The sequence below is a fragment of the Spinacia oleracea genome, chromosome 1, assembly GCF_020520425.1.
Source record: "Spinacia oleracea cultivar Varoflay chromosome 1, BTI_SOV_V1, whole genome shotgun sequence".
In the NCBI taxonomy this organism is placed as follows: domain Eukaryota; kingdom Viridiplantae; phylum Streptophyta; class Magnoliopsida; order Caryophyllales; family Amaranthaceae; genus Spinacia; species Spinacia oleracea.
In genome coordinates this window covers 30,289,235-30,361,323 of record NC_079487.1, presented here as the reverse complement: position 1 = coordinate 30,361,323, position 72,089 = coordinate 30,289,235, and the positions used below count along the sequence as shown (strand labels likewise).

Below are 72,089 nucleotides of genomic sequence, written 5' to 3'. Positions count from 1 at the left end.
GATTCGTTTTCCGATTCCGGAATTCATTTCCGATTCGAACAATATTTAATATTTCCGATTCCGAAATTTATTTCTTTTTCGAACAAATACTTAATATTTTCGATTCCGGAATTTATTTCCGATTCCGGCAATATTTCCGTTTCCGGCAATATTTCCGATTCCGGCAATATTTCCATTTCCAATAATATTTTCCGATCCGTACCATGTTTCCGTTTCCGGCAACATCTACGACTTGGATAATATTTATATTTCTGATAAGATCCATATTTCCGTTTCCGGCAATATCATCGTTTCCGGAGTATTCATAATTTGCCCTTTCACGATTTCAGCTCCCACTAGAACCGAGATCCGTCGATTCCGAATATCCATAAATGGATTATTTAATTCACTTATTACTTGATCCGTTCACGTACTATTTGTGTGACCCTACGGGTTCAGTCAAGAGTAAGCTGTGCATTAATATTATTAATTCCACTTGAACTGAAGCGGCCTCTAGTTAGGCATACAGTTCACTTGATCTCACTGAATTATTAACTTGCATAATTAATTAATACTGAACCGCATTTATTAGACTTAGCTTTTAATGCATACTTGGACCAAGGGCATTAGTTCCTTCACCTACAACTAATGTAGCATTGTCATGCTTTATTTCCCACTTGTAGGTCATTGGTGTAGCCTATCTTCCATCGTTTGAGTTATTACTGAAGTAAGAACCTCAAGCGGTATATGATACCAAGGAAGTTTGATTGCTAGGTTACTTTTCTTTAAACATAAAATTATAGGTAGAAACGGAATCGTAAATTCCTTTCATTTGTTCCTTGTTTTCCTATTTCTTGTACCCTTTCTTATAGTCTTAAGAATTGACTTCTCTAGTGTTGACTTTTATACTTTGTTAGACATGTCCAATATCACTCCAACAAAGTTCTTACCATTTAATTTATGTTGAATATTCTGTTTCAACTAGATGATCTTACCAGAAGCTTCTAAAGTTCTCTAAACATCGATCTATTCGAATGTTTAGGGACTAGACTCATTCGAGAATTAAATGGATAAAGATATTAAGTTGTTAACCATTGGTAAAGCTGAGTGTTAAACTCAATGCTTCATGATCTCAAAACTACATTGTATTTTGAATTCACAAGCACCAATCAATTTGCCACCCGATTTTCATACTCGAAAATAACTATAAAAGTCGCTAAAAGAAACGTACATTTTAAATTGCTCACTTTCTCTCATTTCCGTGAATCATTCTTGGATTCACTACCAATCGAGGAAATTTACTGTTACCTTTCTAAAAGGATTTACTGCAGTGTAAGATATTTAATTATAAACAATAATTAAAATATACATTGAAGCATGCAAAGTCTAAACATTTATCATGAGCAATAACTTGAAAATTAAAGCAGTCATGCAATTTAAACAAGTCATTGACATTTTATTCGAATTTATTGTTCCGGCAGGTGTGAATATAATGAATCCAAGATCCTTAAATCAATGAAGAATTAAGCACATTATGTATTTAGACTCACTTCTAAAATATTTTAGGTAAGAAAATCCTTTGCTAATAGTCTAGAAACTACTCTTGGTTGATAGGTACATCTAAGAACTTATTAGGTAAACCTATCCCGTTTGCCACGACATAAAAGGACTCCTTACTTATATCGTTGAGTTTCACCAAAACTAACATGTACTCACAATTATTTGTGTACCTTACCCCTTTAGGATCAACAAGTAACACCTCGCTATGGCGGAAAACTATTACTTAGATTGATGTAAAGGTTATCCAAGTAAGTGTTATTTTGGGATGGCACCTTTTAACTGAATTTTTAAAGTTTGGAACTTAAGGCTCTTACTTTGTTGGTTAGATTTTAAGTGAACTAAAATCCTTAATCATGCAACATAATCAAGCCATAATCTCATACATAATTAAGACATATTTAAAGCAATAAATAACTTAAAGCATGCATAAGATATAAATATGATCTAGTATGGCCCGACTTCATCTTGAAGCTTCAACTTCAAACTCTGTCTTTGATAATGGATTGGAAACTCCGTATTGAATTTAACCATGGGAGGCGCCATTTTCTTCAAATAGGATATGCTATTACTGAAACTAATTACAACTATTTGATGGTACGCATACCATATTTAAAATAAAAACTTTGGTGCATTAGACCAATTTTACATTCAAATTAATGGTACGCAGACCATATTTTCTATCCTATTTGGGTCATACTAGTCACTTTCCATAACCTGCAAAACAGTACATTTACAATATACCATTCACCCATTCATTTATCAATGAATGACCCACATAACAAGTTAGTAGAAAAAATCATGCATCACATAAACATTTGCATCAACTAATCAAAGGGTTCCAATAATCTACAAATTATTCAACCTTATTAGTTCTAATCGAGTTGTTTTAACCTTAAAGGAATGTAGACCTAATCAAGATTTTAATGACTAAAAGCTCCCACTAAAACCAAGAATGCTTTACAAATTTTTAAACATAAAATTGTATTTCCTAGTCCAACCGGAAACTTACAAATTTAATTAAAATTTAAAGCTCATATAAAATAATAATTAAATCCCTTTATTTTATTTTCAGTTGATTAAAATTAATTAATTTAAATTTTATCAAGGTTTTAATTTTAGTAAAATAATTAGTATAAAATTAATTAATTTAAATTTTATCAAGGTAATAATTAAATTAATCAAAATTAAATTCCGAGAAAAATTAAATTACGAAATTAAATTTAATTAAAATCGTTTTCAACCGAAACATAAACAAAACGGCCCAAACGTACCAAGGCAAGGCCATAGGCCGAAGCCCATGCCTCGACCAAGCACCAACTTTGCAGCGCACATGGGTCGCGTGCATGAAGCAGTGCCCAAGGCCCGCGTTGTTGTGGCCGTGTGATGCACCATTGCAGCGCAACAACCCTTGTTGTGCCTGTTGCCTACTCGTCGCTGGCTGCGCGCTGGGCCGTGGCATGTGCAGCGGCACTCGAGCTCCCTTGCTCGTTTGCTGCTGCATTGCCTCGTGCCTTGCGCTACAATGCATCGTCGCCCAATTTACTCGACCACCCGCACAGGACACACGGCACAGGGCCTAGCCTGCCGCGAATGCCTTGCTTGCTCATTGCCTCGTACCGCATGGGCGACGAACTCCCTTTCTCGTCATCGCATGCTCGCACTATGCAACACCCCTTAAGGGTAACACTTAGCTTCCATTGCTTCGTGCGTGCAATATTGGTGATCGGTTTTATAGAAATTAATAATTTTTGTACTTTTAATTTAATCGACAAATTAATAAATCATAATAATTTCATTAAATTTGGGCGATAAATCAAAAATTTATTATTCAAATTAATTTCCGATTACATTTATTTTTAGGGAGTCAAATCTAGGTCATAAAATTTAAAAACTTTTCAATTTTAACAAATTTTATGGTGGTTTTTAATCATAGGAATATAGGATCCTAATTAAATTGCCAATTAATTAATTATGAAAATCAAAACAAATTTTAAATTATTCGAAATTCAACAAATTAATTACAATTACAAATTAGGTTGTATAATATAAATTAACAAGATTATGTTATGATAATAGGGAGAGATGGAGAGAGAAAACTGCCGGTTATCTTATTCAATAGGTAATGTAATGTGTATATACACATACATCATAAACGTTAATGATGACAAGGGTATAATGGGCATCCACAATACAATATATTTATAACACTCCCCCTTGGATGTCCGTTATCTAAAATAATACAATGACTCTGTAATGTACATGAGATGATGCCTCATTAAAAACCTTTCTAGGAAAACCCTATGGGATAAAAACCTAGTGAAGGGAAAGAGTACAACACTCATCATAATACGCTTGGGATGTTGCCTCGTTAAAAAAATTACCAGGAAACCCCAATGGGACAAAACCACGGTTAAGGGAAAAAGAGTGCAACGCATATTTTCTCCCCCTGATGAATACATCACTTGAGATCTTCTAGTTCAATGAATCTAATACCGTTGATAACTTTCCAAATGTAGCAACATGAAGCTCCTTGGAAATTGATTCTCCACAATTTGAGTCGAATTTTCAAATGTTCACTTGTATGCACTAGGTGAGTATTTATATCACCAGACTTTTGACAATAATACCTGAAATAAATATATTTTCTTGTACATAATATTACAAAATGTATCCTTAAATATTGGACATATATAAACCTTCTTCTGGAGGTCATAAGTAGTAGTAATCATCAATGTTGATCAAAATTTCTCTAGTCATACTTTCATGACCATACATGATAAATAATAATATCACTATCCAACTTAGGGTATAATGTAACTTATGGTTTTTCTGGACCATAAAATAAAGGAAATTTTGTGAAACACTACCTTTAAGTTTGGTGGTTTTGTGAATTGCTACCTTTTAAAAAGAAAATTATATTTTATTACCTTATAAGTTTGGTTTGTTTGACTAACACTACCATTTGACGTTTTTCGTCAATGTTTTCCATCATTGAACCCCACGACAACAGTTATTTAATATGGCAAATGAACAAAACGGCAAATAAATATAGCTATATAAAAGAATAGAAGAAATACATGATGGAAAACATTAATGGAAAACGTCAAATGGTAGAGTTAGTCAAACAAACCAAACTTATAAGGTAGTTAAATTTAAAAAAGTTTTTAAAAGGTAGCAATTCACAAAACCACCAAACTTAAAGGTAGTGTTTCACAAAATATCCTAAAATAAAACTCAATATAAGGACATTACATACTCTTATCTTATAATTTTGAATCAACTCATATTTGTACAAGAATTCTTCCGTGAATAAACTAATATGTATATTTCATAATTCTCAAGTACTCAAACTACTGGTTGAGACGATAGTTCAAAAACACTCTTCAAGAGTTTAGATAATAATATTTGATCAATGTTATGACATTCATATGTAAAACTTAAAAGGCTAGATGATTAAGAACATCATGTATAAGTTCTTCAGGAACTTTTCTTCTTTGCATGATTCATAACATGTTATTAAATCAACATTATATATATACTTCTTTCGCAACTATTCGCCCATTGGAGTAAGAAACTCCTCTTATAATATTCATAAAGCTGCAAATCCGTCTTACCATTCTTTGGATGCATATTCATATACGACATCATAATAGTTTTGAAACATGAATTAATATGAAATTATAACTGGATAAATCAAAATCATACCATGATAAAACATAAACAAACTAAATGTATGATGAATGATGCATTTACCTATTAACTACACATGTATTGATGTATATGAATGTAAGACTCAAAATGCAAAACACTGTACAGCGTGGATATTTTAAATCCATAACTTGTTGGACTTCAGGTCCATGAGCTCATTTGATCATTATAGTTATGTTTATAACGAAATAGACATAAATTTACGATCCCCAATTCAAAGTCCATTATTTCTCGCATATGCATTATATTTCGATTTCATTGTCTACCGGTATCATCAAAATTCTTCAACATTGCATGCTGTTCATCAATGATATCTGAATACTTATTCAATAGGTAACATTCATCTTTTCTCACAGGCCATCTATTATAGTTCAAATATCTATATAATATACACTATATATTAGTGTTTTCTTTATTTTCAATAATATCATCAACTGCATTATCTTGCCCTTTTCATATAAATAAATCTATATCTCATCACTATGTTGGAACCTTATATGTAATCTACACTTCAGGTGCAGAGATTTAAATAAATATTGGCAAGATCATTATAGTAACATCGAGCACTATGACCATTATACACATTTATGCATGTGAACATGTAACAATTTAACATAATTAAGTCATATATATTTATGTCCAAACATACTCCGAGGACATACAATTGGCATTTACACTTACTCATATGGGGATCAATATATTATCTTTCAATTTTGCCAACTTATTCTAGCTCGTCTCCCCCTAAGTTGGGAAAATATTTTCAATATATTATGGGGCGTAAAATCTTTCACCGACTAATAATACACTTTTCAACGTGTATTTTAATAAATATTTCATACTTTTGTTCTCTTTTGGAGATCAACATTGATTATGGGGAGTAGATGCAATATGCAGTTGTTTTCCTTCATGTTTTCTCTTCTTCGTGCTGACGTATGATTGCCCCAAGCAAGATTTTTACGGTATTTAGTTTAAATCAATCACCAAGCACTTGTAAACTTTATGGTGATCTTCAAGTCACCTACTATCATTATGGTGAACTTCAGGTCATTTACTATATCATGGTGAACTTCAAATCACCTACCAAAGTCTTTAATATCTCTTGTATTTATTTTCTCAATCGATTCACTATAACTATTTGATTGAAATTCAACTCAGCCTCATCATTATGTCTTGCCTTTGAATATACAACATATGAGGGAGTGTCAGCACATAAACTTTTATTTGACAAGAATTTTCAAATTCTCATGACGGGTGTTTTTAATCCCGGATGGCTTGAATTATCACATCATACGTATGTAATATTGTATAAAATATTTCATTCGATAACTGATGGTTATCTTCCCAAAGTGATCACTGTAATTATAAAATAATATAATTTGAACATATTGTGATGTGATATAACTACACAAACTGGTGTCTCATTTGTAATGGCAAGACAATCTAACAAAACTTATGAAAAGATAGCTTATAATTGTGAATACTTCCGGAGTATTCATTGTAATTGTGGTACATATCAATTTCAATAAACATATTTATCTTTCTTCATCTTCAGGATGATATCAAGATCATAAATTCATACTCGTGTTCATAAAAAGAGTCAATGATTTATGAACAAAAACCTGTACCACATTTAACATCCATGTATCATTTTAATCCATATACCACTATTTTGTAAACTTAAAAGCTATCTTCCCTGATCCTTGCATATATTGTATTCTTAACTATTGTGTGAGCAGTTGTACCTACCCACTAAACATATCTCTTCATGATATATTCTCAAATTTAGTTCCCATAGGCAACAATATATTTTCTCTTCTGGAGCCTTCTATAATATTTGTACTACCCGATATAGTACTCACACTAGTCTTTCTCATCATCAATTGAGAAAATTATTTCTTATTATTAAGTATAGTATGAGAAGTTGCACTGTCAGCAAGATATAATTCTTCATTATTTATTATTACGTACCTGGATTAATAAAAGCGCCCAAAATAATACAATATCTATAAAGCATAGCGATTTCCTTCAATATTGCATAAAGATCCAATAATTCCCTAAATACGTTACTTTTTAAGTTATTTCCCACCATACCGTCCACGTAAGCAAGGGAGAAAGAGAAGTAATTTTTTTTTCCGGTTCAGCATTGAACCGCCATATGAGATAGCGGTTTCGTTTTAAAGCAAACCGCCATCTCAGATGGCGGTTCAATGTTATAAACCGCTATCCCAGATAGCGGTTTGCATTAAAACAAAACCGCTATCTCAGATGGCGGTTTACTTAATTGTAAATTATTTTTAATATGAATTACAGTTTAAATAGAAATATAATTTAGAAGTAACCTCTTGTGACATCAATTGTGTCTGTAGCTCAGTGGATAGAGTGGGTTGTTTCTACGTAGGAGGTCATGGGTTCGAATCGTACCTAATGTGTTTATTTCTTTTTAACCATTTATTAATATTAATTATAAACATTTCCAAATTTAACTTATCAACATTAGTGTTTGTAGCTCAGTGGATAGAGCGTTTGATTCCTAAACAGAAGGTCATGGGTTCGACCCCTAGCTGATGCGGTTTTTTTTTTTTTTACCATTTATAAATAGTACGTGATTATAAACCGCTATCTCAGATAGCGGTTTACTTAAGTCAACCGCTACCTGAGATAGCGGTTTAGTGTCGCTTGGTTGAAAAAAAAAGACCGGTTTTAATGCTGACGTGGACGGTATGGTGGGAATTAAGTTAAAAAGTGGCGCATTTTGGGAATTTGACGTTCTTTACACAATATTGAAGGAAATCGCTCTATAAAGCATACACAACACAATGTCATAGTACGATCACAAAGTTCACAATATTAACACATAATGTCATAGTTAGACTACTACAATATTATATCAAATACAACACATTTTATTAAAGCTTAATTATTCCCTTCAGGGGAAGTAAAGAAATCTGCAACTTCTAAGTGAGTTGCATTACTAGAATTAAAATCACCTTCGCCATCTTCGAATACAGGATTGGTTTCAACATTCTTTCATTTCTTCTTCAATGATTGTTGATAAAGGTCAACAAGATGTTTTGGTGTACGACATACACGTGACCAATGAACTTTTCCTCTATTATAGCATACACTAGTCATAGTGTCACTTTTATCTTTCTCACTTTTACCATCTTTGCGATCCCACTTCTGGTGGGAATGTGAGTTCACGAAATAATATCAACGATCTCTACCATGTCCACCAAATATTTTCCACGTCAATAATCACGCAATTGGCCACAACCGGTACTTTCGATCATTCAATTTTTTTTCAATATGGGATGTCACATTCGCTTCAGGGAATGAAGTTAAGCCAGTAGAACACGATTCATGATTTTCATTAATAACTCATTAATTTTTCTCACCCACAAGAAAACAATATAGCAGTTTAAAATATCTCTTAATACCTTTTTTTTTCCCAATCTTGTGTCTGCAGGACAACTTTGTTTGCATGAGAAATGCAATACGTTATTTCTTACATAGTTGCATTAGTAATTTCCTCTCCACATAATTTCAATTGAGAAATAATTCTGAACATAGCTGAGTTATATTCACTTATAAACTAAAATCATGTAATCTTAATGCAATTAATCACAACGAGCTTTTGGTAATACTTTCTATCACAATGTTCTGATGGTCATACGTACCTTTTCTCCAGATTACTCCAAAGAATTTGTGAATCTTTAATAGACAAATTCACTCAAAATAATCAAAACTAAATATTCCTTATATATCATACGAGTAATGCGGCATAATAAGAATAACTTAATCAAAAGTATACTCTCCAAACTCAAGTATCAAATTCAATCGTTACGAAGTATACAAATACCAGTTAATTAACCTAAATGGAATATAAAGAAGTTATCATGATGCATAAACTTGATGTCAAACATAGGGATGAAAATAAATGAGTATCAAAATTTAAATACTCAAACAATTAAATTAATAAAAGAAAGTTTGAGTGGAAACCACTGAGAAGTCCTTTTCTTTCCTATATCATATGCGCATATCTGTATTATTTAGCATCATTGTTACGTAATATGGTTAATAATGCACAACCAGGAAAACGAAAAACGAAGGCATTTAAGACTATACTTTGGTAAACCATCAACGTAAAACAAGTTGGATCAAACATTAAAAAAAATGACTAGAAATCCATGTAATACTTTATGATATAATAATGAAATAATTGTAAATCGTGAATCTATCAAAAATATAAAGGAATCAATAGCTAATAGTGTGGGCAAATAATTACTCAAAAGTAACTACTAAACATGTCACGCATGCGGAAAAAACTTGAAGTTTATCGAACAATAACATCCCACAACAAAGACAAAATTAAAATTTATCAAACAAGGGAAATATCGCCGCACCCACAAGAAAAACTGCAGTCAATTAAAAATTGATATAGAATAGAGGTACTAGTTGTCAAGATCTAATCGTAATTATCTCAAATAAGAAAAATCAAATAAATTGCGGAGTAGAAAACTTGCCTTCATAGTAGAGGCCTGAATAGCCCAAAACCAACATGATCGGTGTTGGCCTCTAGGTAAAATTTGCAACCTCGGTGCATCGATTTCATTGATCCCCATATGGCTTTGTTGTATTTCCCATGTAATTGTCAGAAGTATTATCCAACATTACAAGGCATAACTGCCCCTCTTTTCTTTGTTTTCCTAATTAGAATACTTTATTTCTTTGCAAAACTGTAGATTTTTTTCATGGTGGACAATTTAATTTCGTCAAGGAGATGCCCTTTCTGTCCAACGAAACGCGCCGCAAATATGCTCAATTGGTTAGCGTTGGTGCTGATAACGTATCATGATAATAGGGAGAGATGGAGAGAGAAAACTGTCGGTTATCTTACTCAATAGGTAATGTAATGTATATATACACATACATCATAAACGTTAATGATGACAAGGGTATAATGGGCATCCACAATACAATATATTTATAACAGATTAGGCTTTAAAATTGTCAAACATATACAGTAGGTCAATCATAGATTCAAGATTTACATACAAGATTCGCAAATATTTAATTTAACATCATAAAAATTACAAATTTTGCATTCGAAAAACTAAAACCTCCGAAAAGTCATAGTCAGGCTTCGAATTTGGGAATTCTGGGTTTGGCGTCAAATCTCTGCTTTTTGTCAAAATTTTAAAACGTCGTTTACATGCGAAATTCACTATAAAAACATAAGATTCCGACCATTATTGACAAAACTGCCGAAAAATCCTGCGGACATATAATCAAATAATCGCACGAATTTGCAATTAATTACATACACGAAATTAATCACCCCTTTAATTCATTGCAAATTTATAAAATTTAATCCATGTTAACTATAATTGATTATGGAATTAATTAGAGGCTCTTGATACCACTGTTGGGTTATGAAAAATATAAACAATATAATTCATGCGGAAAAACCATAAAGCCAGGAATTCAAATTCATTGTCACATAGTCAATTAGCATAATTTGTATATATACAATGTGATGCGTGCCTTCCCTAGCTGCTCCCTAACCGAACAAGAACAAGTTGAGGACTCCAAATGTCACTCCTCCGTAGATAGTCCACAACACGTTCGGATCCACCTCAGATTCAATTAACTAGAATATTATCTAAGGTTTTATGTGCACTCGGGAAACTTATAATAATGTTAGGCAAGTATTAAATTCTCTCTTGAATCTAATAAGTTAGAATAGTATATAGAATTGCATTATAAATTGTGATCATGAACCACATATTTATAGGGTGGAAATAACGGAGTTTGAGTTCTACTAGGAATCGAATAACTAAATCCATTAGGATTCTAGTTAAATAATATCATTAGAATTTTAGGTTTAATAAAATGCCTAAGTATTTCAGATTTAACTAAAATATCCAATTTGAGTAGAATTTGAAAAACACGATTACTTGACAACGAAGTAATCCTAACCGGCCAAGGCTTGGTCGTGTAACACGCACAGCCCCGCAGCCCGCAGCTTGCAAACCCACGAGTGGCGCTGCTGCTTGCTCGGCCCATGCACGCTGGGCGCTGGCAGCAAGCACGCGGCCCACTTCGTTTGGGCGCTGCTGCTGCTCGGCCCCTTTGCCTTGCTGCTCCGCGCACGGGCTTGCTAGGCGCTGGGCCTTGCGTCTCGCAAGCTCGTTCGTTTTCACGTCGCGCTTCCGATTTGTTTTCCGATTCCGAAATTCATTTCCGATTCGAACAAATATTTAATATTTCCGATTCCGGAATTTATTTCCGATTCGAACAAATATTTAATATTTCCAATTCCGGAATTTATTTCCGATTCCGACAATATTTTCGATTCCGGTAATATTTCCGTTTCCGGTAATATTTACGATTCCGGCAATATTTCTATTTTCGATAATATTTCTGATACGAACCATGTTTTCGTTTCCGGCAACATCTACGACTTGGATAATATTTATATTTCCGTCATGATCCATATTTCCGTTTCCTGCAATATCATCATTTCCGGGGAATTATATATTTTTCCTTTTGATGATTTTAGCTCCCACTGGAACCGAGATCCGTCGTTTCCGAATGTTCATAAATAGAGTATTTAATGAATAATTTATTCACTTAAATACTTGATCTGCTCACGTACTATTTGTGTGACCCTACACGTTCAGTTAAGAGTAAGTTGTGGATTAATGTTATTAATTCCACTTGAACTGAAGCGGCCTCTAGCTAGGCATTCAGCTCACTTGATCTTACTGAATTATTAACTTGTTTAAATAATACTGAACCGCATTTATTAGACTTAGCATTGAATGCATACTTGGACCAAGGGAATTATTTCCTTCATCGGGCCGCTAATTCTAGGCGGCCCTTGTGTTTAAAAAAAATTGAATTTTTTTCCCTCCAGGTAAATACGAATGTAATAAAAACAAAATTTAGTTTATTATTTTGTTTTTAATTTCGGATATGTAAAAAAGTGTTGCCAAAACAAAATTTGAATAATTATTGAATTTCATAATTAAAATAATTAATATAATTGAAAAAATTAAAATTGTTAGAATTTTTTGTTTTAAATTTTTTTTTTTGTTTATATTAATTTTGATTCAAAAAAAAAAGTTTGAAAAATGTGAAGGGGAAGGGTGAATGGAGTAATTTTCTTTAAAAGGGTAAAATCATCATTTCACCATAAATACACGAGCGTTTTTAGCGATTGAGGACGTCGAATAAAAACCCCCTAAATTTAAATCAAAAGCATGCTCTATGTCAATAAAAATATCAAGTTAGATTTTCCTAGCTCGTGTATCAAGCTTGAATAAAGCTCGTTTAGCTCGAACTTGAGCTTGAGCTAAAGTTCGAGCTAAACGAGCGAGCTCGGGAAAGCCATATGCTTAACGAACAAAGGTCAAACAACAAAGTGCAAAGCTAGGTCAAGTTCGAACAAGGTAAATTTTAGATCGGCTTCAACTCGCTTAATTGCAGCTCAAATGAAATCGTATATTAATGAATTATACTTAAGATAATTAACTAACGTTAATCTGTTTACATAATTAGGTGATCCAGTTATATATAAATAGTGAAGTTATTATTTCCATATATAAGGAAAAACAAACAAAAAACAAACGGGGCTTGATAGATTAGCTTATCCACATAATATTTCAAGCTACTTCCATTTCTAGATAATTTGTACCCAAACTGTTAGTGTTATGATCTTGTATTTAATTATTCTTACTTGTAAATTGGTATTTTAAATTTTATTTTTCTTTTTTTTTGTTGGGATTTATTTTTCAAGTGAATTAGCTATTGGGCAACCAAATTTCTCATTTCAACTCCAATGGTCAAGCAAGTAGTTTTAAATTTCTAAAAGTTGAAAGCTTGACACACATAGAAGGTACAATTAATTAATACTTAATAATTACAAGTAGTGTTAGTAAACATAACATATAAAGTATTTGAAATTGTTCAAAAAATGGAAATTATAAATAAGTTGCTAGACTGGATTGTATATGTCTATGATTGTACTGTAAAATAGATATTATATAAAATCAAATATATTTGTTAGACAAATAGATAATGTTTACGATTATACTATGAAATAGAAAATATATAAAAGTGTTCGTAATCTCCCTTATGCAAAATGTGCAATGAGATGCAACATGCAAGTATACAACCAGTGCGAACAAAATTCTAATTTGATATCTCATAACAAAATCAGAACTAATTGTGAACTTTACAAATAATATGGAGTAATTGTGAAAATGTATGATTTGAACACTTTTAAGAAATCTCATTCACAAGAAGAATCATATTATACATAACTCAAACTCACAATTCAGCTCCTAGTGTGATAGCCTCTGTTGAAGACAAAAGAATTTATGATAGGAAAAATGCTTCTAGCACTTGTAATTAAAGCATACTTAGCATGTAATCTCACTTTAAGAAGTCATAAATAATCTAAAAACTAAAATTAGGCGTAAAAGTCTTTCATGACTCTACTCTCAAGAATGTACTGCGAACATTACTAGCAAGAATATATATCATCCTTTCCACTTAAAAACTGATGCTTCCAATTTTCTAACTTGATGTTGGAGGAGAGTTGTCAGAAATTCCAGGCAAGGATTGTTGTGACAGTGAAGTGTAGAGACAAGTGACTTCACTGCAGATATATGCATAAATGCAGAGCTTTCAAATAACTACAACAACAAAGCGACATAGAATAAGGATATGCCTTGCTACAAGTATATAGATAAGTCTTCACCTGAAAATTTAAAGAAGAGAGGATGTTAAAGTCACTATAATGCGCAGATGACTCCCTGCCGAGCTTAGTAGCAGTTGTGGACACTTCCTGTTTGTTGTTTTTATTAGAAAATAAACATTAGTCTTAGTCAGATAAGAACAAAGAATGTATGTCCCAAAAGGTTACATGCAAACTCCTACAGAATTACAGAGCTGCTACATCCAAATGACTACACATTCAGTATATTATTAGGATAATATCACATCATGCAATAGAATATGCATCCTCCTCTAAACTATGACAACAAAGCACAACTACATACAAATCAAATTTTACAAGTACCTGAGTAGAAGCATGTGGTGAGTGAATTGTTCCGTCCAAAGCTGCTAATGTTTTCAATACCCGCAACAATTTTCACCAGTTGATAGTTAAAAGATAAATCTAGCTAAAAGCTAATTTTCCGAAGATAAATTTGACAGATTTACCAGAACCCAAGAGGGGTATAACACATTATGTAGCCGGTGAGCTATGTTAAAGAGAGTCCTCAATGCCTGATGAAAAAGGATAAGAATAAACCACATAAATGGTCAAAGAACACCTCTTTCAGTAGAATGTTTTTAAAGATGGATGCGAATGATTATAGGTTGAGATTCTACATACATAGAGACATGAAGACTTTTAGCTGAACATTCTTGGGAGTAGAGTCATAAAACTTTTACTAAAATTAGGCGTCTTCCATAAAGTTTCATTTCATTCTTCCATAATCTCACTGTTCATTGTCTTCTTCAATGATTCATTCTTCCTACCATACCCAAAACCACCCAGCAAGCTCACAAATCCCTTCAAATTAAAACTTAAGATTCATCATATGACACCAAATACGATATCCACATTCAACTTTGAAGAAGTTAATGGAGTACGACAATTACTTTACCTCAATCTCCACGAATTTTCACATGTTAAGCATACTCCGCAACTGGTAACTCACAAAGAACTGAAAATTGTAAACTTGAAACAAAGTTGGCTGCAGAATTAAGGTTTCCTCCAAAAATTATGAAAATTGTTTTTTTCGTACAGTGATCTTCCAAAAATTATGGCTGCTGCATAAATTTCCTCTAATTTGGGAATGAATTATTGACCTTCCTTCAAATGGTTTTGAAATAAAAAAAAACGTCTCTTAAACGTCTGTTAAGCCTCCTTTTCCCATTTACTAACCATGGTCACATTACAATTCCATTCTCCTTTTCTTTTCATATTCAAATGTGTTCCTGTAGGGGAATACAGTTAAACATAATAACATGTGCGGAAACAATCCCCAAAGCCAGGAGCATGTATAAAGCACATATTAAGCATGCTTACATTTGAAGCGTGTTTTCCACAATAATCTGTCAATGAACACGAACTTAGAACTCCACTTGTCGTTCCTCTACTTGGTTCACCGACACAATCAGATCCGTCTTGATTATCGTAGCTTAGACAATCGATCAAGATAGTTTGCTTTTGGGAAGAACTCACTTTGGAGGCACAGAGAGAATTAGGGTTCTCTGTGTCTCTAGCGTTTTGAGTATGACTGAATTGTGTTGTTGGAAAAACGGGTTAGAAGGTTATTAACATAACCTTACTAACCGGCCAAGCCACAAGGGCAAGACCGGCCAACAAGCCCGCGCAAACGTACACGAGCACACAGCGTGCTAGGCCGTGGGCCGCGCTGCTGATGCTGTGTCATTGCCTTGGCCCGCGCGCACACACGCGCAGCTCGCTCGGCCATGGGCCAGCGATGCCGTGTTGTGGCCTTGCTTGCGTGCCGAGCGCCCATGGGCCTTGAGTGCTTCGCGCACTCAGCTCGTGGGCTACTCCTCGTAGTCGCGACTTAATATCGTTCCGGATATTATTTATCATTTCGTATACGACGAATCACTGTCGTACGATACGATTTATTCGTTTCGCCTAGCTTACGAATATTCGCGATACGATATACGATTCCGATACAAGGTCGTATCGTATAATACGTTTTCCAACTAATTCCCGAAAAGCCATTAAATGAATTTCCGATTCATTTAATCCGGTGATCTGTTACGTATCATTGGTGTGACCGTGTAGGTTCAGTCAAGAGTAAGTTGTGAGCTTAATATTCATTGGAACTCACTGATCGGAAGCATTGCTCCAGCTAGCTGTTCCGATTACTTGATCTCACTGAATTGTCCGCAATTAATCTGAACCTTGGTATTAGACTTAATGCACCTGGGGTGAAGGACATATTTCCTTAAGTCTCCCACTTGTCATTCAGACAAGTGTGCATTCACATTCCTTTGTCACTTATTGTTACTTACTGAACATAAGGTAAGATCCAAGCCATCCTTATTAGGTCCAGAAGTGTTTCTCGGATTACAAAGCTCAACTGTTAAACTTTTGCAGAAGGTTAAGCCTTAACCATTCTGAGCACAGCCATGCATTTTATAGTGTCTAACTCTCCGAGAGGCCTTGTTACACAACAACACCATATCCTATCAAAGATAGAAGGACAATCCATTCTTGCAATCTATGAACACTCACTTTGATTCATTGTACGCCCAATAACTGCTTTTATAGCCTCCTTTTACGGTGCGACGTTTAGCTAGCATCAAAGCGAACTAATTCTCAAACGAGCAGACATAATCGCTCATGTTCTGAGGAACGGTTTCTAATCACCATTAATGAGAACTACCTATGACATGACTTTAATCTCTTAAAGTGTTCTCATGGTCAATCCGATACAAGATCCAATAAATATCTATGCAAAAGATTCTGACATCCAGTCACTCTAGTTCAAGAAACAGAACTAAGTAATCTACTTGCAATCTAATCTTCATTAGTCATTGGTCGTCCACCTTTCAATGACCTGGATTAGGGATCCTTTGTGACTTCAATATTCAAGTTCACTTATGGGTATTTCTTTGTCGAAGAATCCGTCTTGACATTCCATTTGAATGATTTGAATCACATGGACTTATCATTTAATACTAAACCAAAATTAAATGAATATGAAATAACAAATTTCATAAATATGAAATGGTTAAACCAATTGTTTTAAACATATATCTAACAGATGTTCTAAAACAATACTTAGAAAATCAAAGCCATTCTCCAACATGCTTGATTCCCATGGTTGCTACATGTGCGTTGTGTTTCACTTGTGGCAACAGTTTAGTCAATGGATCCGCGACGTTGTCGTCAGTTCCAACCTTGAAAATCTCGATTTCTTTTCTTTCAACGATCTCTCGAAGTATATGAAATCGCCGCAGTACGTGCTTGGACTTCTGGTGGCTCCTAGGCTCCTTTGCCTGGGCAATGGCTCCGCTATTGTCGCAATACAAAGCCACTGGTCCTTTAATGGAGGGGACAACCCCAAGTTCTTCTATGAACTTCCGAATCCAAACAGCTTCCTTTGCTGCTTCTGAGGCAGCAATGTACTCGACTTCAGTTGTAGAATCCGCAATAGTGCTTTGCTTGGCACTTTTCCAGCTTACTACTCCGCCGTTGAGGCAGAACACAAACCCAGACTGTGATCTGAAATCATCTCTGTCAGTTTGAAAGCTTGCGTCCGTATAGCCCTTAACAATCAACTCATCTGTACCACAATAAACCAGAAACTGATCCTTAGTCCTTTTCAGGTACTTTAGGATGTTCTTGGCAGCAGTCCAATGTGCCTCACCTGGTTCTGACTGGTACCTGCTCGTTGCACTGAGTGCGAACGAAACATCCGGCCTTGTACAAATCATAGCATACATGATGGACCCAATAGCCGAAGCGTATGGAATTCCACTCATCTTTCTACGCTCATCAGATGTTTTGGGACACTGATTCTTGCTTAGATATGTGCCATGTGACATGGGTAGATGGCCTCTCTTGGCTTCCATCATATTGAATCTAGCTAGCACTTTATCAATGTAAGTGCTTTGGCTTAGTCCAATAACTCTCTTAGATCTATCCCTATAGATCTTGATGCCCAATATGTACTGTGCCTCTCCTAAGTCCTTCATTGAGAAACACTTTCCAAGCCAAGTCTTTACATACTCCAGCATAGGAATGTCGTTTCCAATAAGCAGTATGTCATCAACATACAAGACTAGGAATGCAATTTTACTCCCACTGACCTTCTTGTATACACAAGATTTGTCCGATTCTTGATGAAGCCAAACTTATTGACTGCTTCATCAAATCGTTTATTCCAACTCCTTGATGCCTGCTTTAGTCCGTAGATGAACTTCTTAAGCTTGCATACCTTTCCTTGGTTCTTTTGATGGACAAAACCCTCCGGCTGCGTCATAAACACAGTCTCTTCAAGAACACCATTCAAGAAGGCAGTTTTGACATCCATTTGCCATATTTCATAGTCATGAAAAGCGGCAATCGCAAGGATTATCCTAATAGACTTAAGCATCGCGACTGGAGAAAAGGTTTCATCGTAGTCAACGCCGTGAACTTGCCTGTAACCTTTTGCTACAAAACTAGCCTTGTATATATGTACAATTCCATCTTTGTCTTTCTTCAACTTGAAGACCCATTTCCATCCGATAGGTGTAAACCCATCCGGCAAATCAACCAAATCCCAGACTTGATTTTCAGACATGGAGTCTATTTCATATTTCATGGCCTCTAACCATTTAGTGGAGCTTGGGCTCGTCATAGCTTGCTCGTAAGTCATAGGTTCATCACTATCCAATATGAGAACCTCTAAGTTTTCAGTCAAGAGGACGCATGTCCATCTGTCCGGCTGAAAAATAGTTCTACTTGACTTACGAGGGGCAACAACGTTTTGAGGAACTACTCCCGCTGGCTCTTCTGAAGACCTTGGAGGTTCATCAACCTGAACTGCTTCTAAAGAGTTCTGAGTTCGTTGTTCGTCTTGAATCTCTTTGAGGTATATTATTCTCCCACTTGTCAATTTGGAAATATGATTTCTTTCCAAAAAGACACCGTCACGAGCAACGAAAACCTTGTTGTCTGACTTGTTGTAGAAATAATACCCCTTTGTTTCTTTTGGATACCCAACGAAGAAACATTTGTCAGATTGTATGCTTCGCAACCCCAAATCTTCAGAAAAGACAACTTTGGAAGTTTCCCAGTCTATATTTCGTATGAAGTTTCCCAGTTTCCCAGTGTGAGTGCTGCAGTTTGCAACGCATGTCCCCAGAACTGTAAAGGAAGTTCGGCCTGACCCATCATTGACCTGACCATATCGAGTAAGGTCCTGTTTCTCCGTTCCGACACTCCATTCCATTGAGGCGTTCCCGGAGCAGTCAATTTTGAAAGAATACCGCATTCTTTTAGATGGTCATCAAACTCGTGGCTAAGATATTCACCTCCTCGATCCGATCTTAGAGCTTTGATTTTCTTGCCATGTTGATTCTCTACTTCATTTTGAAATTCTCGGAATTTCTCAAACGATTCAGACTTGTGTTTCATTAAGTAAATATAGCCATATCTACTGAAATCGTCCGTAAACGTTATGAAATAGCTGAACTCACCTCTAGCTTTCGTACTCATAGGCCCACATACGTCCGTATCTATTAGCCCTAGTAGTTCGCTTGCTCTTTCTCCCACCTTTGAGAAAGGTTGCTTTGTCATTTTGCCAAGTAAACAAGATTCGCATTGATCAATCTTCTCTAAGTCGAATGATTCTAGAATTCCTTTTCGCTGAAGTAATTTCATGCGCTTTGTGTTTATATGGCCTAATCGACAATGCCACAGAAATGTGAGATTCGAATCACCAGTTTTAGCCTTTTTGGTATTTATGTTATAAATGTGTTTGCTCGTATCTAGCACATATAGACCGTTTTCTTGTTGTGCTGAACCATAAAACATTCCATTCAAAGAAAAAGAACAACTATTGTCTTTAAATTGAAAACTAAAACCTTTAGAATCCAAACTTGAAACGGAAACAATGTTTTTGGTGATACTAGGAACATAGTAACAATTTTCTAGTTCCAGAACAAAACCACTAGGAAAAGAAATAAAATAAGATCCTACGGCTAATGCAGCAATACGTGCTCCATTTCCCACGCGTAGATCCATCTCGCCTTTATCAAGCTTTCTACTTCTCCTTAGTCCCTGCGAATTGGAACATAAGTGTGAGCCACAACCAGTATCTAATACCCAAGAAGTAGAATTAGCAAGATTACAATGTATAACATACATACCTGAAGTAGAAGCAACGTTCCCGTTCTTCTCATCTTCCTTTCTTTTCAAGCAATCCCTCTTCCAATGCCCCTTCTTCTTGCAGTAGAAGCATTCAAAGTCGGCAGGAGAACGAGTCACCCTCTTCTGTTTACCAGAACTGGTGTCGTTGGACTTGGATGAGGGCGTAGCCTTGCCCTTACCCTTCTTGCCCTTATTCTTGCCTGATTTCTTGAAGTTCTTGCCCTTATGCACCATAAGCACATCGTGCTTATTCTCTTGCTTGAGCGTCTTTTCAGCGGTTTTCAGTATACCGTGAAGCTTAGTAAGAGTTTTCTCCATGTTGTTCATGTTGTAATTCAACTTGAACTGATCATATCCACTATGAAGCGAATGGAGAATGATGTCAATAGCCATTTCATTTGAGACGTCAGAATCTAGAGCTCTCATGTTCTCAAAGAGTCCAATCATTTTAAGAACATGTGGGCTTACTGGTTCTCCTTTCTTGAGCTTAGTCTCAAGGATCAACCTCTGAGTCTCGAATCTTTCGATTCTGGCTTGGTCCTGAAACATGTTCTTCAACTCCGAAATGATTTGATAAGCATCCGAGTTAATGAACGTTTTCTGAAGTTCAGGACTCATGGATGCAAGCATCACACATTTGACATCCCTGTTGGCCTGGATCCAACGATTAAGGGAAGCTTGAGTTACCTCCGGCCCAACCTCTTCCGGTAACTCTTCCTCAAGGACATATTCCTTTTCCTCATGCATAAGAACTATTTGCAAGTTCCTTTTGCCAGTCGAGGAAATTGTTGACATTCAACTTCTCTTTGTCGAGAATTGAACGCAGGTTGAAAGTGTTGTTATTGTTTGCGGCCATTTGATTACTACAATCGAAAAGAATTTGCAATAAATAACCATTCATAAACTTTAATAACTTTGAAATAAAAGCTAGCATGCAATCATTAAAGCTATTAAATATTTCATTCATGCAAAAAGCAAAACATGGTCCAAAAAGAATGAAACGATTCCAAGACCCCAAAAGTCCTAAATCCTTAATCAGCTTTGGCATGTCTTAAGTAGTTTAAGATTCTAGGTAAGCAAAACCTATTTCTAGTAATCTCCAAATTACTCTTGGTTAATAAATTAATACCATAATTTATCCCATTGCCACAACATGATGCCATTGTTGTTTGAGTTGAAACCACAATCAACGTGCTCCTTTGGGATGCCTTACTACCTAAGTCAACTAAAATAGCACCTCGCTTTGGCGTAAACCTACTACCTTAGATCCTTAGATTTTTGTAAGTGCTTGATTTGGAAGGCAATTTTCAAACTCAATATTACTTTGGACCTAGTTGTTTCTATTTTGGTTCGATTATTTAGTGAACTTTATCTAATCGAGTCATACGAAACAACCTATTCATGCAATACATACATACATTCAAGCATAATATATATATATATATATATATATATATATATATATATATATATATATATATATATATATATATATATATATATATATATATATATATATGTATATATATATATATATATATCAAAATGCATAAATATTTGGTGAACTAGTATGGCCCGAAACATCTTGTCTTGAAGCAACCAATCTTCATCACCACCTTGTTAGCTTGGCATCGTCTTGAATCTTCGTTCAAATACTAACTTAAAGTTCTAAACTTAGAAATACTTGAAAATAATAAAATTACATCAAAATTTCCATGGTACGCAGACCATATTTAAAACTTTACATTCAAAGATAGAACGGTTCGCAGACCGTATTTAACTATCCTAAATGGCCATACTAGTCACTTGGAGTACCTGCATTACATAAAATATATATTCTATGCATTCACCCATTCGTGTTCTAAAACGAATGGCCCATATAATCATGTAAGTATTTACGTGATTTAATTAAAATTCACGTTCACATAAACGCGTCCTAAAAGATTAATCAATTTCCAAATTATTAATCCTTAGACTTTATTCTAATTAAAATCGAATTTAATTAAAATAATGCGACCTACAAAAATAATTAAAATTAATTATTTCATTTTAATTTCATTTAGCGGCTCCCACTCAAACCAATAATTATTCCGGATAACTAATTATGAAATATTAAATTAAAACTCGCGGCCCGGCCCAAGCAAATAAAATATTAAATTAAATATCCCGTTAGCCCAAATTAATGCAAATATGCGAAGCCCAACGAAATAAACAATTTTCAACGAAAAAGTCCAAGTGCATGGTTGGGCCCATTGCCCCTTGTGTGTGGCCTACGAGGCATATGAGCAATGCTCGCACACCCCGCAGCCGAGCATGCGTGCCCACATCGCTAGTTGCCCCTGCGCGCTCATCGTCGTGCCCATCGCAGCGTTGCACGTCGCAGGCCTTGTGCCTTGCTTCGTCGCAGCACTCGCAAGCCAAGGCACTGCCTTGCTTGCCCTTTCCTCGCCCAACGCGCACGAGGCACGCAGCTCGCTTGCTGCTGCCCGTGTCGCTGCGGCTCGGCAGTCGCATAGTAGCCCGCATGGCTCGTCGAGCCACACGTCCACCACACATTGTGTTCGTGCCTTTGGTTCGTGCCTACAGACCAACTTAATTAAAATAAATTTTAATTTCACGAACTTTGCATTAATGTTATTTTTCATAAAAAAAGTTACAATTTTTATTTTCGAAAAACAACGATTTTTAACGATTTAATAAACTTTAACGACAATCCAATTTCGTAAAATATTAAATCAAGGCTAACATTATTCAAATTTTTAAGAACGAACGAATCAACTTGAAAATTTTGAACTTTTTAAATAATAAAATCTAAAACTTTAAATCGTTCTTTGACATTTAAATTTCAGATTTTAATAATTAGGTTTAAGTGCGATTAAAATTAACGAAACCATTAAAAATTTTAATCCAATAATTTTTAAAATTAGCCACTGACCCATGAAATTATATTCCCTTTCCCAATTAACCGAATCATTAGACCTAAATTATTTAAAAAATCAATTAGGGTTCTAAATTCTACGAATTGGGGAAAGGCAAAATTAGGGTTTATACTTATCGGACAAATATGAAATTTTTACCATAGATCAAGAATATACCCAGAAACATTGTCTCAAAATTTCAAGCAATTCCGAGTAGTTTAGGTCGACCTTTTAATTGAATTACTTTCCGACACTTTTAATTTTTATTAAAAAATTAACACAAACGCCCAAAAAACGACACTTCGAGGCCCGTTTTTGCGATTTCGTTCTCATGAGTTGATCTTAGAAAATGTTTTTCAATCAGATTGGGGTTTAAAAAATCGAAAAAGCGAATCTTTTTGAAATCAGACCTTATTACGCAATTCATCCAAAAATTCATAATAAATCCGAAAAATTCACAAAAAATTCCAAATTTCGACAGATGCAAAAACAAATAAATCATGCTAAAATATGCTTTGAATACATAAGGCGATACCACTGTAGGGGAATACAGTTAAACATAATAACATGTGCGAAAACAATCCCCAAAGCCAGGAAGCATGTATAAAGCACAGATTAAGCATACTTACATTTGAAGCGTGTTTTCCACAATAATCTGTCAACGAACACGAACTTAGAACTCCACTTGTCGTTCCTCTACTTGGTTCACCGACACGATCAGATTCGTCTTGATTATCGTAGCTTAGACAATCGATCAAGATAGTTTGCTTTTGGGAAGAGCTCGCTTTGGAGGCACAGAGAGAATTAGGGTTCTCTGTGTCTCTAGGGTTTTGAGTATGACTGAATTGTGTTGTTGGAAAAACGGGTTAGAAGGTTATTAACATAACCTTACTAACCGGCCAAGCCACAAGGGCAAGACCGGCCAGCAAGCCCGCGCAAACATACACGAGCACACAGCGTGCTGGGCCGTGGACCGCGCTGCTGCTGCTGCTGCTGTGTCGTTGCCTTGGCCCGCGCGCACACGCGCGCAGCTCGCTCGGCCATGGGCCAGCTCTGCCGTGGCGCCCATGGGCCTTGAGTGCTTCGCGCACTCGGCTCGTGGGCTACTCCTCGTAGTCGCGACTTAATATCGTTCCGGATATTATTTATCGTTTCGTATACGACGAATCACCGTCGTACGATACGATTTATTCGTTTTGCCTAGCTTACGAATATTCGCGATACGATATACGATTCCGATGCAATGTCGTATCGTATAATACGTTTTCCAACTAATTCCCGAAAAGCCATTAAATGAATTTCTGATTCATTTAATCCGGTGATCTGTTACGTGTCATTGGTGTAACCTTGTAGGTTCAGTTAAGAGTAAGCTGTGAGCTTAATATTCATTAGAACTCACTGATCGGAAGCATTGCTCCAGCTAGCTGTTCCGATCACTTGATCTCACTGAATTAATTGTTCGCAATTAATCTGAACCTTGGTATTAGACTTAATGCACCTTGGGTGAAGGACATATTTCCTTCAGTTCCTTCCTATTTGCCCCTTGATTGACATCAAGATTAACCAGGAAACCTCATGACTACTAGGGAGTAGGGACACTATACACATAAGGGCATCATGTCCTTAGGTTATTTTTTCATGATATTGTTAGAGAGATAACATGAGGTTTGTGAAGATCTATCCCCATGAAACATCTCACATGAGTGAGCCACATTGAAAAAAGAAGATTCACTTCGTAAGGTTAAGGCCTAAGGGACCACTCTCTTATAAAGTTAACTCTCCCTCCCCCCCCCCCCCCCCCCCCCCCCTTTGTGCACGACACATGCCCATAGCATGAGGCCTCTTTATCTTATTTATAAACTCCGTTTGTATGTGAATAAGCATTCAATGCCTCTTATACATGGGATATATGTTCTTAGAATAATCTCACAAAGAATTCTAGGTTAACTAAAAAGCAAGATAACATGACTCCTAATAATAGATATGACTTATCCTAACATACTAAGATTAAGCCTATCAATAGTCCGGTTCCACGTACAACTTGTTGGACTCAATCCATGATATTGACTTATATTATCTTACCTCTTATTAGACCTGAATGAGTGGAAATAAGGTAAACAAAACCTACGTTAAACCGTAAACAATTTCATCATTAGCTAACTGCTGGAATCCACATCATCCAAAATGCTACGCAATATTATCTCACAAAGAATTCATGGAATAAAAAAAAAAAAATCAATGTTTATAAACTCATACTACTTCTATGTACAATATTAAGTATCGGCTATGATTAAAACGCAAAATTTACGATTTTAACAAATGTACTAGTGTTATTGTCGACTCCTCCTCGTTGAGTCGTTGATGATTTATTACTGTGTTGCCTTGCCCTATTGCGGTGGGTTAATTCAATTCCTAACAATCACCAAACTTCTTTAGTGAGAGCAAAATCCTCAGAAAATCAAGAGTGAAAATTCTGGGAAAACAAGTAAATTAACAAAAAAAAAAGAAGAAAAACAGATTTCCAGAAGGCCAGAAATACAGCTCAGGCTAGAGGGAAGAGAGAGAAGAACAAAAGGGTGAACTGGTTAGTTGAATTCGAAAATGAACGGCGGCCCATCTGGATTCAGTGAGTTAATTCATTCTCTCTTCCAAATCGCTCGTTCTTCCGATTTGAGGCATCGGCAAATTCACATCCCCTTTCCGGATTTCTATGTGAATTTCAAAATTTTGATCGTTTTTGTTATAATTGCAGATAATGCGCCTGTAACTAGAGGTATAATTGTTGCCTCTGCTCTCTTCACCGTTTTCTTTGGACTTCAAGGCCGTTCTAACAAGCTTGGATTCTCGTATCTGGTAAATCAAGCTTTTCTGGTGTTGCAATTTTGTCTCAATTTCCCATTTGTTAGCCCAATTTTATGGTGCTTTTTTCTTTTAGGGATTCAATTTTGGTGGGTTTTCCCTCATTCTACACTCAAGTTTGCCCTTTTGGTGATTTTGTCTAATTTGTACTTTGATGCCACTTTGTTGTAAATTCAAGTCTGCCAATTTGGTTATTTTTCTTGATTTTGTTACCTGAAGTTTGCTTTTTCACATGTTTGTTTTGAAGGGTATATTTCTGAATTCAAAAAGTATTTCCTTTTGTTGAATTTACTCTTTTGTACATGTTTTGCATGCTTAAGGCCGATAGGCATTCTTTGTTGTATTAAGTGATCACTATCATCTGAACCAATGTTACAAAATTCATTGCCTGATTTTTGTTTAAGTCTTGCCTACGGTCTATATGAGATTCTGTATGCGATTATAGTACCACAGCTTGTAGTAATTCTGTATCAGATTATAGTACCGTAGCTTGGAGAAATTATGCTGTTAATCAAACATTTTTAGTGAATGTTTAATACATTGTCTATAGATGGCATGCAATGCGCTTAAGTTTCCCCTGATATTTTTAGCTAATGACAAAGCTCTTTCCGTAGGATATTTTCCAGAAGCCCCTGCTATGGAAGATCATTGTCTCAACCTATGCCTTTACGTCGACTCCAGAGATGATGTTTGGACTATACCTGCTGTACTATTTCCGGGTATTTGAGAGACAGATAGGATCAAATAAGTACACAGTGAGTATCCATCAGTATTTTGCTGGTGTGACTTTTTTTTGTTTAATACCATATGACCTAAATTGAAGTATACTTCAAGTGGAATCACCTATGAACACTCAATATTATTTCATCTACCATACTCATTGTGTAGAGTCTTATCTGCCTGATGTTACAATATTGTGTCATTGTCACTAAGACCTTATGATGGCATGCTCAAGACCCTATGCTATTACTTCTCTCCGCTATCGATTATGACAAAAATTGCTAAGGTGACATTTGGTTGCAAGGAATTAGAGGGGGAAGTGTGACTTCCTAGGAAGTGACCATTTGCCATGTTGTTTGGCTGGCATGAGATAGGTGAAATGGGGGAAGTGGAACTTCCTTGGGAATATGGAATTCCCCTGGACATGGGAAGTAGCTTACCCATCCTCCCCTTATCAGGTAACAATTCCCATGTCAGGTCCTAATTCCCCATGTCAGTTCCGGGGAAGAGTGAATGCCTTGTGCCAACCAAACAAGTGTAAGCAAATTCCCGAGAATTTTAACATGGAAGTAATTTCCCATGAAAATAAATTTCCCATGAGAATTTTATTCCTATGTGAACCAAACAAGCACTAAGAATGTGTAATTGATATATCATATTTCTTTTTGGAAGTTTGTGGTTCCAAGGGATTACCTCCATTTCTCCCTTCCAATAGAAGATATGGAAGAAGGCTTAGAAAGAAATACTATGAGCATTTTCTGTCAACAATTTCAGGCAATTTCACTAATTGACTTGTCTAATCTTTTGCAGGTGTTTATTTTATTCTCTTTGATGGTTTCATTCTTCTTAGGCAGTGGTACGCTAGCCCTCTTTAAAGGTATGTGATATAAATATTCCAGACTACCTTTTGAGTTATGATTATGATTATCTGTGATTAATAAAGGACATGTGTGAGCTTAGTTTAAAAAAGCGCGCCTAAGGCGCGCCTAGGCGCAAGGCTCACCTAGGCTCAGCCTTCGGCGCCTTGAGCTCTCCAGGCTCACTGATGTCAACCAGGCGCGCGCCTTCGTGCGCCTTAGGTAAGGCGCAAGGCGCAGCGCCTTGTGCGCCTTCAGTTTTCAGGCGCAATAGGATGACGCGGATCTTTTATTTACATTTTTTTCTTTTTTAATGATATAAACACACCCCATGTGTCCTATCAACCGTCATATCTCTACAACCTTAGCTTTTTGGTAGTGGAAGTAGCATAATATGAGTTAATTTTCATATTTCTAGCTTGTAATTACCATGGAAGGTTCTAATTCTGGCACTCCATTAACGGGATCACGCAATACTTGTGAACCGGCAAGAAAATATGGCACTCCAATAGATATATGTTGTTTTGAGTATAAATTGTGTTAATTTTTTTCTATACCGAATTTTAAGGTTTATTAGAAAATTATGTGCGCCTTGTATCCAAAAGGCGCGCACCTGAGCCTTGCGCCTTGCGCCTAGGCTCCATGACCCTTGTGCGCCTTAGTGCGCCTTGCGCCTTTTTAAACTAAGTGTGTGAGTGTTTGACTTAAGATAGGCTCACTGGAGTGTTTTTGTGCTTGACTGCCTAGTAAACTGAATTCAGTTTCATTTGATTCGAACATTGGGTTGACTTCTTAGTTTTAAAAAGCGCGAAGCGCACCAAAGCGCAAAAGGGACCGGCAGCTTAAGCGCAAAGCGAAAGCGCACCCGGAAAGAAATAATAAAATTTCAAAAGTTCAGAAAAGATGGAGAAATTATGGAAAGAAAAGATGAAAAAAAAAGAGAAATCGAAAAGATGAAAGAAAAATTCAGAATCCGACTGGAGAAATCCGGCGAGAAGGCTAGAGAAATCACGTGATATTTTAAAAAAGAAGATTAGAGTCACGTGGCTTTATTTTTTAATTAAAAAGAAGGGTATGTTGTGTTGTGCCCATACGCCCAGACTACAGGAAGCGCAAAAGCGCTAGGAAGCACAAAGCGCTAGGAAGCGCGCCCTTCCTGTGTGTCACTAGGCTTCGGCTGACAGAAACGTTCTTCTGTGAGCTTCAGGGCTTTAAGCGCACTTTTAAAAACTAAGGTTGACTTATAAATCAAATGAACATCGTGTTTGTAATTACCCTTTACATGTCTGCTATAAGCCAGAATTGTCTTAATCATGTTGACAAGATTCCACCTGGATACAGTATAGGAATATGAGTTGCACTTGTTAAAAAACGAGTACGTGTCTCAAGTCAGAGAATCCTACTCCTTTTGTCCACAAAACCAAAGGTGCCGTTGTTGGATCTCTGTGGCAAGCAAAGTAACCACAGATTGTATGTATGGAGTTATCTTTGAATGCCCATGCTCTGAAAATTGAGCCATCGAGAGACTAAAAGGAAGAGTGAAGGTTAGGGTTTTCAAATTTTGTGATTGCGGTGACAATGCTCATGGAATTTCTGTTGCTGACGGTGAACAGATAAAGAGGATATCGGACTTTTGTTAGCAAAGGAAAATCATGGAGTGGCTAGAAAAAATTATATTAGGAAGAGGATGAGATGGAGTAAGAGGATAGTAAAAAGGTGGGGTGGCAGGACAAGAGTCAAAATGGCATTATATTTTACCCCCTCTGACTCCTGTAGCCATTTTATAATGGTTGAATTATTATTTTTCACTTATTTACTGGCGCCATATTTGCTTCAATTTTTACGCTGTTTTATTGTTTGAAAAAACGAACCTTTAAATTCTTCATAAATAAACTTTGTCTAGAATATAATATATTCATTATTAATTGTCATATCTAAGTGTCTGTGTTCTTAATTTGGGCACTTCTTAACCATACGTATCTATAAATTACTCCCTCTGTATTTTTAAATGCATCACTTGGACTGTCACACTTGCCAATTCATCAGCCAATGCATCATTTGGCCATTAAATATCTCTATTTTTCTATTTATAAAAATTATAAAAAAAAGTTGATATTATGAAAATATGTATTATGATTAATCCAACAACAATTTACATAACAACATTTGATTTTTATATATTAGTAAAAAATTCAAGTCAAACTTAGTATAGCTAAACTCAAATTGATGCATTTAAAAAAAAGCGGAGGGAGTAATAGTTTTCCATGTCAGACTCGGATCCAAATCCAAATAAAACACACGTGGTTTGATTCCGAGCAAGATAGTTGATATCTTCTAGCAGTCTGCCACTTTGGTGGCCTAATTTTTGGAGTTATCTTTTGAATTCAAGGGGTTGTGCATGAAGGACATGGAGGGAGACCTATTGCCTAAAATTGTTTCTGCATATGGATTATAGAGAACCGAGTAAACTGTCTGTAACCATCATTTACAAGCTACATTGAGCCTGTAGCTTATTTTACTATACATTACATCAAGAAACAAGTGAAACAACAGGAGACAGCTGCACCTTGTTTCTTTGTATTGCTGCAGTGAAACAATTAAAAGAGTTTCGTATCACATTGTGAGTTTGAGAGCTGAAAGTCAGGGCTGAAGATCCTTACAGGAATTGTTACTGCATCAGCACCGCTATAGGGGGAATTGTAATGCTTGTCACGCTTCTAGTGTACCTTTAGGGGGAATCTAAGAAGCATTACAATTTATGTACTGTATTCTGAGAAGGTACCACTAGGCGTACATGTAAATGTTGATGTGGAAAGGTGCTTTAGTTTTTTGGCTTTACAGAGTTAGTTGCAATTATGTTTTTAATTTTTGGCGTTTTGCCCGATTTTGACTGGAGTTAAAGAGAGTGCATGATGATATTTTTTCTAGCAAGTACAGAGTATTTTTATTCAAACAATTAATAAGCCTTATTGGATGATGATTGTTTTTTCTTGCACAGTGAGACCGAGGTAGATGATAATTTCAATTCATTTTGGTAAAAATGTAAGGATATGGAAAATGGATTGGAATTTGGAACCTGGTCAAATTAGATGGATTTTCAGGAAGTAGGCCACTTACCGATCTAGTTATGTTCATTGGCTATGGATTGTTCGTTTGGTCAAACTTGATCACTGTCCCCCCTAAACCTCCCCTCAAACGCAATTAAGTGTTTCTTTAGCGTTATGAAATGTAGTTTAAAGCTGAAATCTTGACTCCATTCTTAGAAAGGTTGTAAATGTGTGTGAAAGAGGAAATACAAAGTGTGGGACCATGCATAACCAATGAATAGAAATATCTTTTGATTGGTCTTACGCTCTTTTGTTCGGTTTATTTTGACTTATTTCAGACAAAATATAAGATAAGTTCACGGACACTTTCACATACAAATAAGTTTTTTCTAGACAAAATATGTTTTTCTCTTATAAAAATAACTTCAGATAAGTTCTTATAATATAAGTTCAAACAAAATAAGTCAAATAAAACGGAGCCTTACAATCTTTAAGTAGACGCCCCAAAGGAAACACCGTGGAAAGAAGCTTAAGGATAGACAAGGATAACATGTGAGTGCATTGAGAGTGAGTTTTCTTGGGTCACTTGATGTCAGTGAGACAGCAGATGACATTGCTCTAGATGTAATGTTGACTTTTTCTAGCAAAGACCATTAGCATGCTTCAAAGAATACAGAAGTCTTTGGCATTTCGTTACTATTGGTAAACCATGCATCAAAAATAACACTAGATTGGAATATGTTCTATGACTCGCAATTGCGACACTCTTCTGGTAGCCTACATAAGCCTACATAAGCCTGAGTGCTTGGGTCAACCAATGGCTACCCAACTTTATATGGTATCATGCACGCTATTTAACGAATGATTTTTACTTAGACTATGCAAATTACTTTTATTGATAATTCTTTCACTTTTACCCATAATCTGGAAGGGAAAGTGAGAGAGATTTAATGCTCCAATGAGAAAGTGTGAGATATTTAATACCCCAATAAATTTAATTGGTTAAAATAATCACTTCACACGATTTTTGATAGAATATTAAGGGCATTTATGTTACAATATTAAAGGAAATATTCCAAATGTAAAGATTAAAATGGGGCACCCAAAATGGAATACGTAAAGTATAAAAAGGGACGGAGGTAGTATCTTTTCGGGTCCATATGAAATCAGGATTGAAAATGACATTGGTAAGAAAAATTATTCTTGAAAAGCCTATTTCAAGACCCAAGGGTTATTGTTCGTGCTTCAATGATCCTTTCAAGGGACAAAAAAACGACTTCGTTCCTTAAGCTCTTCATGCGTCCTTGCTTTCGGCAATCCTAGGTGGAACTGTTTTCCCCGTTGGTCTAGCCTTTATTAGCAGACAGATCTGAAACCAAAGCTACATCCCAAAGTGCAAAATTTGTATCACTCATCTCATTTTCCCAGTTAGTTGCTTATTGGGAGATCGAAATAAGGATTGGGACCTGAATGAAGTAGTAAAACAAAGAAGGTCCATGTTAATGTGGCTGTGGGATTTCTTCTGAAATCCTTCTTATATGCTTTATTATGCCTTCAAAATTCTGTTAAGCCTGACGTAGCAGCTCTTCTTTGATGCGAACTTGAGGCATATGTTACCTTGGGTTTCCTTGTTCCCATAGATGACAAACTTACACAAGTGAAAGTTTCCACTTTGGTGCCTTGAAGTTTGGTATAAGTCAATGTTGGTGATACGGTTATGGATGAAAGTGATAGTCTTATGCTAGCAATTGGAACCAAAACTGATTTGGGTTCAATGGCTCATTTTGTGTGCATGGTGACTTGGATTGAGTGAGCTCGTTATATGGTCCTTATTATCAAGGTGGTACGTTAATCAAACTGGTCCGTTTAATCACATTGGTCCGCTTGTTTAAACAGATTGTACGCACTTATTATTTTTAAATTGCTTTGGTTAAAGTCGGGTTAATAAAGGGATATTTGTTTAAATCCCCAGTCATTACTTAGCTTTGATTATTGCTGTTTGTAAGGAGAGTTTTAAGCCTTTGTAACCTCCAATTTAGTGACTGAATTAGGAGGCTTTAGAGCTTGTAACTGCCAGTTTTAAAGGCTCTTAAATGGCTCTTAATTAGCCGTTTAAAGCTCTTGTAGCTGTTGGTTTTTGGCTATTTATAGTCAGCTTCTTGATTGGAATAAACAACCAACTGGATGATTAAAACACTTGTTTGTTACATTTCGAATTATAGTTTATAATTCAGCCTTTTTCTTTGTTTTGGACGCGTTTCCTATTCAAAGAACTGATTGTGAGTCAATAGGTCTTGTCTTGCATTCACGATCAACGAGTTAAAGGTCTAGCTTGTTAATCAACTATCCTTGTTTATACAACGAGTTTTTAAACTCGTATCAGTTGGTGCCTACGTTTTCACTAATTTAATTTGGTGCAGTGACGTTTAATTTTGTTCACTCTAGTGATTTTCTCTTCCTTTTAAATAATCATCTTTTAAACCTTTTTTATTCATTTATTTTGGTGCGTTTGATAAATTGCTCAAGGACCTTTCCCCTTTTCTAGGATTTTAGGACAAAGAAATAGAAGAAGGGGAATTGATTTCCCTGGCGTTTGCTTGAAAACTTGGGATAGGTGAGAGTGTTAGATATACTTGTTTATTGTCCAGTGAACAATTAAATAGAGCTCTTAACGGAGTTAAATGAAGGGTACGAAATTGAAAACAATTTAAACATTAGGACACCAAATTTGAATTAGTGAAATTGTAGGGCACCGAAGTGGAATTATCCCAAACCTCTGGGCACCAGAGTTTTCCAAAAGATTAAATGTCAAAGAAAAATTGACGGCTTGAGAAATGTAATGAAAACTATTTTCTTGGTAGTCTGTTTCTCATCCACCAACTATTCATTGTCCTGCATCGTGATAGTGTGAAATCCAACCCCTGCTTCATGAACTCTTTGCATGATTCATATTTCTTCCAGTCAGGTTATAGGGTTTTTCCTACTTCTATGATCATCAAAATAATCATAGCTTCTTATTTTCTTACACATTTATGTTGAAGGGTAAACATCCTCCTAGTTTTCTGCAACCTCCTAGTTTTGTTGTTTGCTGACCCTTTCTTTGAGAAGGATTTGTGTACAAGAAGCTTCGTCTTTTCTCCATATTGTACTGGTTAATTGTCTCACTAGAACGCCCTTTGTCTCTTATTTGTTTATTTGTTTTGTAGTAGGCTTCTGTACCTTTCCTAAGAGTTTAATTACATATTACTTTATAGTTTATATAACTGCAATATGTTATCCTGCATTCCTGTCTAAGTAGGAGTTTAATTAGGATTTCATGTCACAACGGATTCAACAGTTATTAGAATTTAGACCTCACCTAAAAATATGGCAGAAACCAGTACAGATCCAGACTTATATTTTTGGAGATTTTTGCTGAAGGGATGGAGAATAGGAGCAAATCTTTATCAGAGAAAATTCTACTTGTGATGTTAACTAGATTAGTTGGTTGAGGTCCTGGGGATGGGGTGGTACACTACAGGTACCAAGGACCTGACTACCTGAGATCAAATCCTTTCTATGTCATGGACCTGTTTTGCTCCCTATGCACCAAAAATATATACTTCGTATATAAAAATAAATAAATTCCATGTTTATTACTTTCTGGTTGTTAAGAGATTTATATAATCTACATCCAGTCTTTTGTGTTATGTTTTGGAAAATGAAAAGTTCAATACCTATATTGTGCGTGTGCATGTGAAGAATCACTCAGTAATAGACTTTTTCTTTTTCTGAACACCACTTGATTGCCTTGATGATATTTGATCGTTGTTATGTACTGTATTGCTGCAGATCCCAGCGCCTTAATCACTTCTGGACCTTATGGCCTGATCTTTTCTTCATTTGTACCATTCTTTTTTGATATTCCCGTGTCAACACGATTCCGGGTGTTTGGTTTTCACTTCTCTGACAAGTCTTTCATTTACCTGGCTGGACTTCAGGTAATTTGTATATTTTTCATCCCTTACATAATTTATGCCTTCCTTTATTAGTTCTGTTATCCACCCACACCTCTGTCTTTACTGCATTCCCAGCCCTCCTATCTTTTCCCAACCTTCTTGTCCTTACTTCAGTTTTTACTCTGCAGCTTCTTTTATCATCTTGGAAAAGATCCATTTTGCCGGGGATATGTGGCATCATCGCTGGTTCCTTGTATCGTCTGAACATCTGTTACATCCGCAGAGCCAAGGTTAAGATTTTATAATTAGCCCCCCCCCCCCCCCCCTGCCCCCCACCCCCCCATATCTTTCCCAGGAGAGGAGGGTAACATAGAACCTTGCGTTCGTTTTCTCTTTCTTTTATGCTTACTCCTTTAACAGTCACTGTTAATAGCTAGTATGTCAATTGCTTTTTCTTAAAATACACCTAATACTGTCATCGGCTGACTTGAGAGGTCGTATCTTAATACTTGATGAGACTTTTGCTCGGGCAAGCGCTAATCTGTCTAGAGCAAAAGTTCATCGAGTATTAAGGTAAGACCTCCCATTAGAGTGAGTGAGTATGACAAAAGTCTGAGCAAAAATCTTGGAATATCAAGACTCTGTTTCAGATGATTAAGCAGCAAATCCTATCTCAATTATTGTTTTATTTTTATTTTATTCTTTTCACAAGGTTTGAATGAGTATGAGGGGTGAAGTGGAAGGGTCTTGAGTCTTGACAAGAATCTGAGAATTAAAAATTAATAAAAAACTGATGTGGAAGTCTTAAGCTCACAGACTTTTAGTGTCGCTCTTAGGATGGCGGATTTTATTTAGTGGATTTTAGTTACAAATGTTGCTGGTTATATGTTGAACTTAATAACTGATTCCCTGTGGCATCTCTCTCTCTCACGGGCTTTCACTATTTAAGAGATCTTTCTGTGGGTGGAGGAATGGGGTTAGTGGTGTTTGGTTGTTTGTGGCAGGGGATTTTACTATTTTAGTAGGTAAAAGCCTAGCTTGTTAATTTTCTGTAATTTTCACTAACTTAATCAATTTGATTTTCATCATTACAGTTGCCTGATTTCATTGCTTCGCTATTTTCACGAGTATCTTGGCCATCTACGGGGAGCCCACCACCTGCAACTGGGATTAGGAGTGTACCGAGTACTACTTCTTACGCAGGGCGGCAAGTGGAGGCAAGTACATATGCTTCATAATTTCTCCTATTTTGGCTTTCTCTCCCTCACCCCCAAACTTCCTTGTGCATGACATGCGAATGCCCAGAGATAGTTGCGACATGCCAGAGCATGTTTCTAACCAGTTTGTGACTGTAACTCACATTCACTGTAAGCCCCACTGTGCGTAGTGAAGTTAATAAATTTAAATCATCGACCATTACCATTATTTTAAAACCTAGAACCTGCCTTTACATACCCACTATTCTCTTTCCGCTCAGTCCGTTCTATCTTTGGATCATCAATTATCAGTAGCCTTTTTGCCGGAGTGAGTGCCATGGCTTCAGTACACAGTTTCTCACTTTCTCCTAATCAAACATTTGTATAGACTAAGAAGAGTAGAGCTGATTGAGTGTGAAAGAAATCAAACTGAGTACAAGGATAGTTACCAGGCTTGAAATTTTCACGTAAAATGTATATGTCTAACAACGATTTTCTCTGTTCTGAGTGAATATTCAAATTCCAGTAACCCTTATTGATATGTTGAAGCACCCTTCCAGTTTAGGTACTGGCTATTTTCCTTGCATAGATAGTATGCTCTGCTACAGTATTATGTTTCTGACTTTCTGCAATATAGTAAATGATAATTTTGTCCCCATTTAAAGCAGAACTTTGAGGGATTATGTTTCTTAGAAAATTTAATTTGTTCATCTCAATGTTACCTGATTCGCTAGTATGAGACTGGGTACGCAATTCGCTACTTATTTGCTAAATTAGACCAAACAGGTACCATTTTCATGTTATAATTCGCCTTTTCGGTTCGCGGTTCGTGGGGTGATTAGAGAATTAAAGTAACACTGGTTCATCTTCACCAAAAGATTCTTGACAGAGGAGTTTTACAATCTAAATCACATATTTTACTTGGATATGTATCTTTAAAATCATTATATTATAGTTTCTTCTCCTAATGAAAGGCAACTCATGTGCTAATTATTCCCTTTTACTATTGAAACAATCGGAGTGAAAGAGAATATCTGGTGAAATAGTAGAAATAGTAACAGTGGCCAATCCTTTTTCCTTTGAAGGAAAAAAGAAGCTGGGAAGTGATGCTGGAGGGGAGGGGGGGGGGGGGGGGGGGGGGGTGAGTGGGATTGAGCACATGGTTGCTGGGGGAGGAACATAACAAAATGAATCTGGGCTATGAGTTCATGACTCTTGTGGGAGATGAAGAAGAGCAACATGTTTCAGATGGTGGTGCTAGTTGCTAGAGATCCGGTTTTCTATGCTGTATTTTTTTTTTTTGCACTTACTTTCAATGGAGTCTGATTATCTGCACTTACAAAAACATAAAGAAGATTTTTGTGTAGTTTACGGAGTATTATAGGTCTACTAATTTTCTTATATACTAGACTCAAGTATCGCAGAATTTTTGTGAGCTAGTGTTGTTAAACCAGCCTAAGTACCATTGTACCAAGCAGGCAAGTAGTTCTAGGCTTCCAGCATTGTGTTGGTTATTATACACGGTGTATATTATTGATATGTAGCTTTAATAGTGGATTTGGCAAATATTTTGTTGTTGGTGATTTGAGGGTCTAAACCAGTTTTACTTAGTAGCTGCTGTGGCTTTGGCGAATATTTTGTTCTTCACCATTGGATGATCAAAACCAGTGTTAGTTATTATAGCTCAATCCCCTGTAAACCACGTTCTGGAAAGTGGTAAATCTGTACGCAGTTTTGTACACTTTATGGACCAGTTAAAGGAAACTAGGTAGCGTTTGGTGTTCCTAAGTCCTAACTTCCCATACCCTTTCCACGTACTAGAACACAGTGAAACACTAAACATAATCATAACTATGAAAAAAGAAGCTTGGAACCATTTGCGGACAGAAAAGCAGGCTGAAAGGCGGTGTACATATATTCTGACAAAAAATCAGGGTAGCAACTTTCGACTTTACTACACACCACCACTTCCTCTTATTACCATATCAGTTCCTCTTATTTGGGTGGAAGAGCTCAATTAGCCACATACTAAATATTATTAGGGTGTTATGCTTTCAACTTCACTACATTTACCGTCTAAGTTGACTTTTTTTTTTGTTATCAATTCAGAGAAACTACCCTTCTCCGGTTGTTGGTTCTGTTGGACCATCAGATGAGTCCATTGCAACGCTAGTATCCATGGGATTTGACCAAGATTCCGCCAGACAAGCACTTGTGCAAGCTAGAAATGACGTCAATGTTGCCACAAATATCCTTCTTGAAGCACAGTCCCATTGAATCAGTCAACTGCAGTTTTTTGTTTTCTCCGAATATGGTCATGAAGAAGAAGATAGCCGACTTCCATAAAATCTGGATAGAGAAGAAAACAGAGGTTGCTCGGTATTTCTTGTTAGAAAACCTACAACTCTTTGGCATATAATTCTTCCATGATTCCCTTTTTTTCGTTGAGAAAAGGGGGAACTCTCAATTCGTAACAATGCATATAAGCTGACGAATTTTGTGACTTTAGAAGCCCTGTGCATTTTTACTTGCAGCATTTTAGGAGATACGTTTGATGTATATTTTTTCTTTTCAGGAATGTAGCAAATGTAATTTAGATATCTTATTCTCTCTCCTTAGTTCTCTTATATTAAGAAGATTAAGGACATTCATGGGCTTTGGTAACTTGTAGAATTACTTAACTCTATTATTGAATACCTACTGTTTAGACTTGACTGGTAAGGGGTGTTCTATTCTTCTGATTTCAATTTGTAAATTGAACTTAGGTAATAATCCATATCTGAACTTAGCTTATTCTTGTTAAAGATGACAAATTTGATTTGTCAAATCAGTTATAAGTTCAACAAAACAACAGATTAGTGAAGCTAGAATGTTAATTGGCCTGACCAAATGTTTCAGTTAGACTAGTTATCGAAAGACGTACTTTTGAGCTTACTAGTCCGGAAATAAGACGAACAAAGGAAGGCCTAGGCTATTTTAAAGCTCGATATTTCAATAATGTGTTAGTAAAAACTTTCATAGAGTATTTTCAACCTAGGAAAAAAACTATGAATAATATTATTGATTTTTGCAACAGAAGCATTATATCCAAGTCGTTCCCCTCCTCACTTCCTCAGTATTTTATAAGTTCAGGAAGCCAATGGTTAATGCAACATTTTGCAATAATTCATAACTTTAACTCTATTTTTTGATGCAATTTGCTAACACATTTCACAAGCATTACATATAGCCAAACTTTTCATCATCATCATCATCATCATCATCGTTAATTAATACAAAATTACCAAGTATAAAAGAAAGATAAAGATTCCCGTACTAAAAATCTGTGATAAAAAAGTTGCAAATATTTTCATGCAGTAGACTACCAAGTAATAAGATTAAGACGCAAAATAAAACTTGCGGTTCCGTAGAGGATTCTCCAGGCTTCTAGATTCTGTGGTGCAAGGTAACGCTTTATTTTTGGATCCAAAATGAAGGATAAATTTGATGATCTTGTAACCCCATTGCCACTTTTGAGGAACTAGATGGTGCTGAGATCGATCCGACTCTTGTGAAGTTGGAATGCCGGGGTAATCCAACTCCCACAATTGCACTGGATCCCTGACCAATTGAAATAGCCTAACCGAGCATCACAATGAACACATAACAGCTTCCCCTCAATTGCCCCTTCTTCAACTGTATCACAATTCACAATATGCTCAATCACATGACAGAATTTTCTTTACAAGCATATACAAACGCTATGTACACAGATATAGCGAGAAATTTAATTTTTTCTTTTTGTTTTTTGGGGAGAGGGGGGGAGTCTCTTAACTCACAAATTAGAGGGTATTGCAACAGGGTTAAAAGCACATTTTTACTGTTTTACACTTACTCCCCCGTACGGAATTAGTTGTTTTCGTATCTTATAATTATAAATATGATATCATTTCACAAAACACCCTAATAGTAACCAAATTTACATGTCCCCATCACTTGATAAAAATAAGAGCATGTTAAGAAACCCAATCATTAGTTACTTTGAATAATCATACGCCATTACTAATTCAGGACAATTCACAATTTTTGGTCATTGCCAAAATAGCACTATTAGTAGAGTATACTTTTTATTAAAAAAAAAACAAAAAGGATAGAAGAAGAGACGTAATAGAGTGCCACATGGTAAAAGTAACTGACCGAAAACATAGGGAGGGAGGTCAGATCAGCAAGACAGCAACATTAAACCAAATTTAGGTTCGTGTATCAAATCATATAAGGTATCATTCAATTCCATTTTGCAAAGATCAACACTACTAATCTTTTCAAGCTGAAATGTGAATAGAGGGACATAGGAATTTACTGAACTCGTCAGTCAATTCCCCAGCCTACGTCTATAGCTTTCTTATTCATAGTTGAAACAGTAACATAAGGCAAATTCAGATTTTGTCTATTGTCTATTATAGCAATATTAACTTCGCTATAATATAAAGTCTTTTTTGAACTACCTTTTCTTCAGAAAGAATAAACAGGAATAAAGATCAAGATGAAACTAGGATTTGACAAATACCTGCTTTCATCCACTTTAATGGCTCAACAAAAAGCGAGGAGCATCCAAAATCATCAGGTTTGTCAAAGGTGCTTCCGTTTCTCCTTTTGTGCCACTGAAAAGCTGTCATGCCTTCACCTGGAACGTGATCCACAGTATTCTCTTGCAAAGCAACAACTCTCCGGCATTTCTTACAACGATATGCGACATTTGAATTTTTCTTAACATCTGGCTGTGCTTCTGGGCTAGAAGACTCAACTTCTTGTGGCAAGCCAGGATCCGCTCCAAACTTCGAACTGTCGATTTTATGTCCACGATTATATGAATCACCTGAAATCAGAATACTGCTGACTCAGATTTTAGGCCTGAACTCTTTGCTTTTAATACTAGGAAAAAGTTATAGGCTTATAGCCTTATAGGAACACATAATAATATGCTATACTACCATGTCAAGCATATCCACTACAACCTTCTACAAGATCCATCTTATTTCTAATGTCCTTCAACTGCTGCTGTTAAGGGACGACTCAAGATCAGAACTCAGAAGCATTGCATAAATATTCAGGCGTGTCAATTCAAAACAAATCAGTTTGTAACTTTGTTTTGTTTCACGACTCAGAAGGGATTAAGCATAGGCATGACTTTCAAAAGGCATATCCACAAGGCTCCAAGTACTCCCAAACAGCAGAAAAGTCCAAGTACATCCATTAGAAAGGATACACCGATACATATTGAAATTTAAACAATTTAAACCAACCTCTAGCAGATGCTAAAAAAAGGAAAGTGAATCTAGCTTAGACAAAATGAACAAGAGTAACAAATACAATGATACCAAGACGACAATGTAATAGATAGAAGGTGAATATGATAAAGCTAATAAGGAAGACGTACCAAGTATTCTCAAACGAAAACGTTTATATTTGGTGTTACCGTGATCAACCTTGAAACCCATCTCCTCAAACATTTTCAACTGCAAATGAGAGGAAGGTGCTTAGCATCTCCGTAAAAGCATGTGAGAGCATATGCATTGAATATATGATGCATTCAGCCACAAAGGCACTTCTCTCACCTGTTCTAGAAAATTATCATTTGGTGAAACAAACTCACAGCTTTGCCGTAAGGATTCAAGTGCAGCTGCATAATGTGCCGCAGCATGAGACAATAGTGGTAGGAGAAAATCATAAAACACAAACGAGTACGACATTCACAGATAAACGCAATAGAAGCTTGGAATGGCATTAACTCTCAGACCTTCCTGAGATAGTTGTTCAGATCTCATCAAATACGCTGTGATAATTGATGCACTGCAACGAACACATTCAAAGAGGGTGTAAACCCTTTAGGACTTGACAAAGCAGAAAACTAAGCAATTGCAATGTAAGTCTCGAAAACAAATATCTGGAAAAGCAAATTGCTAAAATAGCCAGAGTTATGTAACTGACGCGCTGGAACAGCTAATCGAGGGAGAATGAGGGTATTTTGAGTTGAAATATTACACATGAATGACAGGATTATACGATCTACATCATTTACCCATACAGAATCATAAGAACAATATGCAGTAAGTTGAGAGTTTCAGAATGGCATATTCTAAGCCTACTCAAATCAACCATAAACATATTTCTCCAAGCTTTGGCAAATTGAACCCAGTTGCCTGGATATTAAACTTTATGACAAGATCACATACACAGCTCAAGAAATTGAGTTTATAACTTTCAAGATTTCATATAAAATGAGAAAGTCTCACATTGTTACCAAGTTTCCAACTTAAATTTCTAAGATTTTACTGAAATCAGCTCCTCTAGCAACATTATGGGGTTTTCCAATTTGTTACCTGGTTGTTAGATAAACACTTGATCTATCCAGCAAGGTGCTTTTAATACTAGCACCCTGCCACCCAATCATTGTTCATGATTCTAATTCCAATAGAAATGTATTTAAGTTATAGGCGTTATAGCCAGATGAATAACGGAATGACTCCAATTGATTGTTCAAGAGAAATGCCACCAATTAAATGGTTTAACAGCTATCATGGTGAATCTTAAAGATTAAGTGTCACAACTGCTACTAGCACCTAAATATCTTTCATATGTTGCGTGGCCATTTAATTCATGCTTTTCTTTTTTGTTACGGGCAGCAAGAAGAACTAGCAACCATTCCAGATCTAATTCCAAAAATGTTGGCCAGTCTTACCAGTTTCAAATTTCAATGCCAACCTAGTTCAGTAAAAAATTAGCTCCCACCATCCTTCACTTCGAGATATCATCAACACAAATTATCTAGCTATTAAAGAACATTTGGTATCAAAGACTAAGTCTATTTTCAGGAATCAGTACCATTGCACTAGTCTATTATTCTTCAAATCTCATAGAAATTAAATGCATTAAAAAATACAGAATAACAGCCAAATCATATGATTAACATATAAGTTCCCAAAAAACACACAATGGCGGATAGAAAAACAAGGAAAGTTTTGTATGGACTTCGCAAATTTTCACAATGTAATTTTATTCCAGTTCTAAGCTTGGTTCCTCTTAACTAGTCTATGTTAGATACAACCTTAAAAAGATTCTCACTGAAAGACGGCTTTTCCGAATTACTTAACATTAGCCTATGCAAGTGTTTCCAGCCTTGTTTTTTTGGCATTTTAAACTGAAGGCATGCATGTCTGTCGATCAATAAATCGGCTCTTAAATTCATATCATCTGACCTTGATTTTCATCCTTATGCCCGAGTACAAATTGCTAATGTTCTTAACACATCCAAAATTTGGGTCTAATACAAAAATGCTCTCAAACTTAGTAAGCTACCAGAATTTCAGAACAAGATAGGCTAGCATGTGCAGATATTTAAGTCTCTAAATATGGCATACCATGGTGGTTGTGAAGCTCTTCTATGAACAGTAAGCAACTGTGAAAAAGTGAATTTTCATGGGAAATACACAAATACCTACTGAATAACTGGAAGCATACGAGATAAAGAAAGATGGTTCTGAATTTCTGATCAGTGATACAATGAGAACCAGATGGAAAGCAGACACCTAACCCAGTTCCATGTCTAATCAATTACAAAATATAATTGTGACTGGATTTGCAACACATTTTTCAACTGAAGCAACATATGAGTCCTTTATCACACAGAAAGGTTGCACCAATTAAATATCAATTAAACATGAGAAAGAAAAGGAGGCTAGCATATCTTGTGCTTCTGTTCTACTTCCACCATGGAGGCTTTGTTAATTGGAATTCAATTAATGATGAAAGTACAGGACGGAGAAGAAATTAAAATCTACTAAATAGATCATCCAACGTCTGAATAAACCCATAAGCATTCCATGTGAGGCTATCTTCCTGGTCCTCAATTCTAATTCCTTTACAGTCAAGAAAACATCTACTAAATAATTCAGACCCTAATGATTCAGGAAAGAATAAAATCACTAACTCATGAATCGGAATTGTGTCCCCCTTAATAACACATAAAACTTCAACTCAGGTATTCTCCACAAAATCTTCCATATATGAACAAACCTTGGTTAACACTTTAACCAATCTGTAAAGTAGATTCTATGCTTCCAATTTTACCTAAATTTGAAACCAACAAGAAAAAACAATAGCATATTTTTGTTAACAAAATCACAAAGGGCAAGCAATACTATGGCAGGCAAACTATACTCTTTTCCTAAATTATGTGTTTTTTAATTCAAATATTTTTAATAAAAATGTGAAAAATTATAAATTTCTCTTGCAAGTGCTTCATTTTTTTTTGACGGGTTGCAAGTGCTTCATTAGCGTAATTACTTTTAAACCAAATTATCTTCCTAACACTTCTTTTCAACTTTTGACAATTTTATGAAAGAGACACTTTGTTCACTTGGACAGATAATCCAAAGATACACTACTCTTGTACTCCGTAACTCTTTAGCTTTTGAATTATAAAACTCATTTAATTGTCTGCATTTGTTACCTATTTGTCAACTTGTGAAGTAACAAACCGTCATAGAAACTCGATTTAAAGGCCAATAAGCATTAAGACCCCCTCTCACATCACAAGGATAAGGATAAGTACATCTAGCCCCAATTACCCTATCCATTAAAAACATTGCCAAAACCTACATACCTAATAACTTAGGTCACCCTCCAAAAAAAAAAAACTTAGGTCAAATAAATTCATCAAAGCAACTACATTCGACATCCAACCCTACTAAAGCGATTTCCAAAGCCCTCAGAAAGATTACAACTTGGCAACCCAACAATACAAACAAATCTAACAATCAGAAAAACAAAACAACGTTTTACCTCCTTGACACACCAGCAAAACAATGCACCAAAACAGCCCCCTTTTTCCTGCCTTCCTCAATAAAATCCAAACAAACCTCCAAATAATCCAATAAATTCTCATCCTCAGTATCTTTAAGTGGTACTGCCATCCTCACCATCTTCAAATCCTTGCCAGCATACTCCATATTATAAACCTCCTTTGTTGGCAAAAGCGCACTCTTCGAACCGTCCACATACTCAGCATCTCCGGCGAAAACTCTCCGTATTTCCTTCGCCGGAATGTCAAGAGAGCTATGCCATTCCGTAAAAAACGAAATCGACGACGAACTCAACACCGATAATACATGAGTGATTTCAGAGCTTCCTTTCTCAAGAACCTCCGCGGCATCGCTAATGTTTCCGATGAACAGATTCTCTCTCACTAAATTCGGCATATCAAAATCAACCTACAAAACCGAAACATAAAATCAAAATTCATGAATACAAAATTAAACTAATTTTTCATTTCTTAGTTACAAAACTGGAGAGCATAAATTGTTACTAAAACATGAACATAAAATCAATTTCATGAATAAATTCAACTAATTTCTTAGTTACCACATTCGAGAGCATAACTGTTACATAAGAACCTGAATAAATTGTTGTTATATAAGAACATGAACATTAAATCAATTTCATGAAATAAATTGTTAGTACATAAGAACATGAACATGAAATAGGATCCAATTTGCGTGATGTTTCAATCAATAAAGTGAGATTGTTACCGGAAATTTGGGAGGAACCCTAGGAGAGAGATATTCCGGCGGAGGAAGGAGATATTCCGGCGAGTGTGAGATGAGTTGAAGAAAAGGTGAAGTGTAAAGAGCGGTTAGTGTTTAAATAAGAGGGAAAGGCGGAGATACGTGTGAGAAAGGATTGCAAATTGCCGAAATGGGGGAGGATAGTACGTGTGAGAATATTGGACCATGAGTATGAGTCCATCATTATTCATGGACATGGGTGGATATTATTTTGATGCTTGATAGGATGAGAGGCCCAAGTGATTAGAGTTTTGATGTTGACTTTTTTGGAGGGTTAAGAGGGATGTGCATATCCGAACACAATTTGATTTTTTTTTTTTTTTTTCGCGCGAATGAGTCACAAAAACATTGATCTGTTTGTGTTAGCTAGTTTGGCTAACTGTTAGGGGCTAGTTGATTACCTGCTTGTGTAAAGTTGTCACAAATTCTTATTTACAATGGGTGTACAATAAATAGTGTACACCGGAGTAAAAATTGACTCAAAATGCTTAAAAGTTACATTTATATAGGTAAAAGTTATCTATTTTTAATGATAAATTTTTTCATTTGAATAAAAATTATTTCTTCAAAATCACTAATAATGTATAAATTAATCATTTAACCCTTTAAAATGTTTATCTATCAACTTTTTAATTTTATAATATAAAAGTTACAGAAAAATAAGTTAAAGTTACGAAAAACTGCATAAAAGTTATCTTGGTGTACAATAAATTTATTGTACACCTTGTGCGTGCAAGACCTTTTGTAAAAAAACTTAGTAAATTAATTTATTTATTTTGGTAAATGAGTAAGATTTTATTAACCAAATCATAAAAATACAAACTGTGGAAGCAAGCCAAGTACACAGACCAGACTTAAACACAAAAAACTCAACAAGACAACTAGAAGAATAAAAAAAAATCCAGAAAAGCAGATCTTAATCCGCTAGAAATACGCTTGTTAAGCTTCTAATTATGAAAGCACCTAGCATGCACAATCAATTGAATCTGCTTCGTAACATCTTTGAAGTCCTGCTGCTTCTTCTAAAATTTCCTGCGCCCAAATGCAATACACAACAGTCATTACCGTACTATAAATCCAAAACTTTGCTCTGTTGGACTTTAACCATTGACCAAATTCAATTCAGTAGTCCAGTATTTAGCTTTCCTATGCCAACCAATCTAACTCAGAATGCAACCCTAGAGCCTAGTAGAAAACTCACAAGCAAAAAACATATCTTTTACAGTCCCTAATGTGCTTGTAATTTGCACATTTTTAGGATCCACTAGAGACTCTTCTGCGTACATATTATCGTAGTTTAGGTGCATATAAGTTGCAATTACAATGATTATTACCCTATTTTCTTTATTTTCTTGTTTTCTATGGAGAGCTCCTATATCTCTATTTTCACGCCAAGTTAAAGCAACACAAGGTATATGGATGTCCCGATAATCCAAATGAGAGAAGAACCACGATCATGAGGAGCGAGTGTAGCCCCAATGCCTCCTAGCCCCCCCCCCCCCCCCCCCCCCCAATCACCATTATCAAAGGACTCATATGAAGGAAGATAAGTTGGAATAAAAAGCTCCCACCAAGTCAAGTCCAAGGGTTAAGGATTAGTTCTATACAAAGGAGAAGAAAGGAAAAGAAGTGGAGTAGCTAGGGGCACGGTCCTGGGACGGACCTTGCAGCCCTTGCACCACCTTGTAGATAGCATCTTTGGAGATCGTCATGGATTATGCGATATACCTTTCACTAGGCGTCGCATGAGCTGTGCAACCTTTGATCTTCCATCCTACGTAAATCTACACGGTCCCCTTGTAGGCTTACACAATCGTGCAGACCTGCTGAGCACCGTTCGTACTTGAAGGTTGTCCCCATTTCTTGGAAACATGTCCCCCCTTGTGTAAATAAAATGTTACCCTAAAGCCAACATGCGTAGAATGTATTTTCAAAATTTTGGAGATTCCTAGGTTTTCAAGTATTCTCTCACTTTCACCTTTTCTTTCTTGGTTTAGCTTAAACACCTTTAGCTTAGTTTAATTATCTTTTAGTTCTTTCAATTCTGCACTTTAATAACAATTTCTCCACCTTTAATTCAAGTCAAATATAATTTCTTAACATAATCACTTTATTTCTTTCATTTATTTCTTTGCGTTACATTTTCTGAATTTTTATTTCATGATTTGAGGTTTAGTTTCTTTACCCAAAATAGTATGTTCTTGGTGTTCAACTTCAAGTTCATCTTTTAGGTTGAGTTTCTTACTCAACTAAAAAGTCATGTTTTCATGTATGTTTTGTTAGGTTATGATACATATAAAGCATATATATTTCATGCGGAAAAACCATAAAGCCAGGAATCCAAATTAATTGCCACATAACAATTAGCATAATTTAGGATGCATACATTTGTAGCGTGCCCTCCCTAGCTGCTCCCGAACCGAACAAGAACAAGTTTAGGACTCCAAGTGTAGTCCCTCCGTAGATAGTCCACAACACGTTCGGATCCGCCTTAGATTTAATTAACTAGAATTGCACCTAAGGTTTTAAGTTATTCGAATAATTTGTGGCAAATTAACTTTAGTTTTAATCCTTAAAACTATGTGAATACTTGAATTGGAGTGTTTATAAATTGTGAATGCCATCACCTATTTATAGGGTTGGAATAATGGAATTAGAAGTCTACTAGGTTTCAATTAATCTAATCCTATTAGAATTAGACATTAATTAAAACTAATAAAGTTATTGTTTAATTAAACAACTAACTCTAGTAATTTTAGGAAATTAATCTTTAATCTAATCCTAATTGCTTAAGGATTCGATGCATGCACGAACTTCAACACACACACGCACGCACAACCCACGAGGGGCGCTGGCCATGCGCGCGCGCGGAGAAGCTCAGCCCACAGCGCTGCAGCCCACGAGTGGGCGTGCCAGCCTGCTGGCTTCGCTTGGGCCTGGCCTTGCGCTTGCTGGCTGGGCCTTACGGTTGCTGGCGGGCTGCGCCATGCTGCCTTGCTGCGCGCATGGGCTTGCTAGGCGCAGGCCTGGCTTCATGCTGGGCCTTGCATCTAGCAAGCTCGTCCGATGTTTATTTTGTACGACGCGCTTCCGATTAATTTTCCGATTTCGGAATTCATTTCCGATTCGAACAATATTTAATATTTCCGATTCCAGAATTAATTTCCGTTTCGAACAAATATTTAATATTTCCGATTCCGGAATTATTTTCCGATTCCGATAATATTTCCGATTCCGACAATATTTTCGTTTCCAGCAATATTTCCGATTCCGGCAATATTTCCATTTCCGATAATATTTTCCGATACGTACCATGTTTCCGTTTCCGGCAACATCTACGACTTGGATAATATTTATATTTCCGATACGATCCATATTTCCGTTTCTGGCAATATCATCGTTTCCGGAGTATTCATAATTTGCCTTTTTGACGATTTCAGCTCCCACTGGAACAGAGATCCGTCGATTCCGAATATCCATAAATAGAGTATTTAATTCACATAAATACTTGATCCGTTCACGTACTATTTGTGTGACCCTACGGGTTCAGTCAAGAGTAAGTTGTGGATTAATATTAATTCCAATTGAACTGAAGCGGCCTCTAGCTAGGCATACAGTTCACTTGATCTCACTGAATTATTAACTTGTATAATTAATTAATACTGAACCGCATTTATTAGACTTAGCATTGAATGCATACTTGGACCAAGGGCATTATTTCCTCCAGTTTCCCACTTGTCCTTAGGGACAAGTGTGCATTTCCTAATTCCTTTGTCACTTGATGCTTTCTCATGAACATAAGGTAAGAGTTGTCAGCCTTATTATGTCCAAAGGTGTTTCTCGGTTTCAGAGTTCAACTGATCAAATAAACAGATAATCATAGCCTATGATTCATCTGAGCACGGCCATGCATTTTACAGTTTCTAGCACTCCGAGTGGCCTTGTACAACTTTTAGCATCTCATCCCGATTTATGGGAGGACAATCCCAATCTTGCGATCTTGATATTAGACTTCGTTTGATAGGTGATTATCCGAGCATTGCCTTTATAGCCTCCTTTTACGGTGCGACGGTTGACAACGTCAAAGTAACCAGTTCTCAAACAAGTAATCTCAAATCACTCAGGTATTGAGGATTAGTGTCTAATAATTTTAATGAAATTTACCTATGACAGATTTTCATCTCTTACAGTAAAGTTTCATAGGTCTGTCTGATACTAGTCCTCCCAAAGTAAGTATCTATGCAAATGATTGCGACATTGCCATAAAGAAACATAACTACTAGTCATCTTGCATTCTAGTCGTCTAGCGTTTTCTATGCGTCCATCCGCGAGGCCAGGCCCAGCGAGGCCAGCAGAGCGCGCCCTTCGTGGGCTTCGAGCAGTTGCTGGGCCGAGCTCTCTCCGTGCGCGCGCGCCCAGCGCCCCTCGTGGGTTGTGCATGCGTTGAGTTCGTGCATGCATCGAATCCTTAAGCGATTAGGATTAGATTAAAGATTAATTTCCTAAAACTACTAGAGTTAGTTGTTGAATTAAACATTAACTTAATAGTTTTAATTGATATCTAATCTAATAAGATTAGATTAATAAAATCCTAGTAGGTTTCTAGTTCCGATAATCCTACCTTATAAATAGGTGATGGCATTCACAATTTATAATCAATCAATTCAAGTATTCATATAGTTTTAAGGTTAAAACTAAAGTTAATAATTTGCCACAAATTATATTCGAATAACTTAAAACCTTAGGTTGAATTCTAGTTAATTAAATCTAAGGCGGATCCGAACGTGCTGTGGTGTCATCTACGGAGGGACTACACTTGGAGTCCTAAAATTGTTCTTGTTCGGTTCGGGAGCAGCTAGGGAGGGCACGCTACATAAGTATGTATCCTAAATTATGCTAATTGTTATGTGGCAATTAATTTGGATTCCTGACTTTATGGTTTTTCCGCATGAAATATATATGCTTTATATTTGTCATAACCTAACAGTGGTATCAGAGCTTCTAATTAATTCTATAATAAATTATACTTAACATGGTTAAATTTTATAAATTTGCAATGAATTAAAGGGGTGATTAATTTCGTTTTTTGTAATTAATTGCAAATTCGTGCGATTATTTAATTATATGTTCGCAGAATTTTCGGTAGTTTAGTCAATAATGGTCGGAATAGTATAATTGTATAGTGAATTTCGCATGTAAACGGCGTTTTAAAATTTTGACTAAAATCAAAGATTTGATGCCGAACCCAGAATTCCTAAATTCAAAGCCTAACTATGACATTTCGGAGGTTTTAGTTTTTCGAAAGCAAAATTTGTAATTTTTAAGATGTTAAATTAAATATTTGAGATTCTTGTTTGTAAATCTTGAATCTATGATTGACCTACTGTATATGTTTAACAATTTTAATGCCTAAGCTTGTTAATTATACAACCTAATTTGTAATTGTAATTAATTTGTTGAAATTCGAATAATTTAGAATTTGATTTGATTTTCATAATTAATTGACAATTTAATTAGGAATCCATGATTAAAAACCACCATGAAATTTGGAAAATTTGGAAATTTTTAAATTTTTATGACCTAGATTTGAATCCATGAAAATAAACTTGATCGGAAATTAATTTGAATAATAATTTCGATTTTTCGCCCTAAATTTATGAAATTAATATGATTTATTAATTCGTCTATAAATTTAAATTATAAAGTTTTGATTTTTATAAAAACCGCTCATGAATCTTGCACGAACAAAGCAATGGACGCTAAGTGTTACCCTTAAGGGGTGTTGTATCGTGCGGGCATGCGACGACGAGCAAGGGAGGTCGTCGCCCATGCGGTACGTATGCAACGAGCAAGCGTGTGGCACGAGAGCACAAGGCAGTAGCCCTGCCTTGCGCCGAGTGCTGCGACGTGCATGGGCGGATGGGGCGAGAGGCAAGGCACCAAGCAAGCAGGCCGCAGCGCGGGCAGCAAGGAAGCCTCGCCCAGCGAGCGCTGCCTCGCCACAAGCAGCGAGCTGCTGCTGCGCGTAGGCGTGGCTCGGCTTGATGCGTCTACGCGTGGCTGCTCGTGCCTTGCTGTGCGATCAGTCGAGTGGGGCAATGTTGCCTCGTGGACTCGACGGGGCATGGGCGCAAGCCCATGGCCTCGTCTTGACCCGATTGATTCGTTTTAATTTAATTTTGATTTTCAGTTGGAAAAACGATTTTAATTAAATTTAAAATTCGTAATTTAATGGCGCCTCCCATGGTGAAATGCAAGACGGAGTTTCCAATCCATTTTCAAGACGGAGTTTAGAGTTGAAGCTTCAAGATGAAGTCGGGCCATACTAGATCCCAATTATATCTTATGCATGCTTTAAGTTATTTATTGCTTTAAATATGTCTTAATTATGCATGAGATTGTGGCTTGATTATGTCGCATGATTAAGGATTTTAGTTCACTTAAAATCTAACCAACATAGTAAGAGGCTTAAGTTCCAAACTTTAAAAATTGAGTTAAAAGGTGCCATGCCAAAATAACACTTACTTGGATAACCTTTACATCAATCTTAGTAATAGTTTTCCGCCTAAGCGAGGTGTTACTTATTGATCCTAAAGGGATAAGGTACACAAATAATTGTGAGTACATGTTAGTTTTGGTGAAACTCAACGATATAAGTAAGGAGTCCTTTTATGTCGTGAGTGGTTATTTTTTTTTTATTCTTTCTCAATTGTAGTTTTTACTATGGCAAACAACAATTCATTCAACATCCGATCAATTCTCGAAAAGGAGAAGTTGAACGGGAAAAACTTCCTTGACTGGCAAAGGAACTTGCAAATAGTTCTTATGCAGGAAGAAAAGGAGTATGTCCTGGAAGAGGCGATGCCCGAAGCCGCAGGCGACGGGGTCACTCAGGCAACCCTCAATCGTTGGATTGATGCCAACAAGGATGTAAAATGTCTAATGCTTGCAACCATGAGTGCAGATCTACAGAAAACGTTCATCAACTCAGATGCTTTCACAATTATCAGTGAGTTAAAGAACATGTTCCAAGATCTGGCTCGAGTCGAAAGATTCGAGACTCATAGGCAAATTCTTGAGACTAAGCTTAAGAAAGGCGAGCCCGTAAGTCCACATGTTCTCAAAATGATTGGACTCATTAAGAATATGAGTCGGCTGGATCAGCAATTCTCTCAGGAAATGGCTGTAGAAACCATCCTCCATTCTCTTCATAGCGGGTATGACCAGTTCAAGCTGAACTACAGTATGAATAGTCTGGACAAAACGCTCACTAAGCTTCACAGTATGCTGAAGACCGCTGAAAAGACGCTCAAAAGTGATAAGCAAGATGTGCTTATGGTGCGTGGGGGCAAGTTCAAGAAATCTGGCAAGAAGAGGAATGCTAAGAAAGGTGGCAAGAAGGCCAGCCCGACTAAGCAAACTGGCGGCACCAAGTCTGAAAAGAAGAAGGTGAGCCAACCCACTTCTGAATCTGAATGCTTCTACTGCAAGAGGAAGGGGCATTGGAAGAGAGATTGCTTGAAGCTTAAGGAAGATCAGAAGAACGGAACAGTCGTTCCATCTTCAGGTATTTTCGTTATAGACTGTATACTTGCTAATTCAACTTCTTGGGTATTAGATACATGTTGTGGCTCACACTTATGTTCCAATTCGCAGGGACTAAGAAGAAGTAGAAGGTTAAGAAAGGGTGAAGTCGACCTACGAGTGGGAAATGGAGCACGGATTGTTGCATTAGCTGTAGGAACTTATTATTTGTCGTTACCCTCTGGGCTAGTTTTGGAACTGGAAGATTGTTTCCATGTTCCAAGTCTTACTAAAAACATCATATCTGTTTCTTGCTTAGATGCTAAGGGATTTTTCTTTTTAATAAAAGACAATAGTTGCTCGTTTTATTTTAAAGAGATGTTTTATGGATCTCCTAGATTAGTCAATGGTTTATTTATTAGATCGCGACAAACAAGTAAAAAGGCCAAAAAGAATGATTCAAATCTCACCTATCTGTGGCATTGTCGATTAGGCCATATAAACATAAAACGCATAGAAAGACTTCAAAAAGAAGGAATTCTAGAACCATTTGACTTAGAGGATTATGGTAAGTGCGAATCATGATTACTTGGCAAAATGACAAAGCAACATTTTTCTAAAGTTGGAGAAAGAGCAACTGAACTATTGGGTTTAATCCATACAGATGTATGTGGACCAATGAGTACAAATGCTAGAGGTGGATTCAGCTACTTTATAACTTTCACTGATGACTTCAGTAGATATGGTTATGTCTACCTAATGAAGCATAAGTCTGAATCCTTTGACAAATTCAAGGAATTTCAGGGCGAAGTAGAGAATCAATTAGGCAAGAAGATTAAGGCACTGCGGTCTGATAGAGGCGGTGAATATATGAGCTATGAATTTGATGACCATCTGAAAGAATGTGGAATTCTATCAGAATTGACTCCTCCTGGAACACCTCAATGGAACGGTGTGTCAGAATGGAGGAACAGAACCTTGCTAGACAGGGTTAGATCAATGTTGGGTCAGGCCGAACTTCCAATAGAATTTTGGGGACATGCACTAAACACAGCTGCACTCACACTAAATAGAGCTTCGTCTCAAGCTGTCGAAAAGACTCCATATGAGTTATGGTTTGGAAAGCCTCCAAATGTGTATTTTCTTAAGATTTGGGGTTGTGAATTACTTCGTCAAACGATTAATTTCAGACAAACTTCTACCAAAATATGACAAATGTATCCTTGTGGGCTATCCAAATGAAACAAAGGGGTGTTACTTCTACAATACATCTGAGAACAAGCTGTTTGTTGCTCGAGATGGTATCTTTTTGGAAATAGATCACATTTCCACTATGACAAGTGAGAGAAAAGTAGACCTCGAAGAAATTCGAGTCGATCAACAAACTCTAGAGAATGCTCAAGATGACATTCAGGTTGAAACTCAGAGATCTTTAGAAGAATCTGGTGAGAATCAAGGACCATCTAGAAATGTAAACCCGCGTAGATCACAGAGATATAGATCTCAACCGGAAAGGTACTTAGGTACTTTGACGAACGAGAGCTATGAAGTTCTATTACTTGAAAGTGATGAACCTGCGACTTACAAACAAGCTATGACAAGCCCTAGCTCCAAGCTATTTCAAGAAGCCATGCAATCTGAATTAGACTCCATGTCTGAAAACCAAGTTTGGGATTTGGTCGAATTGCCAGATGGCTACCAAGCCATAGGAAGCAAATGCGTTTTCAAACTGAAAAAGGACAAGGATGGGAAACTAGAAGTTTTCAAAGCTAGATTAGTTGCAAAAGGTTACAAGCAAGTCCACGGTGTGGATTACGATAAAACCTTTTCACCAGTTGCAATGCTAAAGTCTATTCGGATAATGTTAGCTATCGATGCATATTACGATTACGAAATATGGCAGATGGATGTCAAAACCACTTTCTTAAACGGCGTTTTAACAGAAACTGTGTTTATGACACATCCTGAGGGTTTTGAGGATCCAAAGAATGCTAAAAAGGTATGCAAGCTTAAGAAATCAATCTACGGATTGAAGCAAGCATCAAGGAGCTAGAATATAAGTTTTGATGAAGTAGTCAGTGACTTTGGTTTCATCAAGAACGCAGACAAATCTTGTGTATACAAGAAGGTCAGTGGGAGCAAAATTGCTTTTCTAGTGTTATATGTCGACGACACATTACTTATCGGAAATGACATTCCTATGTTGAACTCTGTCAAGATTTGGCTTGGGAAATGTTTTTCGATGAAGGATCTAGGAGAAGCACAGTACATACTGGGCATCATGATTTACAGAGATAGATCTAAAAAGATGATTGGACTTAGTCAAAGCACTTATATCAATAAGGTGCTTGAAAGGTTCAATATGGCAGACCAAGCGAGGCTACCTACCCATGTCTCATGGAATGACTCTAAGCAAGACTCAGTGCCCAAAAACACTAGATGAGCGTAGACGAATGAGTGGGATTCCATATGCATCATTTATTGGTTCAATAATGTATGCTATGATATGTACACGCCCGGATGTTGCGTACGCACTCAGTGCTACGAGCAGATACTAGTCAGACCCAGGAGAGGCACATTGGATTGCTGCCAAGAATATTCCGAAGTACCTGAAAAGGCACAAAGATGATTTCCTGGTCAATGGTGGAGATGATGAATTAATTGTTAAAGGCTATACGGACGCAAGTTTCCAAACCGACAAAGATGATTTCAGATCACAGTCTGAGTTTGTCTTTTGCCTCAACGGAGGAGCAGTAAGCTGGAAAAGTGCTAAGCAAAGCACCATTGCGGATTCAACAACCGAAGCGGAGTACATTGCTGTGCATGAAGCAACAAAGGAAGCTATATGGCTAAGGAAGTTCATAGGTTAACTTGGTGTAGTCCCCGCCATTAAAGGACCAATAGCTCTATATTGTGATAATAACGGAGCTATTGCACAGTCAAAGGAGCCTAGACACCACCAGAGAGTCAAGCATGTACTTCGTAGATTTCACCTTCTACGAGAGTTCGTTGAAATAAAAGAAGTCGAGATAAGCAAGATTGGAACTGACAACAACATCTCAGATCCATTAACTAAACCTCTGCCGCAAGCGAAGCACAACTCGCACACTGCAGCTATGGGAATCAAGCATGTTGGAGAATGGCTTTGATGTCCTTATTTAATGTTTTAAAGTCTTAGAGTTTAATACTTTGTAAAACGTTATTGGTTAACCATTCATATAAACGAATATAATTCTTTTTTCCATTTAATTTGTGGTTTATTAAATGATGAGTCCCTTCAATTTGAAGAAATATTCAAGATAGACTGTCAGGACCAGTCCTGTGACTAAGAAATGTCTATCAAGTGAACTTGAATGTCAAAAATTGAAAATGGTCCCTGGTCGGAGTTTTCTATAAAGATGGACGCATAGAAAACGCTAGACGACTAGAATGCAAGATGACTAGTAGTTCTGTTTCTTGAACTATGTGGACATGGAAATGTCGCAATCATTTGCATAGATACTTACTTTGGGAAGACTAGTATCGGACAGACCTATGAAACTTTACTGTAAGAGATGAAAATCTGTCATAAGTAAATTTCATTAAAATTATTAGACACTAATCCTTAATACCTGAGTGATTTGAGATTACTTGTTTGAGAACTGGTTACTTTAATTTGACGTTGTCAACCGTCGCACCGTAAAAGGAGGCTATAACGGCAACGCTCGGGTAATCACCTATCAAACGAAGTCTAATCTCAAGATCTCAAGATTGGGATTGTCCTCCCATAAATCGGGATGAGATGCTGAAAGTTGTACAAGGCTACTCGGAGAGCTAGAAACTGTAAAATGCATGGCTGTGCTCAGATGAATCATAGGCTATGATTATCTGTTTATTTGATCAGTTGAACTCTGAAACCGAGAAATACCTCTGGACATAATAAGGATGACAACTCTTACCTTATGTTCATGAGCAAGCATCAAGCGACAAAGGAATTAGGAAATGCACACTTGTTACTAAGGACAAGTGGGAACTGAAGGAAATAATGCCCTTGGTCCAAGTATGCATTCAATGATAAGTCATTTGCGGTTCAGTATTAATTAATTATACAAGTTAATAATATAGTGAGGTCAACTGAATTGTATGCCTAGCTAGAGGCCGCTTCAGTTCAAGTGGAATTAATAATATTAATCCGCAGCTTACTCTTGACTGAACTCGTAGGGTCACACAAATAGTACGTGAACGGATCAAGTATTTAAGTGAATTAAATACTCCATTTATGGATATTCGGAATCAACGGATCTCGGTTCCAGTGGGAGCTGAAATCGTCAAAAAGGCAAATTATGAATACTCCGGAAACGATGATATTGCCGGAAACGGAAATATGGATCGTATCGGAAATATAAATATTATCCAAGTCGTAGATGTTGCCGGAAACGGAAACATGGTACGTATCGGAAAATATTATCGGACATGGAAATATTGCCGGAATCGGAAATATTGTCGGAATCGGAAATATTATCGGAATTGGAGAATAATTCCGGAATCGGAAATATTAAATATTTTTTCGAAACGGAAATTAATTCCGGAATCGGAAATATTAAATATTGTTCGAAACGGAAATGAATTTCGGAATCGGAAAATTAATCGGAAGCGCGTCGTACGAAATAAACATCGGACGAGCTTGCTAGACGCAAGGCCCAGCACGAAGCCAGGCCTGCGCCTAGCAAAGCCCGCACGCAGCTAGGCAACAAGGCAGCCCGCTAGCACCGCAAGGCCCATCCAAGCAAAGCGCAAGGCCTGGCCCAGCGAGGCTAGCAGAGAGCGCGCCCTTCGTGGGCTTCGAGCAGTTGCTGGGCCGAACTCTCTCCATGCGCGCGCGCGCCCAGCGCCCCTCGTGGGCTGTGCGTACGTGTGCGTTGAGTTCGTGCATGCATTGAATCCTTAAGCGATTAGGATTAGATTAAAGATTAATTTCCTAAAACTACTAGAGTTAGTTGTTGAATTAAACATTAACTTAATAGTTTTAATTGATATCTAATTCTAATAAGATTAGATTAATAGAATCCTAGTAGGTTTCTAGTTCCGATAATCCTACCCTATAAATAGGTGATGGAATTCACAATTTATAATCAATCAATTCAAGTATTCATATAGTTTTAAGGTTAAAACTAAAGTTAATAATTTGCCACAAATTATATTCGAATAACTTAAAACCTTAGGTTGAATTCTAGTTAATTAAATCTAAGGCGGATCCGAACGTGCTGTGGACTATCTACGGAGGGACTATACTTGGAGTCCTAAACTTGTTCTTGTTCGGTTCGGGAGCAGCTAGGGTGGGCACGCTACATAAGTATGTATCCTAAATTATGCTAATTGTTATGTGGAAATTAATTTGGATTCCTGGCTTTATGGTTTTTCCGCATGAAATATATATGCTTTATATTTGTCATAACCTAACATGTGCCACACCTTGTGCAGCCAAGTGAAAACTCGGAATCTGGATTACCTCAAGAAGACATTTATGGGATATGGGCCAGCGATGATGAAGACACATATCAGGACCCTTCTATTGAGAACATCTCTGACGATGAATGCCGAGAAATTGTGAGCGCCGACTGGTACTCGGACCCTAAGGCAGAAAACAGTGTTTAGGTCATGACCAGATCCGGTCGAATTCAAGAGCCAGTCAACAGAACGACACCGGCAGCTAACATCCCTCTACCCAGCGAGGAGAATCCTTTGATCAAGCAATTGAAGCGCACAAAAGGCAGAGGTTAACATTTGGCAACTCATGGCTTCCTCCGTGGAACATCGCACTTCTCTAATCAATGCTCTTGTCAAGTTGAATGTCACCCCAGAAGTCACTCCTGACGAGTTGGTCGGGTTACTTACGAATCTGGAAGAAGGAATTATCTTTACAAATGAAAACCTCCCACCCGAGGGGGCAAGCCATCACAAGGCTCTCTATCTGACTGTTGAATACAAAGAAAAAATCATCCCCATGACTCTAGTGGACAATGGATCAACCATCAATGTGTGTCCTCTTCGTACTGCTAAAAATTTGGGTTTCACCCCTAGTGACTTTTCTAGTTCCTCCCAAGGTGTTCGCGCCTATGACAACACTCGTTGGGAAGCAATGGGGATTCTCACTCTTCTACTCCGAATAGGCCCAATCGAGCGCAAAGTGAGCTTTCAAGTGCTCAATATCAAAGCAAGTTTCAATCTCCTTTTTGGGAGACCTTGGATCCATGACCTCAAAGTTGTGCCATCCTCGCTCCATTAGAAAGTCCAAATGGAGGTCCAAGGAAATGTCATTACTCTAAATGCATCCCATCCAAGAACCAAGATAGCCGACAAGGCTCTGATATTAATAGAATATGATGACAATGACGAAGACCTTTGGGGGTTAAGTGCCGAAGTTGGAGCCATTGAGTCCAAAATGAATCCCATGGCAAGGCGCATGATGATCAAGTGTGGGCACTTCTTGGGCACTACTCTGCCACCGCCTACCGAGTCTCCTTTCAAGACTCATGGACAGATTGACTGTTGTGGTCTGGGATGCAAGCCGACTAAGTTCGATAACAAGCAGCAAAAGGCTAAGCTAAGTGCCCGTCGAGCTGGTAATGATCAATTCAAAGTACTCCCCCATCAACGAACACTCAATGGGCAATTCACAAAAGAAGGGGAGGATGACTTATACTTTGACTTTCCAGAGCCTTTCTACGACACTTCAAGAGGGATTCTAGACCCTGGATTCGAGATCTTTCAAGACTGTTACTTCCTCGAGGATGCTCCTCCAATACAAGACAAGGCCACCCTTGAATGCCTTGATTCATCAGCTTTTGGTCTCTTGTTTGGCCAAGAAATAACACCAATCATTTCCGAAGATACTATGGTTCAAATGATCACTCAAATCGAAGATTTCGACCCATATAAGCTAATTACTCCAAGTGAGAAGATGATCAATGGCTGGAGAAAGTCCCTCAAGATATCTGCTCCAAATGGCAAAATGTTCAAGATTACTGTGGGCGAAGGATCTATGATGAGCGAGTCCGAGTCAGAGGATGAGTCTGGATCTGAGTCTAGTAATGAGTCTAAGAGTCTAGGGCTAGAGTTTTGCATCAATCAAGAGCCTCTAAAGGTCGAGCTTCAAATCAAAACTGTCGATATAATGATTGCCAATTTCAATAACACTTCAATTTCCTCTTACTCTTCGAGTCCAAATTCAAAACACACTTCTAGTCCAAACAACTTTGCTTCACAAGAAACTGACCTTGAAATCCTAAAAGCTATTGAAAATCATGAAAATAGGACGCCCATAATTGAGGAAACAGAAAAAGTTAACCTTTCTAACAGCAGTGATCCAAAACTAGTTCAGATTGGTCTAACTCTATCTCAAGCAGAGCGGGATGATCTTATCAAGCTACTTTCAGAGTACATAGACGTCTTCGCATGGTCCTATCATGATATGCCAGGGGTTGATCCAAGCATCGGTCAACATACAATTCCCCTCATTCCAGGTTCAAAACCCATCAAGCAGAAACTCCATCGCATGAAACCGAACGTTTCCCTCAAAATTCAAGAAGAAGTCTCTAAGCAGCTAGAGGCCGGGTTTATTCGAGAAGCCAAGTATCCAGAATGGATTGAAAATATCGTCCAAGTTCCAAAGAAAGACGGAAAAGTACGAATGTGTGTGGACTACAGAGATCTTAATAGGGCCAGCCCTAAAGATGGTTTCCATTGCCTCAGAATGACATCTTGGTCGACAACACCGCAAATCATGCCTTACTCTCTTTTATGGACTGGTATGCTGGCTACAATCAGATTCCCATGACAGAGGAGGACATGGAGAAGACAACCTTCATCACTCAGTGGGGTAAATATTGCTATACAGTTATGCCGTTCGGACTGAAGAACGCGGGGGCTACGTATCAAAGAACAGCCACAACCATCATGAGCGATATGATTCACAGGGAAATCGAGGTATATGTTGACGACATGATTGTCAAATCCAAAGAGCGACATGAGCATACCTCGGTACTCCGAAAATTCTTCGACAGGCTCAGGCAGTACAATATGAGGCTCAATCCTCAAAAATGCGCATTCGGGGTAACGTCAGGCAAGTTACTCGGATATGTTATCAGCTCTCGGGGCATCGAGGCTGATCCTTCGAAAATCAAAGCAATTCTAGAGATGAAGCCACCAATGAATGAACAGGAAATTCGGGGGTTTCTCGGCAAACTGCAATACATCAGTAGGTTCATTTCAAAGCTCACTATGATCTGTGAACCGGTATTTCGAAAGCTCCGAAAAAGTGAGCCCAAAGTTTGGGATGAGGACTGTCAACATGCGTTCGACATTATCAAAAATTACCTCTCCAACCCGCAAGTTCTAAAGCCAGCCATGCCAGGGATTCCCCTCAGGCTCTACCTTACGACGACAGATTCAGCAGTAGGGGCCAGCTTGGCCCCATACCAGTCCTACCTTGGAGTAATACCGGGCTTCTCGACGGCAAAGAAGAGGGGTTCGACTTCAACATATCAAGGCCCAACAATGTTTCGCCAATCACGAGCGGCATTGGGTCCCGGCCACTAGCAAAATGCTCTACAATCTCTATTAGGGAGGCATCACCATTGCCAAACCCCTGTTTCGAAAAGAGGAAGCGAGCAAAGATACAAAAACTCAAGGCCCTCAAGCGGAAAGCCTTAGGGACATCAAGCCCAGCAAAATAGGTGACAAGGAGGGACAAATCCACCCCTCTGCCATATACAACAGCACTCAAAAGTGGGGGCTTCAAGCCCAAATATCTTTTAAAACTCAAGAAAAAGTGTTCTTCAACACTAGGCATGCATGGCTCCGACATAACGGGCCACCCAAATATGGCATTAAACTCTTCAGGCAGGGGACATACCTCATTATTTCAAAAGCGGAAGACATGATGATTCGGATCCCAAGCCTCCAGAGCAGCAAGAATGAAGTGCACATCAAGCTTTACAAACCGGAAGGAGGCGAGCACTCCAAGATGCATGCCATCGAGCTCCCTTTTCTCCATCTTGCCTAACGAACCAAGCCAAGAGTTCAAGCCATTTTCAAAAGACATGGCCATTTTCTTTCTTTTCGTGAGGAAGCAGTATACAAAGAAAAGCAGGGATGGATTGACGCAAGATATGATCCAAAAATCTCCCTATTTATACAAAAACCGACCCTTATGACGGTAGACCGGCGCCAGGCGCTGACACCTGCGCCAAGCGCAGGTGCCTGCAATAAAGGACGAGGCCTCAGTTCCCTTTATGATTCCAAGTACACACTCTTTAGTGCTTCGGACAGAAGAGTACAACCTCAATTATTCAAGATTCCAAAGCCGCAAACCGCGCAATTTCAAGTAGTCCGAGTCAGCACCTCGGGCCGATTTCGAGTCAATCTGTTCAAAATTCAAACATTCTAGTCCTAGATCGGCGTCCTAAGTCGAGTCTGCATATGCATCAGCAAAAGTTGAATATACTTTGACTTGCGCTTTTCCTAACCAAAAAACCTCAGTCAAAGTGGGGGCTTATAGTGGGTATGTACACCTGAAAAAATGAGCAAATTTTTTCAATTTTGCATGCATACATATAGCTACAAATTTCAAAAGCACACACAATGCATACAAATTTCAATTTTCAACCATACAAAAACCAATATTGAGCCATACAAAGTTCAAATTTCAAATCCAAACCATGCGAATCCATACAAATACAATCCATACAAAAATCCAACCAAGGCAAGATGGAACTCGCTACCATGCAGGGTCAGTCCGAGTCATCACCAGCCGTAATGTAACGCTCCAGATCCCGATCCTTGCCCCTGTTTCGGCTCCTGTAACGCTCCAGATCCCGATCCAGCTCTGTCCCAAGGGTACCAGACTCCTGCTCCGAAATACGAAGAGTACTGGGAGAATGATAAATTCCCTGCTGAGGGGAAGGGTACTGATAAGGCTGCGGCATCACCATGAACTGGCACGGTGCCCCAAACATCTGGGCCTGACGTATCCTCTCCATCTCCTGCCAACAAGTCCAAGGATCTACACCCCTAGGCTGAGAGCCGCTCCCTCCGAAGTAATAGCCGGGAGGAGGTACAAAAGGCTTCGAACTTCTTGCACCCCTAAAAGAATGCCTGGTAGGATCGACATATACAAAGGAGACACCTCCCCTATCAGCATCATAATGCCTCTGATAAGTACCAGCACCGGACCCCTGTCCCAGATCCAAGCTCGGCTCTTCCTACCTCAACGAAGTCTCCACCTGGGGCTCCCTGTCAACAGAACCTCTGCGACCTCGACGACGCTCCTATACAAAAGTACAAAATTCAAGAATCAGACATCCAAGTTCGAATTTCTAGAGTACAAAATTTCACAGTCAAAGAAAGCACCTCTCTGTCCCGGCTAGAAAGCTTCTGGGTCAGCTTGGCACAATGCCTCTTCAAAGAATCAATTAAAAGCATCCAGCGACGCACTCTCACCCGAGGCGCCTGCTTACAAAATTCAAGATCAATTTCCAGATACAAGATTACAATCAGTTTCAAGAAAATACAACAGTACTTACAGCTGCATAATGCTCAGGTACATCATCATACGACCTCCGGTGCGGAGGAGAATCTATAGGGACGGTCACCTCCACCCGCTCCCCATCCGAGTTCTCATAGCGGATAACCCTATCAGCATGGGGAATGTCCTCGCGGTCGACCTCCTCCTCCTACAAACATTCATACAATGATTCAATTATACAAGAATACAAGAGTACAAGCATTCAAGAATACAAGAAACAAGAATACGAGATACAAGATTCAAAAGCTCACCGGTAGTACGAAGCGTACAGGTGGAGCAAGCCTCTTCAAAAGGTCCTCATAATGACCCCTCCTATCTACAAAGTTCTCCCAAGGGAGACAAACAGCATCGCCCCTAGCACTTAAATAGAGCTGGGCGAGTTCTTCGTCTGGCGCTAACATGGACTCCGGTGGGTCCTTAGGGACAAGCCTACCCCCCGCACTGTGCTGAAGGGACACTCGCTCCCCCAAGTACCACATATGGCGATACACCCCATGGAGCAAGACCCGGCGCCCAGACAAGAAGAGGGCATGAGTAGCCGGAACAAGTATAGGCGCACCAGCAAAGGGACGCCAAACCACCTACAGAGTAGACAACTCAAGCAACTAGGCAAGTACAAATACAAAAGGGCAAAACAATACAAACGTTTACCTCATCAACAGGTAAAACCCGCCAAGCTCTGCAGGAGGCCGCCAGAGGCACCCTCTTGCGCACCGCTCCTATCCAAGAGGCAACATACGGGTAAGCCGCATCCCTAGTACGAGCCGGCGCCAAAGTCGGGAAGTGCTCGTACATCCAAATCTTTCAAAAAGCAAACAAAGCATCAATCAAGTTCAAGATACAAACATATAAGTACAAGATATAAAGTACAAGGAGTCTCGAATACCTCCAGCACACTCCACAAGGCAGCAATACTTGGGTTGCTCTCCGGCGCAGTCCGGGAGGCCCACTTCATCTCATACAAAAGGTGGTTGTATGCCAGACCACCCCAGTTGAGGCTCGAAACAGCCCTCAAATCCTGCAAAGCCGTTAGGAAGCCAATGTGCACCCAACTGTTCCTGCTCGGGGCCATCACTCTACTCACCAGAGCCAAGAGGAAGAGCCGTCGAACCCTATGCTCCGCAGAAATGTCCGCGCTGCGGATCGCAGCCATGATCACCGTCACAGAAGCGTGGGTGTCATCATCTTCCAAGTCAACAACAGGGCCAAGCAAGCCCCTGACACGTTCGAGTGCCACGTCAACTCAGAATAAAAAGTCACGTTCCTCTCAGAGAAGGGAAGACCCGTGATCATAGCAAACTCAAGAGGGGTGATAGTGATCTCCCCCCATGCCATATGAAAGGTGTTGGTGGTATCACACCACCGCTCCAGCAAAGCCTGTAACCGGGGTTTGATCCCCGTTCTCCTCTGAGTATCTCCCATGGCACGCCAGAAATCGACCAGGCCTGTCTGCAAACAGATCTTCATAGCCTCAGCGTCAGCATGGACGGTCGGAAAGACTTTGTGAAGGTCCTTCAAGGACCAAAAAGTGCGCAACGGATCTCCATCAGCCTATGGATGAGCCGATCAGTTCAAAACCTATACAAGTTCAAAAAAGGCACAGCACAGTACAAGACTTACCAAACCAGCGCGAGGCCACTGAGACAAATGAAACTCCGGTCGGAACATTAGATCGGAGGGACTCCAGCCAGTGCCAACGAAGGCGGGTACTCTTCGGGGAACCATGCCCCCCTCCGGCACGTTTGTTGCAGCTGCCTCATCATCCGAAGGATCCTCCATGGTAGCTCGAACCACCGAACGTTCGGCAAGCTTTCTCCGAGTGTCACGAGGCATACTAAATCATGCAAAATACGAAATATCAAGATTCTAAACTGGGGGCTATCCTATACTAGCCCGTACAAAGTCAAAATTCAAAAAAATCCCCAGTGGCAGTACAGACTCAGCCAGGGACATCTATACCAACGCCTAGGCTATCCATGCCGAAGCACGAATACAAGTCCTACACCAACGCCTAGGCTATCTATGCCGAAGTAGGTATATAAATTCTACACCAATGCCAAAGCAGGTACAAAGTTCAAGAAAAATTTCAAAATTTCAAAAATTCAAATCTACAAGTTCCAACAGTTCAAGTTCAAGTGGCTATCAAACAATTTTCTACAAGATTCAAGAAGCCTAATATCATGCGATCATCATTTCAAAGTACAAAAAAAAAAATCAAAGCTACATGCAATCCTAGAGATTATTTCATAAGAAAAACATGAAATACTTACATGGACAAGGCAAGAACAAGATAAAGGGAAGAGTGTTCGACCTTTGAGAGAAAAGAAAGCAAGAGAACAAGTGATTGCTCTTCAAAATGACACGGCAAGGGGGGGCTTTTATAGCCCAACCCCGCGTCGAACGCAGAGCTCGGCGCCCAGCGCTGACTTGCTGCATGCGCAGGAATCTTCAGCGCACGGTCCTCCGTGCTGATTGCACGCCCTTTGCTGCTACGGTTTTCTGCACCAGGCATCAAACATCAAATCATGATATCCTCCGAAAATACGGATATATACCTGTATCTCCGAACACAAACAGATGAGCATTTCAAGAATACAAAGTCCAAAAAATACAACAATTTAGGCGTTCGACTCCCAACGGACCCAAGCTCCTGGAAAGTCAGCCGAAATTTCAAAATCTTAAGAGCCAATAAAAAGCTCTTATCCCTAATGAAGCACATCCCCAACGGATCAATTCCGGGTATTCAAAATTCAAAATTCAAGATTTAAGAGTTCGAGATTCAAAATTTTCGATGCCAAGCTCCGTCCTAAACCAAAGGCGGAAGTGCAGTACAAGTACAAATCAGAGTCGTCATAACCAAGCGGAGGTAGACTCTATCCTTTTTCCTAACACATGTTTTGTGCAGGTACCGGTGTACAAAGAATGGTCTTTATTGCAAAACATCTTGACCGTTCTTCGTCCCGAATCGAAAACTTTGCCTTGCGCCTTCCTAACCGAACGCTCAGTCAAAGTGGGGGCTTCTGTAGACACCAAAATCGTTTCTCCCCATTGGGATGATGATGACACCATTATCCTTATTAGGCGGTTGGAGCAACTCCGTGCGGAAGTCCCAATTGCTAAGAACATTTCCAAAATCCAATAGCCAAAATCCAATCCCCGAGGCCGTTCCCCTTCCGGAACTCGGTACAAAATACAATTTCCAAAAATTGATTTCAAAATCCAAGTACAATCTCACCCAATGGACTATCCCATTGGTTTTACAATGCCTTTTCCAGTGGAAATGACACTAAGCAATCCAAATTCGGGCGCCGACCCACAAAACGGAGCAAGCCGGGCCCCGTCCCGTAAAACCGAATTCAAAAACCCGAAACGACTTGTTTTTAGACGCAAACTAAGCCTTAATCATCAAGAAAACACTATGTGCCAACTTCGTACAATTCGTACAAAGGTACACCATTACAAGCCAAAACAAGGACGACATCTTTCGTCCTTGTTTGGCAGCTTCTACGCCACGTCAGCAGCGCCTGGCGCTGGCAGCTGCGTTGGACGCTGGCGTGAGCTGGCGTTTAGCAGTAGCTTCTCCTATTTAAACCCCTAATTCTGAGCATTATGGGGGGGGGGGGGGGAATAAAAACACAGCGTCGTAATACAAAAATTGCCACTCAAATCAAAATACAAAAATCCTCCAAAATCACATACAATTTCCAAGTTCTAAGCAATTGGGAGCTCTAAAAGGAATTCTTTCCTAAACCTAACTAGGTAATTCCGAATCCCAACCCTAATCAATCATGTTTCCTTGATTTTCTCTTTCAAAAATGATTAGTAAGTTGGCATTTTTAATCCTAAAAGTGTCACTTACAACAATCATACATTTCTTACAAAATCCAAACTTTATGTAATACAAAAATGCAAACTTTCAAGATTCAATGATGTTCAAGGTTGTTTGTAATCACTTCCTTGAACTAGAATCATCTTCAAAACATGGAGTAATCAAAGATGATGCCTTTCTAATGTTTAAAGGTTTAATCTTTTAGATTCAAGACTCCACTTTTCAAATGTCAAGTTCAAGTTTCAAGGTCCAATAACGTTTAGGGTTGTTTGTAATCACTTTCCTAAACTAGGATCATTTCAAAATAAGAGCATATCAAAGATCAAACCTTTTCAACATTAAAAGGTTCAATCTTTGAGATTCAAGACTCTTAAGTTCAATATTTCAAGTTCAAGTTCAATATTTCAAGTTCAAGTTCAATTTTTCAAAGTTCAACATTTCAAGTTCAATATTTCAAGTCCAATATTTCAAGATTCAAACTTTTCAAGTTCAAGTTCTATGTTCAAAATCCAAGACACTTTAGGTCGAGCAACTTGACCTAAAGTAGAGATTTTTGCTTTGAATCCGTGTCGGGCGCACTTATTCTTAAGGAGTCTCTTGGCGTTCGGATCTCATGTGCTAAAATTCAAGTTCAATTCCACACTTTCAATTATGCAAGTTCAATTCCGCACTTTCAATTATGCAATTTCAATTCCTCACTTTCAATGATGCAATTTCATTTCCGCACTTTCAATTATGCAATTTCAATTCCGCACTTTCAATTATGCAATTTCAATTCCGCAACTTTACTTGCCTAGTCCTTCTATGCAATGTGGTTCCACCTCCTAGTCCATTTCTAGGTGGTCTTGTACTTTACTAATTTTGCACCTATTTTCCATTGTGATGTTGCTTTACTTGCTTATTGCTTTCATCACCTAACATGCCAAATACAACAAAATACAAGGTTACACCACGCTTAACAAAGATAATTTTTTGGACAAACCGATCTTAGGTTCCCTTAAATTAACTTTAAAGCAAAGTGACCACAATACAAAGTAGAAATTTTATTTGTTCTAAATTCAAACCCACATAGTCTAAACTAGGGTATTTTCGAAAATGTTGTGCCACGCATTTGAATCATTTTTAAAGCTCGCGGAATAAGCATCTCGTTCCCTTGCCCGGATCTCGCCCGTCCGTTTCTAAGATTCAATGTCTTATCCTAATAGAGTCAATTTTTGGTCTTTCCAAACGAGACCCTAAATAATGTTTGGTGGCGACTCCTTCAAAATACAAAGATACAAAGGTTCTAAAACCGCCCCCGTAGGAAGGGAAAGAAACGTACAAAAAACCCCCCTACACCTTGCCCGTGCCTTGCGCTATGATGCATCGTCGCCTTGCTCGATCACCCGCACAGCACACACCGCACATGCCCGTGCCTTGCTGCGCATGCTCGTGCTTGCTCATTGTTTCGTACCGCATGGGCAACGAGCTCCCTTGCTTGTCGTCGCATGCCTGCACTATGCAACACCCTTAAGGGTAACACTTAGCTTCTATTGCTTCGTGCGTGCAAGATTTGTGATCGTTTTATAAAAATTAGCAACTTTTATATTTAAATTTAACGACAAATTAATAATTCATATTAATTTCACTAAATTTAGGCGAAAAAATCAAAAATTTATTATTCAAATTAATTTCCGATTACATATATTCTTAGGGATTAAAATCGAGGTCATAAATTTTAAAACTTTTCAATTTTAACAAATTTTATGGTGGTTTTTAATCATAGATCCTTATTAAATTATCAATTAATTATGAAATTCGAATCAAATTCTAAATTATTTGAAATTCAACATATTAATTACAATTACAAATTAGGTTGTATAATTAACAAGATTAGGCCTTAAAATTTTTAAACATATACAGTAGGTCGATCATAGATTCAAGATTTACATACAAGATTCCCAAATATTTAATTTAACATCATAAAAGTTACAAATTTTGCATTCGAAAAACTAAAACCACCGAAAAGTCATAGTTAGGCTTCGAATTTGGGAATTCTGGGTTCGGCATCAAATCTTAGAATTTTGTCAAAATTTTGAAACGTCGTTTACATGCAAAATTCACTATAAAAACATAAGATTCCGACCATTATTGACAAAACTGCCGAAAAATCTTGTGAACATATAATCAAATAATCGCACGAATTTGCAATTAATTACAAATATGAAATTAATCACCCCTTTAATTCATTGCAAATTTATAAAATTTAATCCATGTTGACTATAATTGATTATGGAATTAATTAGAGGCTCGTGATACCACTGTTAGGTTATGAATAATATAAACAATATAATTCATACGAAAAAACCATAAAGCCACGAATACAAATTAATTGCCACATAGTCAATTAGCATAATTTAGTATACATACAATGTGATGCGTGTCTTCCCTAGCTGCTCCCGAACCGAACAAGAACAAGTACATGACTCCAAATGTCGCCCCTCCGTAGATAGTCCACAACACGTTCGGATCCGCCTTAGATTCAACCAACTAGAATATTCTCTAAGGTTTTATGTGCACTCGGGAAACTTACAATGGTGATAGGCAAGTATTAAATTCTCCCTTGAATTTAATGTGTTGGAATAGGTTAATAAATTGTGATCATGAATCACATATTTATAGGGTGGAAATAAGGAGTTGTAATCCTACTAGGAATCGATTAACTAAATCCATTAGGACTCTATTTAATTAATAATATTAGAATTCTAGGGACAATCAAATACTAAGTATTTCATATTTACTCTTAATGTCTAATTTTAGTGGATTTAGGAAAACTAAAACTTGTGGCCAAAACTACTTGCCGCGCAAGTAGCTAATTGCCACACAAGCTTTCTTAGCTTGCAAGCAATCGGTCGGCCAAGGCCTTGCAGCGTGTGGCCTAAGCCCACGTTGTTGCGCTATGCTTGGCGACAACCCACAGCACGCGACCCATGAGCTGGGCGCTGCTGTTCTTGCTCGGCCCAAGCGTGCTTGCTCCGCGCGAGCTTGATTGACGATGGGCCTGGCGCTTGCCCTGGGCCTTGCGTCTCGCAAGCTCGTTCGTCGAGCATTCGCACGTCGCGCTTCCGGTTCGTTTTCCGATTCCGGAATATATTTCCTATTCGAACAAATATTTACGTTTCCGTTAATATTTCCGATTCCGACAATATTTCCCGATTCCGGTAATATTTATGTTTCCAGCAATATTTCCAATTCCGATAATATTTTCAATTCCGGTAATATTTCCATTTCCAGCAATATTTCCGATTTCGGCAATATTTTCATTTTTGATAATATTTTTCGATACGAGCCATGTTTCCGTTTCTGGCAACATCTACGACTTGGATAATATTTATATTTCCGTCATGAACCATATTTCCGTTTCCGACAATATCATCATTTCCGGAGTATTCTTTATTCTACCTTTTGACGATTTCAGCTCCCACTGGAATCGAGATTCGTCGTTTTCAAATGTTCATAAATGGAGTACTTAATGAATAACTAGGAATTGAGTGCCAACAATGTACATACCTAAGGTAGGGTAAACTCGACCTTGTAGTACATAATGTCAGCGATTATGTAAAAGTGAAATTTGTATTGCCTTTTGAACATGAGATTATGCTAAAACCAACTAAATAAAATTGTATTTACAACAAACAAATATGTAGTTATTCTCGCAGTCAAAAGATTTGTTGATGCAAGTATTAAAGACATTCCCCAGAATGATGAGCCGAAGTCCAAAACAACAGGAAAAATATTTCAAACAGAACATCATGTAAGAAGAATAAAACTTCCCAAAGAGTGAGATGAAAGTCTGAAGCAACCCAATTCCGTCCAAGGATCCAATATTAACCCAATATAAAAGAATTAAAGATCACGACTTTATTTGGTTAATAAAGCAGTTTGAAAAAAGTGTAACTACATCCAGCAGGCAAGATAAACCAATAAATGCCACCACGTAGTCGTCATGGCACCTTCATTTGCATGTTACTTGCATCTTCTCCACCTGTACAAGAAACCAATTAAAATTTGGACAAAATGTAAGTTACTGCAATTGCAGAAAAACTAACAAATGATATACATTAACGAAAAGAAATTAGAACACTTTCTAACTCTTCCTTTTACCCACAACCAACCCCCACCCCCACCCCCAAACTCCGTATGTGTTCTTTTAGCAAACATTTTTTATTCCACATTGGTTGTCACTTTAGGGTTCCAATACATTATACTTCTCACTTTAGGATACCATGCGATATTTATCATTTTATCATCAGTTTTGCATGTTAATAAAACAACCATCAAATCATGTTGGGACTAAGGCTTTGTTGTTGTTGTTGTTGTACTCCATAAAACTACAGAGAAATCATGAAATAGAACCGATAACAGTACAGCTTATACTGTCACTACCCAGAAGGAAATCCTAATTGAACCAACACGTACTTTAGGACCTATGGTGAATTTCACAACTTGAGTCCAGAACTGAGCCTAAGCTTTCTATTACATACATGGTATTTGTGGAAAAAGGGGACATGTATTAGAGGGTGTCCTATTCTATTCTCTAAATCTAATCTGACCATTTGAATGCTTACTGAAAGACTACTCATGTTAAATGTGAAAGAAAAAAGGACAAACAATTGCAAAAGGTGAACAAATGCCTATAATAATAAAAGGGTAGTTTTCTCTTTGGTCATACCTTTGACGGGTCATTTGCGGTTTTGCGGAGTTTCTCTCATAGCCTAAGGTAACCAAATGACCAAAAGACAGATATAAATGCGGCAGAAATTCCACCGGTAGTAGCGTAGAAGGTAACAGACAGTGTGATCTTTCCAGTGACTACAACAGAA

General features: G+C 37.6%; 2 protein-coding genes and 1 long non-coding RNA gene across 4 annotated transcripts in view; 1 reads left to right on the top strand and 2 right to left on the bottom strand.

Annotated features, from left to right (window-relative positions):
* Positions 1–25,382: 25,382 nt before the first annotated feature.
* Positions 25,383–38,429, top strand: LOC110801257 (rhomboid-like protein 20). The gene is made up of 8 exons (XM_022006600.2): positions 25,383–25,717; positions 25,844–25,944; positions 26,565–26,705; positions 27,481–27,547; positions 34,406–34,554; positions 34,701–34,802; positions 35,607–35,729; positions 37,818–38,429. The coding sequence occupies exons 1-8, from the start codon at positions 25,693–25,695 to the stop codon at positions 37,983–37,985; spliced, it is 876 nt and encodes a 291-aa protein (XP_021862292.1). The 5' UTR covers positions 25,383–25,692; the 3' UTR covers positions 37,986–38,429.
* A 505-nt stretch (positions 38,430–38,934) lies between these two features.
* On the bottom strand, positions 38,935–45,441 carry LOC110801260 (uncharacterized). The gene is made up of 7 exons (XM_022006604.2): positions 45,275–45,441; positions 44,529–44,956; positions 41,485–41,537; positions 41,303–41,367; positions 41,125–41,203; positions 40,255–40,563; positions 38,935–39,383 (listed from the first exon to the last, which is right to left on the bottom strand). The coding sequence occupies exons 2-7, from the start codon at positions 44,942–44,944 to the stop codon at positions 39,229–39,231; spliced, it is 1,077 nt and encodes a 358-aa protein (XP_021862296.2). The 5' UTR covers positions 44,945–44,956; positions 45,275–45,441; the 3' UTR covers positions 38,935–39,228.
* A 25,420-nt stretch (positions 45,442–70,861) lies between these two features.
* Positions 70,862–72,089, bottom strand: part of LOC130466327 (uncharacterized) — a 4,176-nt gene continuing 2,948 nt past the window's right edge. For both annotated transcript variants that reach the window (XR_008926457.1, XR_008926458.1), the window contains 2 exons: positions 71,939–72,078; positions 70,862–71,251 (listed from right to left, as the gene is read on the bottom strand). This is a non-coding gene — a long non-coding RNA (uncharacterized lncRNA). The remainder of the gene's footprint in view (positions 71,252–71,938; positions 72,079–72,089) is intronic.

Coding starts and splice junctions, on each gene's coding strand:
- LOC110801260 (XM_022006604.2), bottom strand. CDS start 44,944: ATGCCGAATTTAGTGAGAGAGAATCTGTTCATCGGAAACATTAGCGAT. Junction 41,368..41,484: donor TGAACAACTATCTCAGGAAG/GTCTGAGAGTTA, acceptor CACATTATGCAG/CTGCACTTGAATCCTTACGG. Junction 41,204..41,302: donor ATGATAATTTTCTAGAACAG/GTGAGAGAAGTG, acceptor TCTCATTTGCAG/TTGAAAATGTTTGAGGAGAT.
- LOC110801257 (XM_022006600.2), top strand. CDS start 25,693: ATGAACGGCGGCCCATCTGGATTCA. Junction 25,945..26,564: donor AGCTTGGATTCTCGTATCTG/GTAAATCAAGCT, acceptor CTCTTTCCGTAG/GATATTTTCCAGAAGCCCCT. Junction 34,803..35,606: donor GTTACATCCGCAGAGCCAAG/GTTAAGATTTTA, acceptor TCATCATTACAG/TTGCCTGATTTCATTGCTTC.